Here is a 69,003-nt window from a genome sequence, read left to right as displayed (position 1 = left end):
CCTGCAATCTCCACCAAAGTATTTTTGGAGATGAGAAGGATGCCCTGCAGAAAGTTTGCTAAATATTTTATAGCGACTCAGCATGCAGAACAAATACGGTAGGCTGTGAGTGCTTTCTATGGTTCCCCAGAGAACCTTACAGGAATGCAAAACTCACACAGAAATAACGTTACCGGAGACAGAGGCTTAGTTCTCAGAGATGAGGATGGCAAACCTGTTTCTCAGATTTACCAGTTCAGAATGTAGAGAATGTGTGAGAAACACACCATCAGGACAGAAAGATTTTCTGCACTCAAAAAAAACTTCTCGCAGAAAACTGGATTTCAGTGCTCCTACCTAGCCTTTCTCTGCAGCCTGGATTAGATACAGATTTAGCATATGGGTGAAAAGTAGATCAAGATGTCAATTCGCCCTCAAACTCAAGTCTTTTGGCAGAGGTATATTTTAACTGTGCCAAAAAGTGACCTCCACTTCCTTGAGTGTTTTCTTCCTTTAGAAAAGAAGCTTTCATTTGTCTGCCCCCTTCTCAAGGCACTCTAGAATCTCCACTGATGTGGAGTTTCAAGCTTAGCTTTTTATTGCAAGGTATCCAAGGTTTGTTAGGGTGGTGTGTGTGGTTTTCTTTCCAGTAAACATTTTTGCAGCACTCGGCAGCTTCCTGGCACATGGTCAGAGTTACTTTATGATGTCTTACCCTGAGTTTTGATTGAAGTGTGGGCACCTGGGAATACTGCAGAGTGCCGACCACTGTTGACATGGGGCTCACCCAGACTTCCTTTTGTGCCTCATTTCTAGGCACAGGCCCACACTTCAAAGCGTCAGGTCGGAGCGAGTTTTTTTTTTTGTTCCCTGAAGCTTTCCCTGTGAAAACCCGCTCTTTACTGCTGAATTGGAGTAAATGGCAATCTGTGGAAAACTGGATTGCACAGTGAAAGAAAGGATACTCACAAACTCCCCTGGACCACCTTGATGTTATGATAATGATAATAATGATTTGATTTATATACAACTTATGTGCAAAAAAAGGTAAGGTAAGCACAATAAAACCCTGCCCACTACCATAGTAATAGTAGTAGTAGTAGTAGTAGTAATAATAATAATAATAATTTATTATTTATACCCCGCCCATCTGGCTGGCTTTCCCCAGCCACGCTGGGCAGCTTCCAACAAAGTATTAAAATACAGTGGTCTGTTAAACATTAAAAGCTTCCCTAAACAGGGCTGCCTTCAGATGCCTTCTAAAAGTCTGGTAGTTGTTTTTCTCTTTGACATCTGGTGGGAGGGCGTTCCACAGGGTGGGTGCCACTACCAAGAAGGCCCTCTGCCTGGTTCCCTGTAACCTGGCTTCTCGCAGTGAGGGAATCGCCAGAAGGCCCTCGGCACTGAACCTCAGTGTCCGGGCAGAACGATGGGGGTGGAGACGCTCTAAATTCGAGAATTTCACTATTTTTTGTCTCAATTTTGATATTTTCAAATGCATCCCCCCCCCTTTAACTGACAAAAAATGTTGGGGGGGGCGGAATGCAGGAGACATTTTCAGCACAGCACAAATAAAAACACAGATGCTCAAGATCTTTAGCCTTTTGGAGCAAAAATTCCTCTCAGGATATGTCAGTTACTCATTTATTTGAGTAGGTAAGCAGACAAAGTCAGTTGTAATATTGTAAGGACGTAAGCCATTCAGATGATATCTTAAGACTGGTTTCCTGAGATGACAGACCACATTGGGTTGGTCCACATCAGTCTGACAAGATATATTTACATGAGGTGAGGTGGTGAGAGATGGTGAAGTGAAGTTAAATTTGTACCTGTAGGAAGGAGAAACAACACCAGTTGGTGGGAAGCATGGCTTTCACTAACTAAATGAGTAAGCAGACAAGCAACATTTTAAGAGCATAAGGGGTGCTGTAAGAGGTGATAAATTGCAATGCATGGGAGGCTAGAAAGATCAGAGGCCTGAGCATTGGTTGGTGATTTCAAAGTTGTTGAGCCTTTTTTGGCAAAATCTCACAAATCTATTTTTCACGAAAAATGTCTGATATGGGCTGCCATACATGTCTGGATGTATGGCAGCATGATATTATAGTCTTCTAGTACTAGCTCTTCATTTTGAGTATCAAAATAGGAAATCTTATCCTTGTTTCCCCCAATGACGGAGGAGAAATTATGTTCAGTTGAATTTTTATGTGAGTTGATGTAAATTGCACTTTACTGAAACAGTGCACTAATGTGTGCAATAATATATATCATGGGAGAGTATGCGTAAGGGTGGCCTGTTGTGGTTACAGAGCAATCCTAACCATGCTTAGGTAAAGGTAAAGGGACCCCTGACCATTAGGTCCAGTCGTGGCCGACTCTGGGGTTGCGGCGCTCATCTCGCTTTATTGGCCGAGGAAGCCGGCGTACAGCTTCCAGGTCATGTGGCCAGCATGACTAAGCCGCTTCTGGAAAAACCAGAGCAGCACACAGAAACGCCGTTTACCTTCCTGCTGGAGCGGTACCTATTTATCTACTTGCACTTTGATGTGCTTTCGAACTGCAAGGTTGGCAGAAGCAGGGACTGAGCAACGGGAGCTCACCCTGTCATAGGGATTCGAACTGCCAACCTTCTGATCGGCAAGTCCTAGGCTCTGTGGTTTAACCCACAGCGCCACCCGCATCCCCTAACCATGCCTACTCAAAAGTAAATCCTATTGAATTTTATAGGGTTTACTCCCAGTTTAGGAATGGGATGGTAGTCTTAAGAGTTAGTGAGGTCATACAAAAAAATAACTCATCCTAATTTTAGATTCAATTTATTCATATTTTCTAGCAATCAACAGCAAGGAAAACTGAAAACTAGAAGTACTCAGCTATATCGTTACTTCATCTAAAAAAGCCACACTCCTGAGAAGAAATAGTCATTACTAGAGCACATCAAGTGTTCTTTCTTGATGGTAAAAAGAACTAAGAACTTGCCATTTGTGTTCTGTCAAATATTGACATGAACTGTTTTATAAATTTGCAAGAAAATATCATACACAGCCATAAGAATTTATGCTGGCGAAAAGCAAGTTTTCATTGCTTGTTAGCAGATTTCAAAGAAATAAAAATTATTTTTTAAAGGAATAGTAACCACTAGGGGGCATGTGTGTGCTACTTTGTTAGACTTGCCTAAATGAGGACTATGGATGGGAAATAAGCTTCTAATTTTCTGCATCTTCCATACTGACATAATGTGAGCAAAAATGGCGTCCCTAAATTCTACACCCTATTTGCAGACAGCAAAATTTGAGGTGGGGAGAGGATTTTGTTGAATGGCCTCCAGCAGAATTTTCCAACAGTGTTCTTCTGAGAAAGTTTTGCCTAATTTAATACTGAATCAATAAAACTATGTTGTTAGAATACGGGTCAGTATCATTTCTTTTAACATTATTGCAATATTATCAAAGAAAATGAAAAGTGGGCATGCAATTGCAGCTGCAATTCTCCACCTCATTGGAGAGAGGACATTTCACTGACTATTCTTCATTTGTGGTTTGTACACTGAATTTCTCCAACAGTTTGGTGAGAGAAGGGAGAAAATTCATGGTATATTTTTTTCTGGGGACTTTTGGCCCAACCCTAGTTTCTATACTCAGGTGTCACAGCGCCTGATTATCTAGGGATGGAGAAACCTCTCAATTTTCTTTTCTTTTCTCATTTTTTTTCTATCTTATGTTTAGTTTGCCACATTTGCACATCACTCTGCAAACCTTTTAAAGAAGGGAAATAGGCATATTTGTACCCCAAAGGTTTTTGTCTTATTTTTTTTGTTTGCCTACTCTGGTTCTGTCACTGATTTTTTTTACTGCCCTCTGTAGCAGCAGAATCATAGAAAACAGATGATTTGCACTATCATCCATGTGGCAGCTTATCAAATATTTGAAGGTGGCTGTTACATCATGTGTTAATTTTATTTTCTCTATGATAAACATATCCAAACCTTTCAACTTTTCTTCACCTATATTACTGGTTGGGATTAGTGAAATATAGTGTCCTACTCGGGGCATGCTAATCTATTGATACAGTATGCTTGGATTGTTGAAAACCTCTGGTATTGCACTAAATGAAAGTGAAAGTAATATGCCTGGGATTCTCTCGCTGAGATTACTGCACTGCAAGGGGTTGGATTGGATGACCCTCAAGGTCCCTTAACAATTCTGTGATTCTATTATTAATCATGAAAGTAAAAGGCACTATAGCACTGCAATGAAGGATGTGATACAAATTGTTTCGAGTCAGTCAAGCGAAATGTGAAGTTTCGTTAATGGAGGGTATATTTTCATTATTCGTACAGCTTTATGTATTACGGAAGGACCCTTTCAGAAAGTCGAGTGCCTTCCTCATAGTGATCACAGTATACCTTTAAACACCGAAGCTCATGGAGAGCTCTAGATTGGAACATTAAGCGTCTCTCTCCTTTCTTGGTGATCTACAGCTGTTTTGGATTCCCAAAGACCACAAGCCCTAGTCAGCATGGCCAATGACCGTGGATGATGTGAATTGTAGCCCCAAACACCCGGAGGGTATCAGGTGGGGAAAAGCTGAGATATAGCCTGAATAGATTGGAACTTCACTGCATGTGAGCAATTAACAGGCACATTTCAAAAAATTGAGATTGCTGCCCTAGGAGTAGGACAAGCAGGAGGAAGCACAAGAGAAGGTTAACTATTTTCCCTGCCCCACTACAGCCCCAGCCCCCAACCCCCCACCTTATTAGCCAATGCAGAGAAACACCTGTTTGCTTGCCCCCTTCCCTGCAGTGGGTAGTTTCTTTTCTTTTAAGAGCTTACATGCAATTAATGCCATATGTTGTGTGGCCCTTAGCTGCGGTTGGACAGAACGACAAATGAGGCGTGTAAACAGCAACCAGTGTGTATACTGCAGTGTTTATTCTATAAAGAAAAGCTTTGTTCAGGAAGGGAGGGCCTTCACAATACCAACATGTTAATAATAACGCAATGCTCATTAAGCTCAGAAGGCCTCTGAGGACCCAGTAACCACCCTGGAGAAGCTTCTGTGGATTTTGGTAGGCAGCGCCTTCTGTTGTCGACATGGGGCTTCATGATGAAACAAGGAAATGGGCCTTGACACGTATAAACAGTCTCCAGGGGAGTTGCCTCTACACATTGCCTTTCAAAGCCAGCCCATAACAGCACGTTCTCTGGAGCACCTCTGCTAATGCTGAGCCACAAACGTCTCCTTTATTCTTATTTTTACCATTCTCCATCAATGAATGAGAAAAGAAACCACATTAGAAAATTATCAAAGGGTAAAAGTTATGTGCTGCTGACACCTTAACTCTTGTTGTCCTAAGATGTATTAATAGTACTAATCTGTCTCCCAGTTGTTGGAGGGCAGGGCATGCAGCAAATGGGGTTCTTGAATGCATATATGGTGGCCCTATCCCTATGGTGCTGAATTTGGCTTTTTTCTTTTTATCTTACTGGGAATTGCTGCCCATCAGGATCCTAAATCATCTTTGCTAGCTCTTCTAGGGCCCCAAGTTTCGATGACTTAGCTCTTAGTAGCCACACGGAGTAAGTCATCTGACTTTATCCTCCAGAAAGCTGGTACAACCACACTTGGAATATAGTTCTATCAGGGGGGGAAAAATTACTGACAGCATCAGGCTGGCACAAAGCCTGTCTGAACTGGATCAGTGGAAGGCCTGTGGCTATGGAGACACCAAGACACTTTTTTGCACCAACAGTTGGTCTCATCTTTGTCTTGTAGCACTGACTTCTGTGCCAAGATCTTTCTGTATTGCCCCTCCTTTTCTGAATGCTGATATGTGTACATAGTGAGCAACCTGCCATTGTGTTGCGTTTTTTTTATTGTTACCCACATGCTTATTTGAATGTGGCTGCTGTGTACTATATATTGAAAACAGTAAGTTTTTTTAAAAAAATCAAAGGGCATTCTCAAGGCGGAGTGGGGGACGTTCAGTGCGCTTCTCGAACTTCTGAGGTGGCCCAGGGAAATTTGTGTCCTTTCTTATATTGTAACAAATAATCTCAACAGTGGTCTGCACTCAGCAGCCTTCCCAGGTGCCTGTGCTTCAGTCAAAACCCAGAGTAAGACATCATGAAGTAACTTCTCCCAGTGGATTTTTTCTAGATTAAGCAGCACAAGCAGCCAGGAAGGCTGCAGAGGGTTAGATAAATCTCTAGTGGAAAGAAAACCACATGCACACCACCCTTGCATATTTTGGGCATTGTTTTTGTTTCTGAATGCAAATAGCCTAAGGGCTCTCTGGTTACAGTAGCTGAATAGAAACACCTTAAATAAATATAACATGCTCCCATGAAATGGTGTGTATTATACTTACTTTACAATATTCCTGAGAAGTGACATTTATTTCTATTCTATAAGTAAATCCCAATGGCAATAGTTAGAGCTACTTATGAGTATAGGTCCATCAGATTACAGTAGTACCTCTGGTTACGTGCTTAATTCGTTCCGGAGGTCCATTCTTAACCTGAAACTGTTCTTAACCTGAAGCACCACTTTAGCTAATGGGGCCTCCCGCTGCTGCCGCGCCGCGGTGGCACGATTTCTGTTCTCATCCTGAAGCAAAGTTCTTAACTCGAGGTACTATTTCTGGGCTAGCAGAGTTTGTAACCTGAAGCGTACGTAACCTGAAGCGTATGTAACCCGAGGTACAACTGTGTATGGTAAATCTACCTTATTCCAGCTATGGGGCTTAGTGTATTTCTCCGAAGGCTAAGCTGAAGCTCCTCTGAACAAGGACTATTCATAACACTAAATGGCCTGTCTAGAAAGTCTGTTTTTTGTGTGTGTGCAACTGTTGTTCTGTTTTCCTGGAACAGTAGTTGCAAGCGAGACAGTTGGATCAGTTAGCGTCTATGAAAGAGAAAAGGAAAATATATTGAAACATTTTCTATTTCGCCATCTGTTTTTGTTTCCACTTGCCTATTCATCAAACTTCACAGCTGAAAATTGGGAATGGGTTGGGTAGAAATAGTATCAAGTTTGCAAGAACCTGGGGTCCAAGCAATGGTTCAGTTCCATGATGACCACGTTCTACCTCTACTGTCATAATATGCCTCTGAAAAACAGTAGCTGGGAATTGTAGGTGCGCAGAATGCTTCAGCTTGCAGACTTCAAATGGGCATCTAGTTGGCCAATATGAGAACAGGATTCTGGAATAGATGGGCTATTGGCCTGATCCAGCAGGCTCTTCTTATGTTCTCCAGTGAGAGTTCATCCATACAATATGCTAAAATTGTGTAAGACTACTTTGTGTGTCTCCGCTCAAATTTCCTATATTCTTCGGTACATGGAGAGTCGCAATTTTGCCACCTATGCTATATTCAGAGAAAATAGTTACCATATCAGCTGGTTCAACTTTCTGCATCTCTAGAGAAGTCATCCACTATGTTTGCAGGTGTAGACTGAGAAAATGTGCATCTATTGAGCAAATCCCTTTATATCAGGCTCTACTTGCTCACTTTTGCCCACCTTTTTTTTTTTTTTTGCTTTAAAAACAATTGTGGAAATGCTTCTGGAGCAAATCAAATGAGGTTGGCAGAGCAATCAACTCAACGCACCCGATAAGCCAGGGATGGCCCACCTGTGGTCCTCTGGCGGTTGTTGGACTACAACTGGTATTATCCCTATTGGCCGTGCTGGCTGGGGCTGATGGAAGTCGCAGTCCAACAACATGCTGTAGAACTTCCTGCTGCTCAAAATGTTGCCCGTAGAAGCTGCTCCTTCTCTCTCTCTCTCTCTATCTGTGTGTGTCTTCTGATTGCAGAGTTTTGAAGACTGCAGAGAGAACTAGAAAGAGAGAGACTTAACAGATGACAGAGAAGAAGGAACTCAGAATGGTGTGTCATGCCTGAGACCTATACTTGCATCCCAGGTCTGTATAGCCAGACTAGTCTGAGAGACTTTAACCTCTCACCCATGTGTAACTCATGTTATTGGGACTCCATACTCCTTTAATCTGTTGCTCAAAGATACTCAGAATTGTATACCAACCTGAGTTGTTTCCCTTCCTGTCAAACCAATCCTACCTCTTGGATTTTCTTAAGTTGCCCACTGCTTCTTCTCCCCTGCCACCTTTTGAGAAACATGAGGTCTACTGGGCAGGAACCTCTCAGCCTGAATGTGTTGTTTCTTCCTTCCGTATCTCCCATGCCACTATTGTCCACAGTTCCCACACCTTAGAATCTCTGTGATTTGCTTATAAATTTAATATACACACATACTCTATAGACTCAAGTTCTCTTTAATAGTTGGCATAAATTAATCTGTCTTGAGTGATCCCAACAATGCACATTTCCTTAAAAAATATAAGTGCCCAGTCAAGCATTCCTGGCAAAAAATCTCAGCAACCAGCAGGCACTGAATTGTTTTTCAAAAAAATTGGCCAGTGGACTAAGATCTCTCTTCCACCTACTTTACACATGCATGTCAAATATGCATCATGGAAGCTTTCCTAGAAACCAAACTCGTGTATCAGACTTGTCACTTTTATTGATCTCTGTCTAATACAATTAGTGTTCTTATTTAAAAATGTATGCATATGTGACGGTAAAGATGAAATGAAACATAAGAGAAGCAGGTCACCAGAATGGAAACCACATTTCTAATTAGGTTGTGCATGTTTAAAGTCAAACCTCAACCATAAGTGGACTGTTCTTCAATTAAAATAGGAGTCTGATAGCTAGTTAAGCATCAAGGAAAGGACCTTCTAAATAGACTAGAGGTGTAGCAGGAGCAAACTGTGCTAACGAGCCATAAACATACTGCTGGGTTTGTTATTTATTCAACACTAATTACTGAACTCAATACTGATTAGAGAGTTTACACATCTCACACACAAAAAAACCTCTAAGTGACAACTAACCACAATATGTATATATTGTAGAAACAGCCGTGGCCACAACAGTAAAGGTTGTTTCATTAACCAACGTTCAAATTTACTAGAAAGCAAAATTACACTAGTCCTTTAGTAAAGTTTATAAACATTTTAAAAAGTGCATAACATATGAAACAAGAAGAAAACAGGACATCACTTAAAAATAAAAATAAAGAAAACAAATTGGGATGGGAAGGGGGACTTGTGATTGATGCTCCACTTGATTGCCACAGGAATATTCATGTTTAACTCCAATCTCAGCTGCTGAGAGAAAAGATGACCCCAGTTCTAAACACTACAATAAATTTATGTTTCATTTCAGGACACAAGTATTCAGCAACTTTCTGGGGCTTCTGTTTCATCAGCTCCCAACATATTATTTCTCCTTTAAAAAAAAAGTTGTACTGATACGTTTGCTCTTAAAACCTCAGCACTAACATCATGTTTGTTATTTTGGCTTTTTAGTGAAAAAGGCCAGTTCCCTAAGGGATGAGATTAAATAAAAGATTCTGTCTGAATCTTGGATTTCCAACCATCTACAAGCAAAGTGACCGAACTGTACTGAGAAAACAACAAGACACACCAGACTATACGTTAATTACACTGTATGTTCTTATAAATGAAAGAATGCAGTTTCATCAGATTAGCAGCTGATTTGATAATCTTATCATGTGCACAACCCACCACACTATGCGAAAATAAAACCCTAGCCCTTTTAAAACAAGTGGTAGAAAAAAATCACAGTCACAGAAGTTGCCTTCATAAGCATTTTGAGAAGGGGCAGTGTGGCGCATCTAAACTGTACAATATAAAACATTGTAAGTAATAGAGCTGAAAACACAGAAGCAGAGTTCTTAAAAAAACAAACCAACGGTGCTTCCTTGACAGGTGATTTTAATAGGTGAACACCCTCTGAAGGTCAGACAACCTCTGAAGATCACTGGAGCCATTGTCATACAATGCAATTCAAGCCTCTGGTGAGTTGAGGGCCGTTTGCTACACGATGTAGTTTGCTCTACTTCCTACGAGCATTTCATCAAGTGGTCATTTGTGGTGAGATCCATGTTGAGAGAGTCTCAAGATGAGCAACCAAGTCTCAACCATTGCTAACAGAGGTAGAGAAAGTTCTGTCTGCTGCTACAGCCTGCTTTGCCCCTTTCAGCATTGGACCGGGCAGCTCCCAGTAACGAGGCGCATCCATTTTCATTTTTTGTTCAATCAGCTTGCTCACAAAATACCTTTTTCCCAATAGGCTTTTGCAATTCGAAAACATCCCACAGTTGCGGCCGTCGGTCAAAGTAGGATGTCAACTTTCTTGCTTTGCTGTTTCCCCCTGGGCTTCCCCAGTTTGCTCAGTGGGATTTCTCTGTGCATCTCCTTCCCCTTCTGTAAGGAAAAAAAAAAGTTAAGCAGTGGTGAAAGAACATCCAGACCACATAATCATAGAGTTGGACGGGATCCTCCAAGGGTAATCTAGTCCAACCCCTTGCAATGCAGGAATCTCAGCTAAAGCATCCATAACAGATGGCCACCCAACCTCTGCTAAAAACCTCTGAGGAAGGGGAGTCTGCAACTTCCTGAGGGAGTCCATTCCACTGTTGAACAGATCTTGCTGTCATAAAGTTCTTCCTGATGTTCAGCTGGAATCTCCTTTCTTGAAACTTGAAGTCATTGGTACGGGTCCTATCCTCCAGACCAGGGGCTAGAAAACTTTTTCAGCAGGGGGCCGGTCCACTGTCCCTCAGGCTTTGTGGGGGGCCAGGCTATATTTTTTTTGGGGGGGATGAACAAATTCCTATGCCCCACAAATAACCCAGAGATGCATTTTAAATAAAAGGACACATTCTACTCATGTAAAAACACGCTGGTTCCCGAACCGTCTGCAGGCCGGATTTATTCAACATCTTTATCAACGACTTGGATGATGGACTCAAGGGCATCCTGATCAAATTTGCAGATGACACCAAACTGGGAGGGGTGGCTAACACCCCAGAGGACAGGATCACACTTCAAAACGACCTTGACAGATTAGAGAACTGGGCCAAAACAAACAAGATGAATTTTAACAGGGAGAAATGTAAAGTATTGCACTTGGGCAAAAAAAATGAGAGGCACAAATACAAGATGGGTGACACCTGGCTTGAGAGCAGTACATGTGAAAAGGATCTAGGAGTCTTGGTTGACCACAAACTTGACATGAGCCAACAGTGTGACGCGGCAGCTAAAAAAGCCAATGCAATTCTGGGCTGCATCAATAGGAGTATAGCATCTAGATCAAGGGAAGTAATAGTGCCACTGTATTCTGCTCTGGTCAGACCTCACCTGGAGTACTGTGTCCAGTTCTGGGCACCACAGTTCAAGAAGGACACTGACAAACTGGAACATGTCCAGAGGAGGGCAACCAAAATGGTCAAAGGCCTGGAAACGATGCCTTATGAGGAACGGCTAAGGGAGCTGGGCATGTTTAGCCTGGAGAAGAGGAGGTTAAGGGGTGATATGATAGCCATGTTCAAATATATAAAAGGATGTCACATAGAGGAGGGAGAAAGGTTGTTTTCTGCTGCTCCAGAGAAGCGGACACGGAGCAATGGATCCAAACTACAAGAAAGAAGATTCCACCTAAACATTAGGAAGAACTTCCTGACAGTAAGAGCTGTTCGACAGTGGAATTTGCTGCCAAGGAGTGTGGTGGAGTCTCCTTCTTTGGAGGTCTTTAAGCAGAGGCTTGACAACCATATGTCAGGAGTGCTCTGATGGTGTTTCCTGCTTGGCAGGGGGTTGGACTCGATGGCCCTTGTGGTCTCTTCCAACTCTATGATTCTATGATTCTATGAGAAGGCGATTGGGCCAGATCCGGCCCCTGGGCCTTAGTTTGCCTACCCATGCTCCAGACCAATCTAGTTTAAGCCTAGATGCAAATTCCATGGCACTGAAAGCCATGGATGGGTGTTTGGTTTGGCGGCTTAAATTGTCAATGAGTTTTAAAAATGTGCCTGGTAACTAGCTAATTTAGAGTACATAAAGAAGAATGGAAGTCCTGTGGGTATATAGAAAACTGATGTACTTCACACTTGGATGTACATTGCTTGAGACATAAGCATTATGTCGTTTTGTAACTGTGAAGGTCCATGAACTCATGCAACTGTGTGTGCCATCCAGCTTATTGTATTTAGCTGCTAGAATTATTATTATTTAAAGGAGGAGGAAGAACAGTTTGGATTTGATATCCCGCTTTATCACTACCCTAAGGAGTCTCAAAGCGGCTACATTCTCCTTTCCCTTCCTCCCCCACAACAAACACTCTGTGAGGTGAGTGAGGCTGAGAGACTTCAGAGAAGTGTGACTAGCCAAAGGTCACCCAGCAGCTGCATGTGGAGGAGCGGGGACGCGAACCCGGTTCACCAGATTATAAGTCTATCACTCTTAACCACTATACCACACTATACCGCATCAAAGGAGTGATGGGAAAACCCTTAGCTTTTTTCCAGTACCATTCAGAAAAATTAAGAACATGGCATTTATGTTAAGGCAAATGGAATCCCATAGGAGGGATGAATTCTCTTTTGCGCTCACATTCCAACAACTCTGCAAATATTCACTAGTGGATCTCTCTGCAAGCTGTTCCCAGGAACTGGGAGGTGGTTTCAGTCACCTCCCATACAACCCTTATTACACCAAGAAATTCCATACTTAGGTAGAGCTGTCATAACTTGTGTCAGTTCAAGGGAAACAATTTTTTTCAGACACAGTAACACAGCCAATATTTGCACCCCCACACATGGGAAATAGAGGACAGAAATAAAATGCCCTTCTATTCCCTGCTGCAGCTCTGTCCCTTGAGAGCGGGGAGGGTTGTCTCACACCTCTGCATTCCTCTTTATGGTACCTAAGAGTATAGAAACCTTGCAGAGACATGCGAGAATGGCATGAAAGGGAAGCCGTTTGCCCTTTGCTCCCTGTACATGCCTTCTTACCTAGAGAGTCCCCATGGAGCAAGTGGCCAAATAAACCCAGGACCCGACAAGTATTGTCCCCACCGTAATTACAAGGCTACTCTGCTGCAGTGATGTGGATGGAAAATGTAAAAAGGAAAATCTGTTTCATAAGTTCATTAGTAGCAATCAGTGGATGCCAACTGCAAATACAGTATTAGGCAAGCTTGGCAGTTTCACAGTTTTTAGCTGTGTTTGCTAAATGCAAGCAAAATAAACATGCCAAATTGGATTGCTCTCTAGGGTATCAGGAAATCGAAAACTAAAAGGAAATTCTGATGCAAATTTCCAATGCAAAAATTTCCAGAAAGCCAAATCATTGCTCTGCGGGTAGGATTTCCTGGGGTATGTTAGCTTCATGGTAGATGGTTCTGAGTTGCTAAGGTGTTGTGGGAGACCGTCTGCCATCAGCTCAAGCCAACATGGCCAGTGGTCGGCAATGAGAAGACTCAATGACATTCTGCACAGCAACAGTTTCCCTAATGCTGTGCTGAGCAGATTGACTTAAGTGGTTATTATTAACACCATGAAACTTTCTCCGTATCACAGAGCTCATGTCCATTGTGGAGCTATTGGGGTGGGGGAAGAGAACTTCCTTCGTAGAAGCTGGAAAGACTGAGTGATATCCGACTAACTCCTTCCATCAGTGCAAGGGAATCCGCTTGTGCAATGCAACTCCCCCCCTCCCCCTGTGTGTCCCCGAAATCTGTTCTGGGGGTTCTCCCAACCCTCCAGAGCAGATCTGGAGACAGCATGAGAGGAGAGAGGAGAGGAAGGAAATCACAAACAGAAATCCTTGCACTGATGGGATGCGTTAGGCCACAACTGCACCATACATTTAAAGTACTAGTATACAACTTTAATAGACATGGCTTCCCCAAAGAATCCTGGGAAATGTAGTTTGTAATGAGTGCTGAGTTTTTTTGGGAACTGTAGGATCTGTGAAAGGAATAGGGGTCTCCCCACAACTCTTAGCAAGCTGTACATGGGTGTACTGTTTGAAGTGGTATAATAGTGTTTTAAATGGATGGTGTGGGTTTAGTCTTAGCTGGTAAACCAGGGTTATCAATTGCACTCCTCAAAGCACATTTTTATTATATATTTCTCTAATATAGGCCCACCAGCTTGGCCAAAACTAACCAGCCACATAAAAGGCTAAACGACAATCCATCTGTTTTTGAAGGGGGAAGTTAGCATATTGTAGGTGGGTTGTGGTAGCCTGCACCAACTCAAAAAAGCAGAGGAGATGTCCTTTTTATACAGCAACATATTTCACGAACTAGTCTACTATTCTGCTATGGCCTTGCACTAGATAGAAGTACATAAAATGCCCTCATATACAAACCAGCTAAAGACTAACTTTTAATACTGAATTTTAAATTTTTGTAGACTGCTTTGGAACCTCATGGAGAAGAGCAGGTAAGACATTTAATTTTTTTAAAGTAAATAAATTAATAACAATAAATGTGAAAAGCCATTAAAATCCAGCATGTTGTTTCCATAAATGATGTCCCTTGCAGATCTATTAATGATTTTTCTCTTAACCTTTCAGATTAGTACTTACCAGTTTTGTTTATATCAAGTTCTGATAACTTCAAGGATAGTTCACTAGAATTTCCACTTGCAGAGGACACAAGGATATCATGAAGGGCATTTCTTCTCCCGGTTCTCCCAGAAGCAATGAAATCTGCATATGTAGATTCCACATCAGTCATTGCTAACCAGTATCCACATAGCAGTACCTAAAAAAACCAAAGAAAACCAAAAGCTACATTAGGGATAATAGGAGGGCATGAAGCAAGGAGACAAATATGGAATCTTTAGATGATTTGTACAACTGGTAAGACGATTTCACACCTTGTATCATGGAAGGCTTTGGGGAAGGGATAGCTAACCTGTGTCCCTTCAGGTTTTGTTGAATACCAGATGCTGTCAGCGCCAGCTGGCATGGCCAAAGCTCAAGGGTAGTGGGAGCTGAAGGGCACCAGGTTAAAATAAGCTGATCTAAAAATGATGTTCATCTATTAATTAACATCATCAAAAATGGTTTAGAAACTTCAGCTGGTGCAAAATGCCATGGCTGTCCATCATTTGCTAATGGGTCAGCCAAAGCACATTAGACTGGTGCTGCATCAGCTGCTTCTGCAGTTGCACAACATCTGGAAGGCACAATATTGTCTACCCAGAGTGTCTGGTTTATCTGACTAGCCTGAGTTTCTCAACTAGAAAGAAGGGAACATTGGTTGGAGTCTGTTGGAGGGCTCCAGGTTGAGGAAGACTGCTTTATATCAATTCCAAATTCATGGTTCAATGAGGAGATCTGAAATGATTCACATCCATCGCTATCCTAGGCCCCTCACCCTCCATGTCTTTCCTGCTTTCAAACGGAATCATACACCTAAAATAAGCATGCTAACAACAGGCATTTGCCTATTTTTAGCCTCTTTACTTGTGTGTCTCTCCCCCCCCCCCCCGCCGTAGGCCCCCAGTCTTCCTTTCGATCAGACAAGAGACAAATAGTTACATGAGCCTTCCTGGAGCCAAGTGAACAGTTATTTGAGAAGCTGGCGGAAGGGGATTAGGTACAACATTTTATACGGGCTAAATATAGCCATATCAAATGTCTCTGAGCAGTTTATCCACACAGGGCTTCACACCAACAGAACTTCCGAGAATGGCATGCGGCAGGGCCATCAGCCCGAACAATGACACACTAACGTTAATGCTGCAAACAAGATCTAACATAAAGCTCATAAATTCATTAAAACAAAGCTACACAAACACACACACACACCAGCAGAGAAAACATTTCTCAATAAACTTATTTCTAGCTTCCCTCACATCTCCGCAACACATATAGCTAACAGACCTCATTCTAGGGCTGAGGTAAAATGATACCCTGATTATTTGGTCCTATCATACTAATGTGTGCCTAAATTCATCACCTTTGGGCTAATGATAGAAAGAGGTGGTAAGGTGGTAGCAGGCCTTTTTATTATTACTTCTTTGCTGCTGCCTATAGAAGTGGCAATGGCCATAACCAAGCTGGCAAAGTTGTTCTTCTTTGGTGTCGCCAGCCACCATTTTGTTTCCCCTTCCCAGACTGCCTTGGGCCTGGAAAGTGTCATTTGGGATGAGGATAAAGCACCACGATGAAAGGCATGGTGGCCCTTGGGGAAACTACAAACCCCTCTTATGGGAAAGGAGTGGTATGGTGTCCTCTGCAAAGTTTTAAAAGCTAGGTGACAGGGAGCAGGTAGACCCTTGCTGATCTCCCCCATAACCCTTTCCCTCCATCACCCAAATGCATCTTTCAGCAGGGGTGGGGAACCTGCAGCCTTCCATATATTGTTGGATAGCAACTCCCAGTACCCCCAGCCAGCTTTCCCAGCAAGAGACAATGGAGTTGGAGTCCAGCAACAACTGGAAGACCACTGTTCCCCATCCCTGCCTACAGCCTCCTAGGAAGCTAAGGGAGCACAGAAAAAGCGGGGAAAGCACATCTGATCCAAGAAAGATGTGTTGTCTCCATTGAACCACTGAACTCCATCGGACTCACCCAATGGGGCATCCTACATGGATAGCTATTATTAAAGAGAAAGAGAAAGGGCAGATGAACTGGCGTGGCTGCAATTCACTTACAGCAATAGGAAGCCTCCCTAAAACACCAGTTTGAAATATGATGCAAGGCAAAAAATAAAAAAGGCTTGGGGAGGGGAAAGCCAGGCCTGTGAAGAGTGCAGCCTGAGGAGAGTGTCAGGTAGGTCTACATTTGGGGCCCAGGGCCTGTGTTTCCACACCACTGGCTTAGAAAGCTATCAGATTCATAGGTCAAGCAGGCAAGGCCAAAACAGCACTGGGAAAAACTATGTTGTTTGGAGCCAGTGCACAAAAGCTTCCTAGAAGGGACAGGGGAAACTGCCCTCTGTCCCACTCAAATTATTCATTGAGACTTTGATTGGCAGCTGGAGAGGAGAGGAGTTTGAGTGGCACCCTGAAGCTGTTCAAAGCTTCTTCCCAATACAGTGATACCTAGGGTTAAGAACTTAATTTGTTCTGGAGGTCCGTTCTTAACCTGAAACTGTTTTTAACCTGAGGTACCACTTTAGCTAATGGGGCCTCCCGCTGCCGCTGCGCCGCCGCAACGCGATTTCTGTTCTCATCCTGAAGCAAAGTTCTTAACCCAAGGTACTATTTCTGGGTTAGCGGAGTCTGTAACCTGAAGCGTCTGTAACCTGAAGCGTATGTAACCCGAGGTACCACTGTACTGTATCTGCAGTATCTGTGTGGCAGGCCCTTTCCTGCAGTGGCTCCCTGTTTCTATTTCTCTTTCCTCTTGGTTTTAATGTATCTATATGGGGTTTGTTGGTCTATTTGTTTGGCTGTAAGCTGCTTTGGGTTGCCCTGGGCAAGATAAAGTGACTGACAAACATTATATTAATAATAAATAATAATAATACAAATACTGCAGATAATTTGACTGTAAAAGGACATAACAGGTGCAAGGTGGCAGAGAAAAGGCCAAGGGGGAGGAAAGATTTTTCAAAGGTTCCATAGCAGACTGCCATCTCACTAGAAGGTAGACACAGTGGTAAGTGAGAACTTAATGTACTGTTTATCCTATTTAAAAAATAAATAAATTAGCAGTGAAAGAGAAAAGCTTTTGCAAATAAACAAAATGCAAGTCAAACAAAGTTGGGCTGACACCGTAGGAACAAATGCTTTGGATTCGATGATCAGACAATTTCCTGTATCAAAATTTCATACTTTGATCCTTCCTTCCATGTAAACATATTTACCATTTGATATTTGTCTGATCCCTTTATCCAGGGATGATTTCCGAGACTCATGTGCAAAGCCTCTGAGTAATTGGGCAAAAGACCAGCTGCAGCAAGCCACTCCTCAAAAACAAATGATAACTGGGCTCTTGGTGCTAATTTCACATCACTCCAATGTTGTTCACTAATTATTCCCTGCCAGGCTGCTGACTTACAGCAATCTGTTAATGCAAAAAGCTTATTACAAAGCCTGTTCTCATGCACCACAGAAAACTGCATCTTGCTCTGCTGATTGCAGTAAGTTTGCTGGACAACTGATAATGATGGCATTATGGCATATTTAGTCAATTAAGCTAAAGAGTCACTTGTATATGGAGGATGGCAGAATTAGTAAGACTATTTTCTGAACTTTACCCTTTTTATTATACTAATGATTATACTGTTTCGTTAATGCAGGCATCCCCAACCTGCGGCCCTCCAGATGTTTTGGCCTACAACTCCCATGATCCCTAGCTAACAGGACCAGTGGTCAGGGATGATGGGAATTGTAGTCCAAAACATCTGGGGGGCTGAAGGTTGGGGATACCTGCGTTAATGGATGCACTGCTGTCTGTGTTTTAGGATGATGGTTTAGATGTACCTGCCATAAATCTGCATCATCATAAGGTCCCAGGGTGGGTGACAACAATGTAAAAATGCATAAATAAAACCAGTTAAAACACTTTATCATTAGAAGAATACGGTGGATCCTAAAAATAGATATCTTGGATGTCAAGCAGGAAATGAACAGGAAGAAGAAGCACTCTCTTCTGCTTGATAGATGTGGGGATACTTATGGAGACATTTGCATGGACATCATGGAGGTACTGATGGGCACACTGTGCCCTCTTAGGAAATTCCATAGTTAAAGTGACTACTTCATTTTAGTTCTACCCAGACAAAGAACCCGTGTAATACAGCGGCTAACAGCAGGATCTGGGAAGCTCTTAGTTCAAATCTCAGCTCAGTCTTTAACTTGACAGATCTAGAAACCAAGGTGTATGCTTTGTTTGGGGTGCCCTATGCCATGTTGTTTCTGCTTCTTCCGGATCATAGTCTATATTTCCAAGAAGCGCCAAAGAAAGAGCAGAGGACACTCTGTATAGATAAATATGGCCCAGTACCTGGAAAGAGAAACAGGAAACAAGTCCTCTCACTAGAATTTTTCATTTTCTCTAAGGAAACAGAAAGCCTTTAAGAACTATGAAGATCCCATAAAAACACATTTAATTTTTCATGTAACTGCATTAGCTGGAAGTCCTAGATTTTAAAACATTTTCCCCCAAAGAAAAACAAACCATTTACAATAAGTGAATTGCCTAGGGTTTCCTAAAAGCCTCGCACATAATTATCGTGTGAGGAGACTAATGTAATTTAAATATAATAAAAAGATACAAGTTTTTTATAAATTCATGAGATTTCTTCAACTGCAACCTTATGTCCATATTCCTGGAATAAAGACCCACAGAGCTCAGTGGGACTTATCTCTGAGTAGACATATAGATAATTGTGCTGTTGCTTCTACCTTTATACTTACCTAACTTAGGCTGCCTCAAACACCAAACAACACACTTAAAGAGTTTGGACAACTAGAAATAAAGCTTGCCTGCCATTGGCAGAAGTGATCTCTAAGAAAATAAGATTGTGGTTGTGTTGGAAATACTGTACGCTAAAGCATGTTTAAGCATTAGAAGTGCCACAACTCCTTTAATCTGTACAATACCATGTCTTTCATGACCCAAGCTGGGGAGGGAACACAGAGCACATGGTTCATATGTATAAGATCCCAGCTTCAGTTCCTGTCATTAAAAGGATCACATAGTGAATTTGCGAAATACTTCTGCCCGAGAATTAGGTGAGCCTCTACCAGCTATAAGACCAATTCCTCCCTTCCATGCCCCACCCCAAACAGAGCTTCGGCCAAACATGGGTCACTGAAACTTTATAGACCTTCAAATTGCAGATTTGGCCGAGAGCCATGACATGCCAGCTAATTTGTACTGAACATTTAAATTGCAGAACGTATTTACTTATTAAAAAGAAAGAACAAACATGTTCATTTGCTGGAGTTGGCTTGAAATTCGAGGAAAATAAACCACACACCCCAAGGACTTGAAAGTCAGCAAGTTGGTTCAGTAATCAACACTATGATCCAGCAGGTACATCATTTGACTTCTTACTCAATCTCTTTTAAAAATAGCAGTTGCTATCATCTGACTTGGATCACCACTTCTCCTTCTATTGAAATAGAACCTGGTGGGACCTGCTGTACAGATAAGAAAGGATGCTGTATCAATTCTTGCTTTAGTGCAACACACTAAACATTTGTCCATTCTTACTGGTCCCAGCTGAGATATCATGACATCTGCAAAAGGAAACAGATGCATTTTCAGATATTGGTGCTTCTTTATGGCAAGTATTCTTACATCAGGAGCTTTCAAAGCAGCAATAAAGAGCTGAAATTGAACAGTGTAAGCTTGAAACAGAACCATTAAGGAAACAGCTTTCCAAATATTTCCAGAGAGCATCCCTGTAGAAATATGAAGTAGACCCTAGTGAGAATGTGGAAAGACAATTTAGTTCTTTAATATGACCCAGGTCATACTAACACACACTTTCTAAACAAGCTGATTTTCAGAACTACGCTTCTGATACAAGTAATTTCAATTACTACATGCATATGAAGGTTTGGTTGCCTTGATGTCCCCAGTCAGCTGCCCCAGATAGAGCTCAATGAATGTACCTGTCAAACAATACACATGTTTCAGTGACAAAGCAAGCATGAGTTATCATTTTAAGTGGTCACATGAAAAAAGTCAGATTTGGGTAAGCCACATACTATATACTATCATTATGCACACAAAGACACTACATCAAAACTTTGCAGTGTATTTAAATAGATGTTGTCTTGTTCTGCATATGTATGTTAAAATGACATGCAATGCTGTATTCTGGACCAGGTTTAGAGGTTTGTTTTGTGGATTTATTTATTTATTTATAGAGGGGGAATCAGTGAGACACACTGCCTAGATGGCAAGGCCATAAGTGAAAAATGGGCATGGAACAGGACCTGGGATCTTTCACAGTTAATTTGCATGGATATACACACCTCTTTTACCTAAAGGCACGGGTAGGCTGACTAAGGCCCGGGGGCTGGATCCAGCCCAATCGCCTTCTAAATCCAGCCCACGGACGGTCTGGGAATCAGCGTGTTTTTACATGAGTAGAATGTGTGCTTTTATTTAAAATGCATCTCTAGGTGATTTGTGGGGCATAGGAATTCGTTCTTTTCTTCCCTTCCCACAAGGTCTGAGGGGCAGTGGACCGGCCCCCTGCTGAAAAAGTTTGCTGACCCCTGCCTTAAGGGATATAAACAAACAATTAAAAAGCAGGACTGGGAAAGACCTTGATCTGCCCCAAGGCTCTGGAGCACTCCTGTCAAGAGTAAACAATATGACACTAGAAAAAAGGCAGCTTCAAATAAAATCAAGGATGAAGATACAGGAGGCTGTAGAGCTCTTCCCTACATTATTTGCATTTTATGTAGAGGTTTTCAAACATAGAGGTATTAATTTCAATCCAGCACATGACTATATCTATTCATAAGTGATTAAATCAGACAACGTTGCATGGAAATACAGTGGTACCTCGGGTTACATACGCTTCAGGTTACAGACTCTGCTAACCCAGAAATAGTACCTCGGGTTAAGAACTTTGCTTCAGGATGAGAACAGAAATCGTGCCACCGCGGCACGGCAGCAGCGGGAGGCCCCATTAGCTAAAGTGGTGCTTCAGGTTAAGAACAGTTTCAGGTTAAGAATGGACCTCCAGAACGAATTAAGTACTTAACCCGAGGTACCACTGTAGTTAGAGCAAAGCAGACAGGCTACGGTTATGCATTTTACAGCCCAGTCCTCTGACTCAAGTCTTACTATGTCCAGCGGGTTTGCTCCCTGGTAAATGTGCATAGGATTGGCTCCTCAATTAATGTATGTCAAGAGACCTGGTAAATGCAAGAAAAGAGCTTGTTTCTCCTCCATCCCACACTTTTGCTAGGATGGGGAACCTGTGACAGCTCAAGTGTGGTTAAACCAATGATCCCCAACTAGCATGGTGGGTGGTCAGGAATCATGGAAATGGTAGCCCAAACACAGCTCCTTACCCCTGCCTTTCTGTGTCATCAAACTGTCCCTGAACCCATCATTTCCAAGCTCTTTTCATTCCCAGCTCTCAGCTCTCTGTTGGAGGCTTTCAAAGGATTACAAAACTGAAGCCTTCTGCAGATGACCCATCAGTAGTTCAAAAAAATTAATGATTAGTGACAAAATAGGGTTTTAAGCAAGGAGTGTGAATATATCTTTAAGCAAGGTTGTGTGTGCGCCTGTGATACTGTTTTATACAAGACAAAATAAATTCACATGGAGGAAGTACTCAGGAAATTAACAGAGGATGTGCACAGTAATGATATTATCCTCTAATAATGTTTCAGAACCTACAGCATTTTTCTGGGGGTGGGAATCTCTGAAACCTCTTCTATGTGAAATGCAAAATGATTCAGCTGGAATGCGTGATCTATCAGCTGAATAATACCCCTAAGAGCTTTATGGTAACTGTCATAGTCCTAACAAAGGGCTTATGCACCTTATATAGAAGATTCCTCTTTAAGGAATGAAACAGCTGACAGTCAAGGAATGCCCACTGTAGCTTTCATTTAATTTGCTTGGTCCTAAAATGGCATATGAACAACCAAGTTTTAGAATGAATTGAATTGTGTTTATTTCTAATTGGTTTAAAATTTAAAAAAGAAAAAACAAACAGAGTGGTCAATCATTTTTCATGTATTATTTTTCAATATCATTTTAAGCAGGAAATTATATAATCAGAACTCCCAAGTCTGATGATTTGCTCCATTTTGATTTGAATCTGCTCACAGAGCTGAACCGAAAACAGCACCACACATACACAAAGGGAAGATCTTAACAAGAAGAATAATTAGAATATATTAATTAGAAAAGGGCCCTGGACAAAGTGGGGGGAAACCCAAATAGCCAGAAACAAACCAAAACATACACAAAAGACTCAATGGCATGAAATATAAACTAAGGGAGTGTACAGACTAATGATCAGAATTATAATAGAGTACCTTGGAAAGAAGAACAGAGGAAGAGAGCCTTAGAATTATAGAGTTGGAAGGGGCCACAAAGGTAATCTATTCCAAACCACTACAATGCAAGAATCTTTCATCCAATGTGGGGCTCAAACCCATGACCTTGAGATTAACAGTCTCATGCTCTACCAACTGAGCTATCCCAGGTAGTTCTGTTGTGCATCATCTGTTGTGCACAAATGAAGCCATAAACGCAGCACTTTCTACTCTTTTCATTTGCATTGCTGCAATCTTTGTTATTTAGGAATGGGAAAAGATAACAGGATTAAACCAGATGTGCAACCGAACTGTCATCCCAAACTTCATTCACTGGAAAGTCAATGAAACCCATTATGATTGCACAGCTGTCAGAAAGATTCCTTTTTATTGAAGCTTCTGAGAGATCATTTGAGGGAGAGACAGTTTCATGGGCATGGAGGGCAAGGGCATAGATGAAGCTCTGTTTGCTAAATAAACATCTTCAAACATGGAACCTATCTGGGCCACCCATTTTGTTGTTGAAATTAGCACAACCATCCTACTTGGCTCGCTGCTTCTGGCCTTGCAATGGAATGTAGGTCATATTCGTTCTGCTAGACTGGATGCTGTCGGAGCTTATAAAAGAGCTGTCACACCAAATGGTCCATCCAGCCCAGTATCAGCAACATCTCCTCACGGCATCAACATGAAGGAATTCCCATCATTGCCAAATGAAATCAATGAACCTGGTCCATTAATGCATGATGAGGACATTAGTGACAGCTAAGCTGTGTACCTCCCCATTTCTCATTCCATCCCACCAACAAGCGGACAACTCCTTTCTCACCACCATCAGATAAGCCAGGACCCAATTCTTCAAGAGAGTCCTGAGGAGCAACACTCCTCCCATGGGCAATGCCTGCAGGCAACAGATATCAGAAGCCTTCTTAACCAGGAGTCATTGATTGCCCTCTACTAAAAAACAAAAACAAAGCAAAACTGTAAACACATAGAGGATGTTACTCATTTGGAAGGCAAGCAGACAATTCATAATGAGGCACTAATAAATGTGGCGACATTCGTAAAACTAGCTTAACAGCTCAGCAATCCTCTGGATTCACAGGTTGTTAGGCTTTTAAAATCATGACCCGTGCTGTCCTTTTTAAGTGTGGGGCAGCACTTTTTCTATACTAGAAAACTTATGGCAGTAGATGAAAGAACACACACAAAATAAGTGGGGCTTTCTGAGAAAGTGGGAAGAACCACTTTTGATTCCATAGGAAGACATCTTATACCAAATAAAAAAATTCCTTCCAGTAGCACCTTAGAGACCAACTAAGTTTGTTATTGGTATGAGCTTTCGAAAACTTAGTCGGTCTCTAAGGTGCTACTGGAAGGATTTTTTTTTTTTGTTTTGACTATGGCAGACCAACACGGCTACCTACCTATATCTTATACAGTACCAAGTCAAACTAGCCCAGTGTTGTCTACACCGACGTGCAGTGCCTGTCCAGGGTCTACCATATTCCCTGATACCTGAACTTCTGAAATAAAAGATGTTAGGGATTGGGCCTAGGATCTCCTGAAGGCAAGCTACACCCACCCCAATGGCATTTTACCCACTTGCTGCAACTAGCCCCACTTGCAACTGGGAAACACAAAAAAAGCAGGTGTATGAAGGAGGACTACCACCCCCAGGATAGTTTTCAGCAAGACTTCAGCAAAGGGTTGCCTAAGCTGATTGGGAGAAGAGCCTAAGTCCAGAAGTAGAATATCTGCTTAGCATGCAGAGGATCGCAGGTTCTGTCCCCAACATCTCCTGACAAGGCAGGAAAAACAAATTTGACTAAAGTCCTAGAGACTTTATTTTAATTGAAGTATTATGATTGGATATTTTATTGGATGTTTTTTATTGGAAAATCAATAAAAACGATTAAAAAAAGAGAGAATAGTTGCCAGTTAGAGCTAGATGGACAAATGGTCCAACTCAGCATAAGACAGCTTCCTGTCTTCTTATTCTGTGTGTACAGATAGAAGAAATACATAAAGAATACCTGCTCAGAGAGGCTTATGCCTCACTTGAACATTTTTCTTTAGAACAAACAGCTTGCTTGTCACTTATCTACACACCTGTATCCTGGACATTCTATTATAACTGAAGACAGTGGGATTTTGTTTTGTTTTTTTCCACCAGCTAGGGTAAAGTCTAAGCCTCTCCACTTCTGCTGTTATGCAACTACACAGCCTAGTTAAGACAATTATTATTTCATCAGCCTTTTTAGGTCCGTTTCCAGCAGAAGTAAGTTTACTGCTTCATTATTACACGGATCATTAAAGTTCCCACCACAGTGATGGACACAGATGGTGTCCATCTGAAAATATATGTGTACCAGTCGAAAAACACAGGCAAAAACTGAAGGCAGCTGGTCTTACCCTAATTATGTCATCCTATCTTCCGGCAAGTGACTCAACATACTGCAAACTTATATATAGAATTTATAACAGCTTAACTATTGCAACATCCCAAGAATCTTGGGAATTATGGGTGGTATCCCATGTTTTCTGTCCCCTGATGGAAGGAATCTGCCAACAGAACACGGGAGGGAGAAAATTTCTGTTTATTCCCCCTCCTCCCACATACTCCTAAATCTGCTCCAGAGCCGATGAGGGAAGGTACATGGAATCACCAGGAATTCCCCCACACTCCTGACCAGTTCCTTCCTATAGCTTTGTGAGGATGGATACAATGCTCTATTAAGAGACACCTAGCTCAAATTTCCATGGCGCAAAGGGAATATTAAAACCAGTACGTGTCTGTACTATTTAGGTAATATTTCTAAGCATGGGCATAGAGTACAAAGTCAGAATACATCTTTTTCTCTGGGGTAATTTCAGCATGGCAAAAATGAAGCAAATCAGCTTCTCTAATGACACTTCCATGCAGAGTCTATTTCATGCTCACATATGACTAACTAATTGTCAGAAGCGCCCCCCCCCGGTGATTTATCTTGTTGCTCGATATACCCATTGGCCTCTATGCCACTCCGCAACTGATCAACCTGAAACCGATTTCATATGAGCAGAACATTTTTAGCCTTCCACTGTCAGGGGCTCAAAATAAATAATGCAGATACAACATGGTGTTGCAAATTAACAGCCAATGTCTTCACAACCTGCTGCTTGATGCTAGATATTGTATTCCTGCCCGTCTGCTACATCGGGCTGTTTTGCTTTTTTTTTTTATTGCTGTCAAAAAGGTCCCTGTATTGAGCTATTTTCTAAGTCCTGGCAGTGAAGATGGAACTTCTGCTAGATGGAAAGAATAGCACAGTGTTAGGGCAGCTGTTGGAGGTCCGGCAAGCATGCCAAGGCAGGCCTTTTCTTCCCTTCCTCCAGCCCTGGACTTTGGCTGCCAAGATGGATGACTGACTGTATCTTCCCATTTAGAAGCTACGAGTAAAAGATCAGTGCCTCTCGGGAACAAGCATGCTTCTGACAGCATTGTGGACCACATGGAAGTTGTTAATATTGTAATGCACATACCACTCATCTGGAAGTACTGAGTATTGGGCAGCATGAGAGCATAGGAAGCTGCCTGATGAATCAGAGCACTGGTCCACCTAAGCTCCATATGGTCTACACCAGGGATAGAGAACCTCATTCTCAAGAGCCAAATGTAGCTCGCTCTATCTGGCCCCCTTCAGGCCACATCAGACCTGCTCCATACCCTCTTTGCGGGCTGTTGCCTGGCTGAAATGGCCCTTGCTTGCCTGGATTAAAAGGCATGGTGGGTGTATAAACATCTACCATCAAAACAGAAGCTACCAGCATAGTTGCAGGTGCCTAGGCAGCTAGTTAGTGGGGCAGTGTTGTTGTATTCTTGTACGATAGGAGCTGATGAACTGAATGCTTTGCCAATAAAGAACTGAAAATCCAGTTGTTCATCCTCACTGTCTGGTCGTGTTTGGGACAAGGCCAAGAAAGCCCACCATGCTAATCTACTTTCAGAACTCAGTTATCATTGAGCTACCAGGAGGTTGTAGGAGGTGGGCAGGGTTCCATTCAAATAAGGCAAGTCTGTTTATACACTTTCAAAGGTTCTCGCTTTAGGGGGATCTGAAATGCTACTAGACCCCCTTCTGCACTTCCACTTTGATCAGGTGCATGAAGCACTGAAGGAGACTGTTTGCTACATCTATAAGAGGATCTGGCAGTTCTTATATAGACGTTAGAATGTGCCCAGTAAGGATAGTTAGGGGCTGCTTCATTTGCAACCCAAATACGTCCATGCATTGCCGCAAGTGATTGGCCCTCCATAATCATGGCTGCCGGCCAGAGCTACACCTCCAATGCAACTGAACTCACTTTGTAACATTTGCCTTGATATACTGAGACACCTGTCCCTTCTGTTGTCCCACATTGCAGTGATGCAGAAAGGGGCTGTAGCTGAGTGGCAGAGTACATTACTTGCATGCAAAAGTCTCCAGGTTCAATCTGCAGCATCTGTAGGAAGGATTAGGAGTTGCCCATGTCTTAACCTTTGAAAGGCTACTTCTAGTCAGTTCTAGCCAATACTGAGCCAGATAGACCAGTGGTCCGAGGCAGCTCAACTACGCTCCTTTCTGTGTTTCTGCATTAGCCTACTGAAAAATGTATGGCAGGGCCATAGCATTCAAAAGCTGCAGGAAAATCAATTCTCCCTCTTCACTTGAATGTTTCCAACAGCAAACACTGCTGAGCTCTCACAGCGCTGTGTGGTCAAGTGTGTGATTAAGCACAATTATATCCAGGAACATTCTCTGTAGTATTCACAGGAACTACCAAAGCAGGCCTATTGATTCATATCTCATGCACATATAACACCATTTAGCTGCAAGCAAACAAGAGGATGCAAATCTTGGCTGAGAGCCCCACTGAAATCAGTGTGACCTTTCCCCCCACTTTATCATTACATTTATATCTCACCTTTCATTTAAGTAGCTCGAGATGGCTTACGTGGTTCTCCCCTCACCCCATTTTATCCTCACAACAACCCTGAAAGGTAGGTTAAGGTGAGAGGTCCAAGGTCACATAGTGAGCTTCAAGGCTGAGTGGAGATTTGAACCCTGATGTGCAAGGTCCAAGTCGAACTTTCTAACCACTGAAACACACGGACTCTCTTGAGTAAACATGTATAAAAATCAGTCTGCAAAGAGTAATCAACCATTAGGGTGAATTATGAGCAATATTAACTGTATTCCACATATTAATTTACATGTGCATTATATTTCACACATTTACTTCTAGAGTATATTTCATATATTAATTTACTCATGGAGTATATCGTTTTCTGTCTTGCACCAAAAGGAAAGGAGAAGGGAAAACATACACACACGCCCATCATAAAAGCTTTTCCATTGCAAGAAAGATACTGACAGCTGAATGGGACCTTGCTTGGCACACATGCTACTTCCTCACTACAGAACTATTTGAAGAGCAGCTTTGTTTGAAGTGGCTCCCATTCAGAAAAGGAAAAGGGTGACACAAACAAGCCCACGTAGACGTAACTTTTTAAAGGGCAGCAAATCCAACTGCTGAATTAATTGGCGTTTGTACAAGCCGAAAGATATACATTAAGCTCTACATGAGTTCAACATCACATGAACAGCATGATGTGGGAATGTTTCTCTGTATATATATATTTGGGGGGGGGGAGGCAGGCTGGGGGAATGGGACAAATATTACACCTGCTTTCCTGTAAAAACTGAAGGCCAAACTTTAATGGAATTACATTGGGTTGAGTTCAATGTAGCGCTAAGGGGATTGTTCCACTGCAAGCGTTTCTTCAAGCCCAACAAAATGATCTCCCCTCCCCTTGTACGCTTTCCCGGGGATTCTCCAGACCCTCTGGGGCAGATCTGAGAAGGGTGCAGGGACGCATGGTGGGGAGAGGACAGAGAGAAAGTCCTGCTCTGCCAGTATGCCCTAAAGTAAAGGCTGGCTGCTTTCTCAACCTTTGCACAACCTTCCCCTGAATACGGTTCTGCTCTTGGGACATTTCCACTGGCAAAAGAGAGGGAGAGGGAATTTTCACCTATTCCCCCTTCCCTCTGATGGCTGTTTTACTCCTGACAATCTGCTCTGGAAGGTATGGCCCCATCTAGAACAGCATTGGAAGACAGTGGAAGGATCGGCAGCAATGGCCTCTCCCTAATGTGAAACTCCACTGGATCTGAATCCCATCCATGTATAGAAGGAGCCCTTCTGTCTGCAGGTGTCTAGTTAGGATCCAAACCACCATTTATTACATTTATACCCAGCCTTTTTTACACGATGGAACTCAGGCTGCTGTGCTCAGCTGGTCTCCCATTTGAGGACCGAAAAGAGCCAGATCTGCTTGGCTTCAGTACAGTAATGGTGTGTGCTTTCACAGCATAGAGATTGTAGCATCAGCTGGAAACTGATCAATATTTGTTACTGAGGTAACACGAATAAAACTAACATTTCAATCGAATAAAATCTCCCTGCATCCTAGTGAAATTCCTTTGACACATCATTAAAAATGGACGATGGCAATAGAAAAAAGGAAAAGGCTAGGGAAGTCCATACTAGCTAGACTTGGGCATCTCAAGTTGCCAGTACTTATCACTCTACTTTAAAGATCACTTGTGGTGAACAAGGTCTTCTAAAAACACAAACACAGGCTGTAGGGAAGCTGGCATATGGAATGTAGCCAAAGGAAAAACAGATCTTGAGTTTAACAGCTGGAGACTTGCATAGATCCAAGCCCTGCACACCATTTCTTTCCAGGAAGAAGCTATGCTGTCTTAAAGACCAGCACTGTGCATAAGGGTTGGCTGCCTGCTCCCCCATGCCCAGCTTGTATTTCCTGTGAAGATGACTGATGAACTGGTCCCCTGCAGATTGTGTCAATTAGAGGATTCTAGGAGTTACTGGCTGGATCACTACAGGCTGAAAATACTATTGCTGAAATCCACCTAGAAGAAGATGATTAGAGTTACCCTGCTGTCAATGGACCCCAGTGCCACCTGCTGAAGTTCTCTCTTGCCATGAGTGCTGCTGCCTGTATTGTTGATCTCTTGGTGATCCACTGTTGGCTGAATAAACAACACTGCTTGCACATGGCTTATGAGTGGGTGTGTATTGTGGAAAGGCTGCTACTCATAGACATTAAAACTGGAGTCCCAGAATGTAATATACTTACTTATTCAAACCTTTATTAGGCATTATACAAACAAAACGATAAAAGAAAAAGTAACATATAAATGTAATATAATGTAATATAAGAATATCCTCTAGATACTGAACCTGGTCCCGAATGCTGACTCAAGGGTTACACAATACAGTACATTGGAACAGGTTCCAACAGCAAAAACTCTAATATCCATATTATTTTTAGTCTCTGTTTTACTGCCCTCTCTCAAAAAAGACTGAAAAAAGCAGAAATCGGACCCTCAAATGAGAAGCTAGATAAACCTGCTGAGATGACCTTACATGCAACAATTATCTAGGAGAGAGCAGTCGAGACTAAATATTGGGCCTGGTCATACTTTTATACTGCTGCTAAATGTGAAATCAAAAACTACTTGCATGACAGCACTATTTTTATCCTTTATGACATATACACTATACAACTCTGCCATTAAACTGATCTGCTTGGGAAGAAGATTTGCCCTTCTGATTAAATGAAACGGCAACACATTTTTTGGTGCTGCACAAACAGGCTAGTTAACAGCCTATAAGTGGGATCGCAGGAAGGCACAATTTGCTCCAAAAGGAGAGCTATACATATGGCATCATTATGGGTTGAATTTAGTCAGGTACACCAGAAGACTCGCAAGAATAATGTGGTCATACCACTATAATGCCTCTGAAGCACTATGGGTGAACAAATGGGAATTCCTTGCCCAGAGGAAATGTTTCCAGAGCAGTATTATCTTTAAAATAGGGAACTATCAAAAAAAGGGATTGTGACCAAAGAGTTGATGTTCTCTCCAATATAGGCAGAGTTCAAATGAGTTATGAGGGCCACAGACCTAAAAAACAATATGTAAATTAGAAAACAATGCAAATGAATCTTACTCCCCTACATCACTTAGGACTGAGGCAGGACATACTTATGACATGCGGAAAATACTGTCTCCCTCCCCACACCTAATCTTAAAATGATTTTTTTCCTAGAGGGCTCATACACACTTCCACTTGCCCTTTGCCTAGAAAGCATAAGTCTGAGCAGTTTTCCGCTTGCCCTGTGCTTTCTAGGCCATGGGTCTGAGCAGTTTTGCCTTTGCCCCACTTTCCCCCATAAAACACTCTCTTTAGTGATAAATCAGAACAAATGGCAATCTGCAGAAACCTGATTGTTGCTTGTTTCAACTTAGTGCTAAGTTGCCTTTCATCTCAGGAATGGAAGTGCCAAAGCTGAAACATTTGTAAAGGCTCTGGGATCTTCCAAGATAAAAACAAAATGATGTGACATAAAATAAGTGCCTACAATACGAATAGTGGAAGACAAATGATTGCAGTTTATCTTCAGCCAAAGTATTTCTAAATACAGTGTTGCCTAACAGTGAGTAGGTCGCCCATTCTCCCTTCAAATAATTGTACCTGCATTTGTGACCATTCAAGCCAAATGCGCCCCATCAGCCCCATCCATTGTGCCTGCCAGACCTGACATTGCCTGCTCATTTCTTGCATTTGTCACCAGCAGCTCTTCCACGCCCTTTTGCTACTGCATTGCTTAACATTAACACCACATTATGATACTGCATAATTCACGCCCTTGATCATGCCATGTAGCTTTGTAATGTAGTATGCGTTGAGAATAACACTGCCCCTCCCCATGTAATTCGTGTTGCTTTCACATCCTACATGCCCACACTGACAACAGTTATCAACAATGAACAACATATTTCTTTGACCGGTCACTGTGAAGCATGAGGCAGAATACAAGAGCACTATATTCTTGTTGGAATTTTCTACTGTTATTCTGTTTGACCATCCAAGCACTTCCAGCACTAGAACTCGCCTGTAGAAACTATTACAAAGGGAGGTTACTTAAAATTCTGAGCCGAAGCTTGCTGTTTATTCAGTCTTTTTTCCATGTGTACTCTCAACCCACTTTTTCTTCCAAAGAGAGACTGAAATTTCTACATGCTCTAATTCTTCTATGATTTAATGAGTGTCGCTCTATTTTCTGTTCGACTGTTGCCAAGCTTTCCCTCATCCACTCTCATCTAGCAAGTGCACCACACAAGGCCAGAAAGGGGTGAGGGGAAACTCCCCATTACCAACAAAGAAAAGACAGATTTCTCAATTGAAGCACTTCGTTGCATACTTGTTATGTGGTAGAATATAGAAGAACAAGCCTTACCGCGAAAATAGCAGCGTGGCTTTGGTAGAACCATGTTGCGGCAATACAGTCATACCTCGGGTTGCGAACGTGATCCATGCGGGAGGCACGTTTGCAACCCACAGCGCTGTTTCTGCGCACGCGCGTGATGCAATTCGGCGCTTCTGCGCATGATGTCATTTTGTACTTCTGTGCATGTGCGATCACTGAAACCCGGAAGTACAGTGGTACCTCGGGTTAAGTACTTAATTCGTTCCGGAGGTCCGTACTTAACCTGAAACTGTTCTTAACCTGAAGCACCACTTTAGCTAATGGGGCCTCCTGCTGCTGCCACGCCACCGGAGCACGATTTCTGTTCTCATCCTGAAGCAAAGTTCTTAACCTAAAGCACTATTTCTGGGTTAGCGGAGTCTGTAACCTGAAGCGTATGTAACCTGAAGCGTATGTAACCCGAGGTACCACTGTAACCCATTCTGGTACTTCTGGGTTCGGTGCGGGTCCACGACCTGAAAACCCGCAACCCGCAGCGTTCGCAATCCGAGGTATGAGCGTAGTGTACAGCTAATTGAAGGCATATACAGTCATGAGACAGGAAGATGTGTACACTTGGGTTATACAAATTCCTTATCATAGGCTCGTGGTTGGGATAAGGGGATGAGTTCTCTAATCAGAGCCAACCTTTCCACAAAGCAGCCATTTTGATAGGAGGATTCAACAGTGCTTAGTTAAAGGAATTTGCTGCCCCAAGAAGTGGTGATGACCACCAATTTGGATGGCTTTAAGAGATTCATCAGCAGAGTATCAGTTGCTAGGAATCACAAGTGGGCAAAATGATGTTGCACTCTGGTCCTGCTTTGTGGGCATCTGGTTGGCCACTGTGAGAACAGGATGCTTGACTAGATGGGCCATTGGCCTGCTCCATCAGGCTCTTCTTGTGTTCTTCGTATTCCCAAGGGTCCCTTTCCTGCCTCTGACCTCCACTTCTATTGGCTTGTACAGATGCAACACCACAGGAGCAGGAGACAAGGCTTGAAGGATCACATTCCCTCTTCTCTGTCCGCTTCAGCTTGACTCACCCATGGCTATTTGGAATGACCACACCAAAGTTAATCACAGGTAAACACTAACTAGGGTTTGCTCCTTTCCAGGATTTGAAGCTTATTACTCCTAGAAGAAAAGGGTGTTACAAGCAACAAAAGCTGGTGACTGATATTACTGTGGAATAAGATGAGCCATAAATGTTCTCTGTGAATAGAATTGACACGGTGACAACTAATATTGATGCATTTCATTGTCTACCAAGAGCGGTTTGTCTAATTAGAATGTCTATAGCATTATTGGATCAAGTGTTAAGTGTGTAAAGTCAGAGAATTATTCCTGCTCAACCAGTGGAGTTCGTTCAGTAATCAGACATGGTCAACACAAACAACTGAAAATTTGGGGTATAGTCTGCCTGTCATTTATTTTAGCACGACTAGACTTAAGTTATTTAAGTGGAATTGCAGACAGGCCATCGATAAACATGACAGCCTCAATAGAACCTTTCCATCCCACCCTCAGCAAGACTCATAGCAGCAGTAGCAGTGGAAACCGTATGCATGCAAGTCAATCATATTCAGCATTTCCTTCTGCATGAAGCTCCCCCTAGAGAGACAACCAGTCTAGATAAATTAAAATTAGCTCTTGAAGCTTTAGTGGATTGCATCTTTACCAAACCATGACAGGAAATAAATATCCTCCACTGTGCACAGAACTGCAACCTTGGGAATCTCAAGAGCTTTAAAAACCTTGGAAGGGACGATAGAAACACCCTGCAGTGACAGAGAGGGGAAACTCTGGACAACAGTATCACTACAATACAGCGTAAGTCAAAACCATATGCTAAAACTGCAGATTAAAATATATGTCAACTTTACATGTCTGGGTAAAGGTAAAGGACCCCTGACAGTTAAGTCCAGTTGCGAACGACTCTGGGGTTGCGGCATTCACCTCGCTTTACTGGCCAAGGGAGCCGCCGTTTGTCCACAGACAGTTTTTCCGGGTCATGTGGCCAGCATGACTAAGCCACTTCTGGAGAAAGCAGAGCAGTGCACGGAAACATCATTTACCTTCCTGCTGGAATGGTACCTATTCATCTACTTGCACTTTGATGTGCTTTCGAAGTCCTACGTTGGCAGGAGCAGGCACTGAACAACGGGAGCTCACCCTGTCACGGGGATTCGAACTGCCAACCTTCCGATCGGCAAGCCCTAGGCTCAGTGCCACCCGCGCCCTCACATGTCTGGGTAGGCTAGCCTAAACAAGAGCACTTTTAGGAGGCACCAAAAAGAGTACAACAAGGCATCACAGCAAAAGATGCTTGACTGAGGAATCAATAAATTTTGAACGTTTACAAACCAGGAGAATGCAATGTCGTGTTGCATCATGCAACCATAACAAATGTCATCAAGGCAGCTTTTTTATTATAGGCTGGAGTTACCAACTTGACGCCCAAGTCTTTCATTGGTGCTCCCAGGCACGGGTCCAGACTCTGAGCTTTCGTTGTTTTATATACTGTATATATATATATATAAAAGCAAGTCCCTAGCCTTCCTAGAAATAACGTTAGGAAGCAAAATGTACAGGTACCCTTCTAAGCAATTTCTGTGAAATGATGCAGCCCGACTGCTCATGCCTTTCAGTGTTTTTAGCGAATGAGTGAAGTCAGAGCTGTCACTGACGACCGAGTTGCTTGGAAACCAGGCAATAGGAATCCCTGGAGTCCTAAACAGTTTGTATTTCCCCCTTTCCTTTAGTGCACTTCTCCTGCTTCTCTCTTATTTTCTAGTAACCATTGGAATACCCATAGCTTGCCCTTCCTTTTTTCCTAGTAACCAGGATGCATCTTTCCTGTGGTGGGTTTGTCAGAGATCAAGTACTCCCTAGGAAGCTAATTTCCGCAAATACTAATACTTAATACTAATACGTAAGTGCAGGTGGATGTTAAAGAATCCTCTCTCTAAACAGCAAAGGCAGAGTGCTAAAATTTTGCAAACAGGCTTAGGAATGTCTCCCAGGCTTTGGGTTTAGGGTTGGCACTGCCTTTAGCAGTTATATCTGCACAGTCAGGACCAGCAGGACATCACTGACTTCCTATGGTAAGCATGAGGTTGTTCTGGGGGGTAGGGTGGGAAGAGAAGCAGCAATGACTGTATTGTCTGTAATTCTGTGTCATGCTATGCCCCACCCCCTGCGGTAGCCCTGTTGCGCTATGGCATGCTCCAAATGACAGCTTTTGTGTGTGTGACTGGTACCTACAATGTTCTCAAAATCTGAAATGTGCCCACTGGTCCAAAAAAGGCTGGTGGCCCCTGCAGTAGGTTAATGTCAGGTGTTGAACACAGCTTCAATGTTATTTAATTTAGAGAAAACCCTAAATAATGTTTTGGTCATGCATCATGGCATTAAAAAATTATTAATCTAACATCAGAGTAATCTTAATCCCAGCCAGTGAACACTGGAGTGACAAAGTTAACAAACAGCTTTGGGTTCAGTTGACCCATGTATGGTGCTATTACAACAACCTATCCTTATCACTACCAGTAGGAACGCTGCTGGCAGCCGTTTCTCAACTAATCACATTTATGGTTGGTTCCACAGGGGGATAAGGGCTCAGAGGAGGGAGACTTTGCCCTTTCTTTTCCATCTTTTCTAGCAGCACCATAGATCTGAGCTTTAGGATTGATTTTACAAGTATTATAGTGTAGCCAACAATTTTCCCCTTCAAGTGTCAATATTTTGCAAATGTCTTATATTTCCCATCTTCTATTAAATTTGGATGCATTTCAAGGATACTCAGCAATAATATATACACATACATAATTATTTTCACATATTCTTTGTGTTCAAAGAAAACAGCTGTACTCTAAACAAGGAGCAGAATCTAATAAAAGTCAGATGGCTTTCTGAAATGGAACCACTCTAGTAGAAATGAAGAGTTGTGACCATTATTAAAAATCAGGATAATGTTGGCCACATAATATTAGCTGCAAGCTCTAAGGGCAGTGTGGGGGGAAGACTTGTAAGCCATCTAATTCAGCCTCCTGTTCAATGTAGGAAATCCAGAGCAAGGGCATCCCAACAGATGTCTGTGAAGCCTCTGTCTGGATATTGCTAGTGAGAGAGGGAATATCATCTCCTGCTAGGCAACTGTCTCCATGTTCAAACTCCTCTTACCGTTAAGACATTTCCCCTTCATGTTCAACTGAAATCTACCATCCTGTACCTTGAGCCCTTGACATATAGTCCTGACCTCTGGAGCAGCACAGAATAGATTTTTGCTCTTTCCTACGCAACAAGCCCTTCAGCTCCAGCAGAGTTGCTTGGATACAACCAGAGGGCTTCCAACCCAAACAAAATCCACATCTAACCACAAGTGTGTGCTTAATATCCAAACCCAGTTTTGCCTCCAGTGCACTCTGGTCTCAATTTAAGCACACCACTCATGATGCAAAGCTCCAGAACAATACAAAGTCCCCATATAAAATAAGACTCTCTTTAAAATCTCACCTATTTGAATACAGTCTTTTGAATTGCTAGAGATTAATCAGAGCCTTCCCTTGACTTTCAGAGACCTTAATTTGAGAATGAACTTTCCTGGGCCGAACACACAGTAAATTTCAGGGCACAATCTGCAATACATGTTGGAGATAATGATGCAATTTTTTTTCAGGATAGTAGTGTACAGCAGGGCTGGAAAAAAAACAGGGTTTTCTGCTGGGTAATCTGCAGTAGATTAGAAAGATTTCCTGATCAATAGCAACAACTAAAAGGGCCCCTCCTCTTAATTAGCCAGTTAAAATCCCTGATCTTCAGTTACTCAGCTACAGCTATGACTCATGGCAAGGGTGGGAAGATGGTAGACTGGGGTCTACCAATAGGTCTCCAAGCCGTTTGCAGAAGATCAGCAAGGATTTCTGACTCTCAAATTTCTAACAAATAGAAGGCAACACACACAGAGCTTGCCCACCGGAAAACCATACGTGGATTTTTGTGGGGCAGGAATTATGAGCTTGGTGCTGGTACTGATCACAAACTCCTGGACAGAGCCTGAACCCCGAGACACCTGGTTCCTTAGTTCCTAGCTTCCCATCTTAGCAACTGTTTGGTTCTGGTTGGTAAGACTCCGAGTTCTAGTAAAAAACAAAGCAGATCTTCCAAGCCTGCAGTCTGCCCACCCAGCTCAGGGAGTGCCATGGATACTTAGCTCCACCCACTGAAACCCCCCCCCCCAGTGTGAATCTTGCTCCATCCACCCCAAGTGACTATTTTGAATTTGGAACTGTGTAAAAAAATGAATTAGAACCTGCAACCTTCAAGTCTGCGAATGGCTGGTGTTCTGCATGATGATACCTTGGCACTAAGGACCATTTCACATATTACGCCGCAGCAGGCCTATATCCAATAGTCAGCCACAGCCTCTGGTCTTGGATGAGTGCTCAGCTTATTTTCAGTAACTTTGTCATATTCATTTTAGGTGTGAACTTTTTTTTTTTAAAAAAAAGATAGATGTGGCATAGCTAGTGATATCAAGGCCCAGAAAAAAAACTGGAAAAGTTGGGGGGTGGGGAGAGAAACCAATTTCTTACCATTTTTCCAGGTTTTTCCTCCTGGATCTCCACATCTCTAGGAAAGACCCCCAGCAAGAGAACATAGGATGAACTCTGCTGGATGTGCCCAGTGGTCTGTTTAGTTTTTGCATCCCATCTCCCACTGTGGCCAGCCAGATTCCTCTGGGAAGTCCGTAAGTGGGGCATCAAGACAACAGCCCACTCCCTCTGACACACCTCAGCAACTGATTCTCAGAGACATGTTGCCTCCAAACAGGGATGACTCATAAAATCATCATGACTGACACCATTGACAATACTTATTCTTCGTGAATTTGTAATCCTCTTTTAAAGTCTTCTAAACTAGAGATAACTGGCATATCTTGACAGCAGTGAATTCCAAAAATTCCACAGGAACCATAACCAATCATTGAACACCTGGAACTAAGGTTGCTAAGGGCTTCTGCAGTTAGATCAGATCTAAGCACCTATCTTTAGAGGAACAAAAGCCTGCTGTTAATGTAAAACCATATTGATTCTGTGTTTATCAATCTGAACCCCTTGCTCTCTCCTCTATCACTATTGAATACAATCTTGTACTTCCAATCAGCAGAATGCATGAGAATCACCATTAGTGACAAATTCACTCCTTCTTTTTTTACCCTAGGTGGTTCCAAACTTGCATGCATAAAAATGTAATGAACAGTAGAACCCTATTCATGTCTACTCAGAAGCAAGCTAAACTGGGGGCTTACTTTAGAGTAGACATGCCTTGGTTAGGCTAGAATCCTCATTAAGTGATATCCAGTACAGGCCCCTTCCCATCTCCATTGTTGTGAAACATTACTTTCTTTTCTCTAGCAAACACAAACAGCTCTTTGACTGCACAAAATGCTGTGTCAACATCAGCACCTACTTACGCCATCCTACACAACAAAAAGAAAAAAGGAAGAGTATTGCAGCAATGTGTTTTGCTCAGCAGAAAATAAAATTAAATATGCAGAATATGTGAACAGCATGGTAGTGGGGAGGGAAAGAGAAGGAAGTATTATTCAATCACCCATTCTATTTAGCCATACAAAATGAGGAGATGCATGGCTTAAATCATCAATCTGAAACTGCAATGTATATTTTAAAACTCACTGTTATGTTCAAGGTTAGTACAAGGACAACTGTAAATTGAGGGAGGGGGAAAGATGACAAAAACGGATCAATACAGACCTCTGCTATTTTAGATTCCTTTTAAAACAAGCACCATAGATTAACAGGTGGATAATATTCAGCAGAGCTAAGTCAATAACTTGTACTTAGGTTCATTAAATCAAGGCTGTTTTGAGCAGAGTATCACAAGGATCATGGTTACAAAAAGCATGTACTATTGGGAGCCAAGTACTGTATGTCTCAGCTCCCCAAATATGGGGCTCTTAGAACAAGATGCTGAATTATAGAAGTTAGAACAATAGTTTCAGGTGCAGTAGCAAGAGAGGAAGGCACCCTAAAATCTGCAGCCCTCAAAACACTGCACAAAGATTTGTGAAGTCCTTTCAAGATATGCCTACGCTATGTAGAGGGAGCCAGCAGCTATGGCTGGAGAAACTCCATCTCCCCAAAGTCTCTGTAGCTGTAAGTTCAGCAACGTGATATGCAAGAAATATATGAAAAAGAGTTTGATACACTCCTTGCTTTCTTTCACTACCAATGTGGCATAACCTCAGCGCTTATACACATACATATCAGCATCATATATAGATAGATAGATAGATTTTAAATTGGGAGTCTTTTCCTGGTATATTAGAGGGGAATTTGCAGTGGAAATTTTTCAGTCTAAATCAAAACGAATTCTGGTACCCAAGACTGTTACCTAATTTAGCATGTCTATTTTACTTGCATTTAATAAAGCTTAAAACACTGAAACTACCAAGCTCACTTAATATTATTGGCAATTGGCATCCATTCATCGTTTCCAATATGAACTTAGGAAACAGAACGTTTTCCATAGAAAGATAAAGCACTGGAGAGAAAGGAAAAGAAATCAGGATCCTGCACTATGTCATGTATATTGATGCAGAGACTTGCAGGACAACCACTCAAAGCTTACTTGCAATTCATGGTTCACGTCTTCCAGTTCACGAGCACTAAGCAGGTACCTTAGCCTGGTGTTCTTTTTAGCTGGGCACACTCACATCTTGGTGGAAGCAGTCAAGTCACAACGGAGTGCACCAAATGTGCTTCCCAGCTCTAATCTTCTCTCCCTGGCCCCACAAAAATGGGGCAGGGTAAGGAAAAGCTTTCCACCAAGTCCCATATGCCTAAATGGAGGTAAGGTGGGTAACGGGTAAACGGGCAATAAATGCATTACAGCACAGGGAAGAAGAAAACAAAGGGTACAGCCTCTGTCTGGAATAGCTTTAACATTTAACATAGGCAGGCATGCAAGAGTAGCTGAAGACTTACGTTGCTATCTTCCCGCACTAATTAATGCCTCTTTCTTTCCATGCAAGATGACTTTGCCTCTTTGTCCTCCCACAAACACCTCTATATTTTTCTCCTCCTCACTGTGTGAAGTAGCTTCTCCATATCGGCTGTAATTGCCTCCCACGCTAACATCTGCTTCCAAAAGACAACTCTACCCTCTGAGGCGTGTCAGGTTGTGGGAGCATTTTTATGAGAACAGAATTAAATCAGCACCCCACTCCCCCCAAGTCTTTCTTTCAGCTCATCTCTTTAGAGAGACCCATTTCTTTGGGGCTAAGCTACATAGCTCACACAGTTTTAGCTTTTCCTTTAAAAAAATAATAAAATGCAGCCATGGAAGCAGTATTCTAAAGCAGAAGAATTGCACCCTGAATTGGGATGGGTGGGGAAGGCAAAAGCCACTTGACTTTCCTCTCAAGTGGTTATGCCTTTAAAAGCTATATACCCCTACATGTCAATTCCTAGGCAAACGTGTGTAGCTTAACTATTCTGAGGTGTACCTTCACCCTCTTTTACAACCAATCAATACAGTTTACGGGTAAGCACAGCAAAGGCTTCAGTGGATTCCTCCTCAACTTTCATATGAATCTTGGCCACTCTGCCCAATAAATTAGTTTCCATGTTGAAAGGCAGACAACAGATGGAGATAAACCATTTCATGTTGGTATCAGCTCTACCAACAAACAGCTTGCCATAAAAGCCACAGCAACATTTGCTCTCTCAAGACAGACCACAATGAAGAACTTACTGCTAACGTTGCTGCTTTTTTGTCTGGTGGCGCTTCTGTAATAGCTGCAGAGCAGGCAGCAAATCCAACAGATGCAGCTTTTGCTGGCATGTCTCATTCCCAGTTCTGGCTGCCATGCCACTTAAAGGCACAACAGCCCCGATGGCAACTCTGTAGGCATTCTCAAGCTTGCAATGCCAAACCAGTAGGATTGAATCAGTTGCAATGGATCATCAGGATTGCTTACTTCTAACAGTTCATAGAAGAAGCGATTTCAGGAGGTGCAAGTCTAAGCACCCTGTCAAAAACTGCATGACAATGCCAGATTACACCAGCCAAAATCCTCTTCCGCACAGCTACTGAAAGTACAACAGTTTTCCTGTTCTGCTCATTCCAGAACCCAGCAAGCTGAAGAAATAGACTCACAAGGCCAGTTGCCCAAGCAGTGATACAGAAGGAATGATGGTGCAGAAAACACCACTGATGGTAAAGGCTATTGCTAAGCTGAAGCTCCATGAGCACAATGCAAGATACCAACCTATAGGTGGCTGAGGTAAATCATTATTTCATGCAGAACGAAAATCAGGACAAGCCTTGCTTAAAGACAGCAGCAAAACCACCATAGACTGCTACTAAAACAGCTGAAGTAGCCTACCACAGAAGAGGAAGAACAGAAAGGACCTCCCATAGTTCCAGTCCATCTCCTACTCTAGCAAGACTATTTTTGGCTAGCTGTAGACCAGCTGAATGGGGATGCAGGTGGCGCTGTGGTCCAAACCACAGAGCCTAGGGCTTGCTGATCAGAAGGTCGGCAGTTCGAATCCCCGCGATAGGGTGAGCTCCCATTGTTCAGTCCCACCTCCTGTCAACCTAGCAGTTTGAAAGCACAGCAAAGTGCAAGTAGATAAATAGGTACCGCTGCGGCAGGAGGGTAAACGGCGTTTCCATGTGTTGCTCTGGTTCGCCAGAACAGAAGCAGCTTAGTCATGCTGGCCACATGACCCAGAAGCTGTCTGTGGACAAACGTTGGTTCCCTTGGCCAGTAAAACAAGATGGGTGCGGCAACCCCAGAGTCGTTCGTGATTGGACTTAATGGTCAGGGGTCCTTTTACCTTTAGACCAGCTGAGGGCAACTTTTTCTTTTCCTTCCTGCCCCCACTCCAAATGGAAGGAAAATTAATATGACAGCCCCAGGATGGATATAGTTTTGGATCTGTTTCAAGGCCATGATGTAGGGGGGAATCCTGTAGATCATGGCTTCGCCTGACACACTCCATTTCCCCCTGCCCACTGCTGGGGACAAAAATAGTACTACGAAGACAGCTTTGACTGGCTGACTGAAGCAGGTCAGGGTGGTTGATGGGTCTCTCTTGGTGAGTTAAGGACATCCCCTGCATGAGAAGACAGGCTCTGGTGGATTGAGCGGATAAGACCAACAGTAGGTCCAATGATCAAGGAGGCAGTTTCTGCATGTGCTGTAGAGGGAAATGAGGGGCAGATGGAGCTCATTAACATGGGAAGTTAGCCCTTCTAGGAGCAGGAAAACTCTGATTCTAAACTTCCCCTGCCTTGCGGAATATCTTCAGGAGAAGGCTAAGGAGGAAATGGGAGTGGAGTCCCTACAATTTGATGGCACCTCGTATGCCGTCTTCTGGCAACTCCTGCAGTCAAGCTGGTGCCAAATGTATTGCTCTGCTTTCCTTAGGACCACATCATTGAGGCCAAGAGGGGGGTCTTATTGTCTGGGCAGCCCAGGACCTCCATACACACTGCCCAGGCTTGTGCCCTGGAGAGGTCACATCAGTGCTGCTAACACAGTGGTTTGACTTCACCCCTGGAGGCACACTCCACTGTCTCTCAATGGAACAACAACATGTGGATGCCAACAACATGTGGTTCATCTACATACCCACAAGCCATCACCAAGATTTACTTGGGCTAAACAAGATGGCTCCTATATAGGAGAAAGTACAAAGCAGTTAATGCTCCTTCACTATTCCGTGTCTGGCTGCAGAACTACAATATCTAAATGCAACAATTCCAAGGAATAAGCACAATGAATGGTGAAGAACTGGAATTGCAGTCTTAAGGGTCTAAAGAAAGATAAAGGATCTCCTCAAGGTGATCCAAGAATAAAGGAGGAACATAGGAAGTTTCCTTATCTTGAGTCAGAATGGTCAATCTAGCTCAGAGCTGTCTACACTGATTGGCAGTGGTTCTCCAAGGTTGTCCAATAATACGTAGCTTCATTTGTTTATTATATTCATGATTTCTTTCAGAGATTTTCATGTTCAATGAGTCTGTACATGTTGGTGTGAATGAACACATATGGAATTTGTGTCAATATGAACTAAGAAATGTGGTATGCAGGTGTGTACTGCTGCACACATGTGTTGAATGCAGAGTTCTTCTATGCTTTAGCAATGGATACCTATTTTGTAGGCCTATCCTCTTAATTTTTAAATTGGCTTATTCTTCACTGCATTTGACATCACTGACTAACTGGATATTGAAAATTCTAGGATGATTTGCAATGAGTTTAGAGTCCAACGTTTCTTAAAACACACACATTTGTGGTCTAAGGCACTGCAATCATTTGAAAAATGTGAATGAAGGACCTTCCTCAAAACAGGGCATTAAAGTGTGTCCTTAAATCAGGGATCAGAAATGCTGGAGAGTTATAACTTGCACAAACCCTCATCAATGGCCATGTTGGCTGGTGCTGGTGGAATCTGAGAGTGCAGCAACATCTCAAAGGCCAGTTTCCCTAAACCAGCCTTCAACAATCAAGATACTTCCAAAGTGCTCAGAGCTAGAATGGGGCACATGCATAATAAAAGGTAAAGGGTAAAGGGACCCCTGACAATTAAGTCCAGTCGCGAATGACTCTGGGGTTGTGGCGCTCATCTCGCTTTACAGGCTGAGGGAGCTGGCGTTTGTCCGATTTCACAAACAGTTTTTCTGGGTCATGTTGCCAGCATGACTAAGCTGCTTCTGGCAAAGCCAGAGCAGCGCACGAAAACGCTGTTTACCTTCCCGCCGGACCGGGACCTATTTATCTACTTGCACTGTGTGCTTTCGAACTGCTAGGCTGGCAGAACCTGGGACCAAACAACGGGAGCTCACCCTGTCATGGGGCCTCGAATCACCAACCTTCCAATCGGCAAGCCCAAGCAGCACAGTGGTTTAACCCACAGTGCTACCCGCGTCCCTTCTGCATAATAAAAGGGTATGTCAATTACCAGAAAAGTCTGAAAGGGATACATTTTAAAATCTCATTCCAGAAATTGTGAAGCTTAAAGTTTACCTCTGTCACAAGACCAAGATATTCCCAAATTATCTAGGAAGCTGAAATGATGTTACCTTATTCTGGGAAAGTGACCTCCTGATGAGGCTCAATAACTGAGAATTCTAAATGTTGATTCCCCTCCCTTAGATTTTTAGTAGTCATCAGTGGTTTAGTAAACCGATTACTAAATGAGCCACAATTATCTCCTTAACGCGTTGTGTGTTCTTCTCAACTGCTTCATAAATGTAACCCTCTGTGAAAATATCTACTTGGGGGGGAAAGATTACTTAAATACCGAGATCATTCTGATAGTTGAGAAGCAGTACATATCCAAGAACTGTGGACAATTAGGCTCTTAACCAAGATTCACACCTGTCAAACATAGATTCTATTTTAAAACAGTTTCTCAGTTGCTCACAAGATGGAATGTACACCAAGGAAAGCAAAAGATGCCAAACTATAGCAATAATGTATTTGGGTCTTCAAACAGGTCATCTGTGCTACTATATACAGAAACCTTCAAAAGTCCAAGTTTGCCATGCTAAACAGGAGAGGATGGGACACTTTGAGCCCATTTCTGCAGGCAGCGACCACTTTGATACGCATCATTCCTAATTTTAATCAAACAAGATAGATGACTTGGCTGGAAGTCTCTCTCTTGAACAAGCAGTAGTGTTGATTTTAACCTATATTTATCACTTAAATTAGTAGCATGTGGGGGTAGAACTTGGAAAGGCCCACAGCAAGCACTTCCTTCTTTTCCGCATTTGCTAAAAAGAACAAAATGCCCACTATTAATTCACTTCCAGCAAGCATAAAGGATGCTTCCATGGCATTCAGCAGACTATTGGCATAACACATTGCACATTCTGGCACAAAACCCACATTTCAGGCAGGAAGGATTTTCCATTACTGGAGGGAAATGATTGATTACTACGCAACCCACCCGTTTGTGGGTTTTTATTCAGCCAAATGCTTGAAACACTGAAGGCATCCAACAGCAAATATGAGGGCTGCTGCCTGACACCTTTCCTGTGGTTGAAGAAGAGAGATTCAAATCAAGGGTCCATATGGGTGTTACGTAGCAAATGTCATCCTTCAGAGAACCTAATCCTTTAAGCCATTTTTTAAAAAATGAACAATCACACAGAAGAGGGTTAGTAGCACAAAGGACAGAAAGCATATATTTTGGGTTATGATCCAAAACAGGCTCAATATTAGATTGCTTCTCTTTTTGGACTCTGATACAAGAACTGGTTCATATCTTGACACATCACAACTAGTTCTTCATGGGCCTCACTGTTGTTACTGACATTTCTCAACTACCAGCTGTGTAACTGTATGTGCATAACATTAAAATGGCTGCTTGTGTTTGGGGGTGGGGTAGGAAGACACATGGTAGCACCTTTTAAGAGCAGCTCCCAATAAGCCCCGGGGCTGTGTGGGGAGAACCAGGAGTGTCCAGGACCCAGGAGCAGTAAATGACCACACACACCCCGCCCCTCCAACCAGCCTGACCCCCCCAACCCCTGCCATCATATTTTGGCCTACCTTTAAGTAAACTGAAGTAGAGCTGTCACATGTCCCATAGTTTAGGCGTCATCCCTTAGCAGTCCACCACACTGGCGCGCAGGTCCGTCGTTTATTCCATCCCGCCGGAGCGCCACAAACCCCAACGGGTACCCCTTCTTTACGCACGTCCTGGGGAGGAGAAGAGGAAGCAAAGGAGCCGCCGTCACGCCGGTCCTGGTCCGAGGAGAGGCAGGAGAGAGGCAGCGGCCCCCCTCCCGTCCCCAGCCACTCCGGGCTATTTTTAGGAAGGCGAGAAAACAAGCGCTGCCCCTCGAGGAGGCGGCTCGCTCTGCGCGCAAGCCTGTTTGGAAGACATAAGGAGAGGAGGGAGGGGGACCCCCGAAACCAGAGGGCCGGGCAACCCTTCCAAGTCAAAGTCCCCCCTCCGACCCCAATTCTCAGCAGCTTAGGGCCCCTGCTGTCACTCGACAGCAGCGGAGAGGCGGGCGTGGGACGGGGGGAGCCCCGCTCGGATGCCAGCAGAGGAGCATCCCCGATCTCTCCGCAGCAGCTTCTCCAGCCCCCACCACGGGGCGCTCGGCCCAGCAAGCGAGGCTCTCTCGCCCACACCGTCGGTTCCGCACGTGTTGCGCCTCCCTTTGCTGAAGTGGCAGCGGCGGCGGCGAAAAGGGTGTGCGTTTGTATCTTACACATCTACTCACCTCCCCGACGGCCGATTCAGCGCATCGTCTCCTCTTTCCCCCCTCGCACTGCGGCTGAACCTTCTCAGCTTTTGGGCAACTCTCCGCCCCCTGCAGGTTGTTGCGGGTGGTGGTTTATTTGCAAAGGAGGGGGGTGTCTTTTTTATTTTGGAAAAAGATTACGCCGGGGGTGCTTTGGACAAACGCCCGGGCGGAGCTCCCGCTGTCATTGCCCCCCCCAACGTGCAGCTGCAGCTGCTGATCCCAAATTCACGGCGCTCCGGCTGCATGAAGTCATCGTGCTCCTCCTCTTCCTCCCTCCCCCACTCCGGATCACCGCATTCAGCTCTTACTGGGGGTGGGTGGAAAGGCAACCCCCCCCCACCGCGATAGATGAATGAGGCAGGGATGGATAAATGAGGGCGTGGGGAAGCTTCGCGCCTCTCGTTGCTAAAAGCTTCCATCTCCGGGAAACCGGCGAGGCTTGGCGTGCCAAAGGAGATTCCCTGCCTTCCCTCCCTCAGACTTCACCCCGGCTTTGGATGCTCGATGGGCTGCTCCGCGAAAATCTCCCCTCCCCTCTTAACTTCTCTCCGGGCTCCCCCGAGGATCTATTTACGAGGGGGCGGGAGAGGAGCTGATGATCTGTGCGCTTTAGCCGGGATCCATCCATTTGCACCTGGAAGTTGCAAACCGGAGCTGTGGAATGCAGAACTTGTGATCCTTGAGCCTCGTTCGCAGGCTGAGCAAGAAGCAAGAGTGCTTGGGGAAAAGCGATTGCTCCCTGCAGAGCGTTTTCGAGGAAAGGCTACGTAGGCCTCTCGCGTGGTTGCTGTAGATCTCTGCTGCAGTCCCAACTGTTTGCAATAAGGTTTCCGCAGCGTTTTAGCAGAAATCTGTTCAATCTTTCTCATTTCTGTTGAGTTATTGCCAGGCTGAGTCATGCTGAGAGCAAAACTGTGAACCTTGGAGCTAGGCCCATTAATTTCAGTGGGTCTGCTTTAAGCGTGAGTAACCTTCATCTCACTCGTAATTTGCGTGAAGGCACTATGCTATTGGTAGCCTTATTTTTGGCCCTTTGCGCTGAATTTTCATTTTTCACAACTCCCACCAAAAGAGTTGGTACAGTGGTACCTCGGGTTACATACGCTTCAGGTTACATACACTTCAGGTTACAGACTCCGCTAACCCAGAAATAGTGCTTCAGGTTAAGAACTTTGCTTCAGGATGAGAACAGAAATCGTGCTCCGGCGGCGCAGCAGCAGCAGGAGGCCTCATTAGCTAAACTGGTGCTTCAGGTTAAGAACAGTTTCAGGTTAAGAACGGACCTCCGGAATGAATTAAGTACTTAACCCGAGGTACCACTGTATTTTCATTCAGCCGTTCACCACGACCCCAAGATCACTTTTCAATTCAGTCATGGCCAGCTCAGAGCCTATATGCGAATTTAGGGTTTAAAAATGTTATTTTGCCCCAATGTGCATAATTCCACAAATACTTACATGAAACTGCACTTACCATTTTCTTGCACATTTGCCCAGTTTGGAACAATCCTTTTGGGTGCTTGTCCTGAATAATTTGGTGTCACCATCAAATTGGCTTCTCAAGGTTCTCTTAAGACTTTTTGTGAATGGGGGGGACGTCAATCCCCCCAAATTTTAGGGGGGCACTTCTTCCATTCTTCCATTGTAGGATCCACCCACTTGCACCTACTTTATGCTTCCAGTTCTTTATAACCAGTTACTATTCTGTAAAGGACCAATGCTCTGATTCCCTGACGGCTAAGTTTACACATTAACCTTTTGTATGTTTTTGTGTGTGTTCCAAATCTCTTTAAAAGTCCAAGCCCAGATAACCCCATTTACATGCTTTTTGACGCTGAGTGGGACCTTTGCAGAAGCCATGTTGATTCCTCTTCAGTAAAGCTTGTTCATTTAAATCCATGTTATGTTCCTTTAACAATGATTTCCATTATGTTAAGCTAATTGGCCTGTAATTTCCCTGGATCCCCCTTAAAAAATAATGTTGCACTGGCTTATGAAGGTTGGTCTTAGGGATGTATTGAACTTTTTTGTATGTAAGCTCAACAATTTCACTTTTGAGTTCTTATGCAGATGCCACCTGGACGCAATATTTTTGTCTGGCTTGAAGCATCCTCAGATTGTGATAACTCCCCTCAACGGGGTGGAGAGGTGATTTTTCCATGGCTACAATATAATTTACCATACAAAGTAAGAGTCACAACCAATATTACTCTTTCCACCTCTCCCCACACATTGTCAGTATGTGGCCCTCAGAAGGTTACCCATAAAGAAATGGGCTGAAAAATGTCCCCCACCCCTAGCTTACAATGCCTAGATGTTTTCCAATGCCAGGCACATAGGAGGTTAGTAATAGGAAGACAGTGGGCAGGGTTCACCTAACTAGCCTTACCAGCGGAAGCCATGCTCAAGGACTTGACAGCAGGGTTTCTTCCTTTCTGCTCCCCCATGTGCCCCTGACCCCCTGGAATTGGCTCACGGCAGGTGGGTAGGTCAGGAGAACGCTCAGAACCACACGTGGGGTGAGGAGAGGGGTATCGTTCTATCTGGCAAGCTGCAATACTTTCACGGAGAGAACAATTGGAAGAGTGTGACATTGAACTGCACCCAATGGTTTGCAGCATGTTCAGAGAGCCTTTTCCTACAGAATACAGAATATTCCTACAGAATATAGTGGTACCTCAGGTTACATGCGCTTCAGGTTACAGACTCCGCTAACCCAGAAATACTCCCTCGGGTTAAGAACTTTGCTTCAGGATGAGAACAGAATTCGTGCTCTGGCGGTGCGGTGGCAGCAGGAGGCCCCATTAGCTAAAGTAGTGCTTCGGGTTAAGAACAGTTTCAGGTTAAGTACAGACCTCCGGAACGAATTAAGTACTTAACCCGAGGTACCACTGTACCCACAACCATAGCTGGAGTTTCCAAGCAAGTATTGAGGCCTGACACCTTGCTCACTTGAGAAATTTTAGCACTGTAATCTTCAAGGTTATTGCCTCGTGCGTTTCTATGGTGATTCAGCTGGCACTTCTAAACAAAAATGCAGCCTCTTCACACAGATTATGTTTCATCAGAACCATCTGCAGAGAACGCTCAATGGCTTTCTCTCTCTCTCTTGATCGCCTATTGCATTTATAACAAAGTTTGCTGTAATCCCTATCCTCTTCTCTTTCTCCCCCTCGGACTTTTATTTTATACCTATAAATATTCTGTGTAAAGTGTATACTGCAGATACTTCACATCTGTGGCCAGTGATTCTAGACAGTGATTTGTGGTGGATCTATTGTTTCTTCAAAGCTGCAGAATGTTCAAAGGAAGGGCAACTTGGGAAAGATTTTTAAAACTATCACAGGCTGACATGGCAAATATATAGAACTATCGAAGTTGGCTGAAGTGCTTGATCGAGACCTTTGTCTTGAGCAAATTCTCTTGAAATGGATGTGATTTGATTATGTTTAACATTCAGTTGTTCATTTTTGAAAGTGTTTGTTACTTACATCCTGCTTTATAGCCCTGAGAGGCTCCCAAATATCAAATAGTTCAAAAGGTTAGCAGATCTAATGAGGGGTGGGGAGTACCATGGTGCCCAGTTTGTTCAGATGGCCTTTTCTTGGCCTTCATTCTTGGCCTTCATTGGTGTGGATCTTTGAGAAAACTGCGACTGAGCAGGTGAACCATGAAGTTCAGTTCATAAACAGGTCAGGCCTTTGCTGGTTGGCAGTTGCCAGGCAACTGCTTCCACTGAAGGCCTCTGAGGCAAAGGAGTAGTTCAGCCCATGATGCATCCAAGTTCTTCCCTTGTTGGGAGCTCTTAATCATCACTAATATTCATCTCAGTCTTAAGCCAGTTTCACCTGATGGAGTTTGAGAACCTTGAAGATATTAAACTATGAGCTACTGACAAGGGACATAGCTCAGTAGAGGATACTATATGCTTTGCATTCGGAAGGTCCCTGGTATCTTCAGTTAAAAGGATCCGAGAGAAGAAGATCTAGAAAATCTCTCCCAAGGAGCTGCTGGCAGTCAGGGTAGAACAGATTACGCTGTTCTAACAAACAGTCTGATACAGTATAATAATCTGCTACTGTGAACAATATGCTAGATTTTTAAGAGCAGCAAAACCTGCTCTATATTTAGAACTTCGTATTTTTACCATGTCAGTATAACAAAATGAAGCTCCTGCCAGAAAAGGGTTTTTGAATTTCCTTTGTGTGATCCTGCAGCTGTGCTTCAAAAGCCCGTTCAATCAAAATGGGAGTCAAAGAGAGCAGATAGTAAAAGCAACAAGAGGCTGTGCTTTAAAAAAATATATATCCATGTGCACTTTCATGCCCTTGGCCATGTTAAACAAACAAAGGCGGCCATAGCTGGCTAGTAACTGATTGGTAGAATATCAGCCCAAAGCCCTGAGAACACAGCATTTCAACTGTGTGATATGCTGGCTAGGATTGGATGAGCATTACTTGAGCTGCAGCTTTTGCTGCTGGAGGATGCTCTGAAAAGTGGAACAGGAAGGGAAACTGCCTGTGAGCACTGATCCCACAAGCAAAAGGAGAAGCAGAAGCTCTTCAATTTTTTATACCAGAGAGTGAAGCTTGAAACCACACATTCTTCATTTGCAACTGCTTCAGATGCTGTATATCTGATTTCTCACAGTCTTTCTGCTGCTACCTTTTTCATAGAGTTCAAAAACTGCACTTAGATGACTTTTTTCTCTGCCGTCAGCTTAATTTTTGCCATCTCTTGTGGTGGGATACATCTGAAGGAACTCTCTACTAATGCTTACAGCAAGTCAGCTGCAATGGCTGTTGGCAAGGACTAACAGCGTAAATCCTATTCATGTCTACTTTGAAGTAAGTCTTACTGAGTTCAGTGAAGCTTACTTCCAGGTAAATTTGGATTGTGCTGTACGATTCAACAGTAGTAATGGTCACAGTATCAGTCGCAAGAGATTGCCTGATGTACCAAAGGTCTAGAAAGGTGGAAGGACGGATTAGGTTTTGTAACACATACCCAATCACTCAGATTCTAAGCCCTGAAACTCTTGTGGCCGACGTGTGCAATTGTGTGCCCTATCATGTCAACACTTGAGTACTTCAGCAGTCAACTGCAGCAGAACAGGGGTTTTCTTCCTCTTAAAAATATACTACTGCCTAATTTTTTTACCTGACATTTCAACAGTCTGGTATTAGTTCCTGGTTAATGCATCAGATATATAGTCTGGGTGTATTCCTCAACTTGACTGCCACTAGAAGCTAACATGACCTCAGTGGTGGGTAGTAGATTTTCCTAGCTATGGCTGGTTTGCCAGCTATGGCCATTCCTGGACAATTACGGCTTGTCCCCAGTGATTCAAACACTAGTGACCTCCCATCTGGATGATTGCATTGCAGGGGGTTGGGCTAGATGACCTTTGGGATTCTTTCCAACTCTACAGTTCTATGATTCTGTGACTACAGCCATGTTGGCTCCGTGACTCAACATGGAGCTGGCCTTGAAAACGGTCCTGAGACTGCAGCTAGTACAAAATGCAGCAGCCAGAGCTTACCGGGTCCAATCAAGGATATAGTTTTAGCATGCAAAGTCTTGAATGTCTTAGGCCACTTGTTAATTAACTGATCTCTATAGTGCTGAGCTACACATATATTTTAAGGATATGCATCCCTTAACATTTTCACTACCACTTCACATTGCTATTCATCACCTGCAAGTGCTGTCAGCCTTTTCATATAAATTGCTTTCATTGATTCTACCTTCCACTGAATGAAATGCATGGATGACTCCATTCAGACATTGAACCTCAAGCAAGAAAAAGGTGTGTGGATCACTTGCATGCCTACATTTTCTGTTGCCCCCTCCACCCAAGTCCCACACCACTTTTAGACAAACTAATGTGCTGCCAGGACATGTGCCATTAGAGACCGGGGAGCTGTGCCGGTCTGTGTGAACCAAAACAGAAGGACCCTGTACAAGAATATACCTATGGGCAGTGATAGCTACCTGAGGAAGGGAGTACAAACCGTAACTGCTACAGCCAATGCTGTTTTCCTAGAAAAAGAGGTAGTGGAACTCACCATGAACCTCTCCCTCGTTCTCTGAGAATGGCAATGGCGCCCACCTAAGAAGTGCTGGAACCCACCTGAGAGGTGCTGGAACTGAGTTCCGGCTGAAAGAAAGCCCTGGCTACAGCTGATATATTAGGTGAAACCAATTACTGCCACAATTACCTACAGTGCCACAGTCCTGTTCTTGACTGTCTGGGCCAGCCTTTGCCAACCTGGTGCCCTGCAGATGTTTTACATGGCAGCTCTCATCAACCATGGCAGCAGAACTGTGGTGAGCAGGTCCCATGGAGGTTTTATCCAAAAGATCTGCAGGGCATCAAGTTGGAAGCAGCTGGTTTGGGAAAGCGAAGGGTGCCTAAGAGGCAATAATAGTTGGATTATCCAAATGAAGGAATAGGAGGCGTGGAAATGGGGGGTGAAGATGAAAGGGGTACTAAAAGTCTGCAGAATAGAACAGGATGGCAGCTTTGTAACTGAGTGAAAAACGAAAAAGGTGCTTAGTGTTGCAATATGTGGGACGATGCCGGAGGTTACCATGGGGTATGGAGTGGTATGTGTGCAGGGTGGGCAGGCTTGCCAAAAAAATGGGAGGAGGCATGGACATGGGGGTAAAAGTGATGATGGGTGCGAGGTAAAAGCTGCAGAGATAGTGCAGGATAGTGTGCACCCTGGAAATGATCTCTTTCAGCTTCTGCCTTCTGGAAGAAGGTACAGGGTTATAAAGACTAGGACTAGCCGCCTAAGAAACAGTTTCTATCCAAATGTGATTTTGGTTTTAAATGCAGTGTAAGGTAGTCTTTATGTGAGTATATTGTATTCAATTATGGGATATCAGAGTTTTTAGGGGCTAACCAGGCTGGGATAGCAGGCTTGTGGGTTTTTAAGCTTGATCTTTAAGCTTCTGGTGTCACTAATCTTCTGACAAAGCATTGTAGCTAATGGGGTTCTGCACCTATTTATGATACATGTAAATTCCATCAAAACCCATCAGGTCTGTAATATCCTGACACTTTTGGTTAGACAACTACCTACCATCACTGAGGATGAGACAGATAACTCTTCTAAGGTTCATGGCGCACCAGAAGCTCTGCAGAAATGAATGGTGGCAATGTAATAACAGTGATGCTACGCTCAGGAATGGGCAAGTGTGCCTACCTTTTCATTTCTGGTTCCACCTGAACTTTGCGGGCTTCTTTTTGGAGGTGGAAGGCTAACGGTGGCCAAGGAGGATCCTTGAAAGAAAAGGGTGGCCTGAGCATCTTCTTGAGTCCAGGTTTCCAGAATGCCTGTTTATGAAGGATGCACCTGACAGTTGCAATTATGAACTGCAAGTGACTTGGTTTTCTTCCTCCTCCTGTCTGGTACCTTTGATTGCTGTCAGACCAAGTTTATCATTTGCTTCGCCTTCCGTGTGTCCAGCAGGACCCTGCCCAAACTATATCATGTTTCGCAGGCATTTCCTTTAAAACGGATTTCAGAGCTCTTCTTTCTTTGCCCTCTTGTTTTCTCCACAATGTGTTTATTGTAAGCACACTGACAATATAATGAATGCCCAGACAGCCCCGGTATTGTCTGGCGCTTTGTCGCTCCACTGCGTACCGTTATAAAGGATTTGTGCTAGAATATATATTTTGTGCTGTTGGTTCATTGTGGCAAACCTCATTAAAACTGAGGGATGGGGTTTGGAAATACAGCCCTGGATGCAAAGGTCACTAGGGTCATGCAGAGTTGACGAGATGGGTTGCACGTAAGGCTTTGATAATATCTTTAAAAATAGGATAGGTAGCTGAAGAAGCATTTTATTTTGCAGGTACTGCAGGGCTAAGGGAAGGTATTTTGATGTTCAAAATGGCTGTGCTTCATGACGCAAGAGATGTGCAATGATTCAGTTCCCTGGGGAAAAGCATAGCTTGTGTGATTATGGCCTCCTTGGTGCTTCTAAAAATATTACGATCCCAAGCAACCAGTTGGACTTCTTGTGCCATTGTGCTGACTCCGGTGGACTGAAGATACACAGAAATGCTCTTAGTAAGTGGATTAGTGTCGTATTTAAGGCTGAAAAGCTAGGGACTAGCTCATACACTATAGAATCGAGAAAATATAAAACGCAGAAATGCAAAGTAGCTGGTATAATGCAAGGATGCCAACAGGATTTCCTGGCCCTGGTACACTGCATGTAGACTTCCCTTTCCCCTACAAAACCTGTGATCTATTGGAAACAACTGCTACTTATGTACATACAGTGGCACCTTGGCTCTCGAACTTAATCCATTCCAGGAGTCCGTTTGACTCCCAAAACCATTTGGAAACAAAGGTGTGGCTTCCGATTGGCTGCAGGAGCTTCCTGCACTCAACTGAAAGCCACGTAAGCCGCGCTGGACGTTCAGCTTCTGAAAAATGTTTGCAAACTGGAACACTTACTTCTGGGTTTGTGGCATTCAGGAGCCAATTTGTTCGACAACTAAGACTTTCAGGAACCAAGGCATCACTGTATATTAACTTAACCTAAGCCTCCCTCTTGTACAGAAAAATATACATCCATCAAAGGCAGAAAAGCAGCCTCCGTCTCCTTGCAACATTTCAGAGTCCTGATATTTACACTACAGTAATGATATTATTTGTTAATTTAGTTGTTAATTTTTATCCTCCAAGGCAGCCAAAGCACTATATATGGGTTTATTCCATTGCCCCTCCCACAGCAATCCTCTGAGGTAGGCTTGGCTTGCACAAGTTCACCCAGTGACTGATTTTGTACCTAGGCCTTTCTGGCCCAAGTCTAGCACATGAAGCGCAGTACTTCCTGATCCAAGTTCAACACCACACTACTGTTATGGTAAAACTACAAACCACAAAATACAGTAATAAGACTGTATTAAAGCTATGACTTATATAAAGTGCATCCGTTTTTAAGGCAAATGCAATGGCCCCATCTCTGATATAGAAAGCTGCCTCATGCCCAGTCAGACCATTGGCCCATTTAGCCCAGTATTGTCAACACTGGCCGGCAGCATCTCTCCAGGGTTTCAGCCACCAGCCATTCCCAGCCCTACCTGCAAAGCCTTTTAGACTGAGGACAGTTTATCAGCTCCAGACAGAGAGCTAATCTGACTCCTGAGTAGTTTTGCAAGTATTGTACTCGTTCCAATTTCCTCTAATCCACTCGTTGCTTCTTTCCCACTTTTTCTTTATTTAATACATTTACAGTGGTACCTCAGGTTAAGTACTTAATTCGTTCCAGAGGTCTGAACTTAACCTGAAACTGTTCTTAACCTGAAGCATCACTTTAACTAATGGGGCCTCCTGCTGCTGCTGCGCCAGCAGAGCACGATTTCTGTTCTCATCCTGAAGCAAAGTTCTTAACCTGAAGCACTATTTCTGGGTTAGTGGAGTATGTAACCTGAAGCGTATGTAACCTGAGGTACCACTGTATAGCTTACATCTTCAACACCTAGGGTTCTCAGGTCAACAAGTAATAGAAAAATATGCAACTCCTTCCCTGAAGGTATCAAACAATCAATTAAATAAAAACATAATAATCCAAACTCAAATCCTAACAACAGATTCCTAATGCAAGCTTGAGTTACAGGAACCTAATTCAGGAGAATGGAAATACTTCTTCCTTGCCATATCTTAAGGCGGGGGTAGTTTTGCAGTGTGTCATTTTTGCATCTTGTGCTAAACCTCTCATGTGAACTTGAGAGATCAAGTTGTAAAAACACCTTGAAATAGTTTATTAATTCAGGCCATACAAACAGCTTGAAAAGCTACATCATTTTATTTGAATATATTCAAAGGCTGCCCTCGTGTGGTGGTCTTTAAAATAGGAATGTATCTCTTACATAATGGCATTATGATTGAACACAAAAATCCCCTACCTACTGATTTTTTATTTTTTTTAAAAAAGTTACAGAAGCAAGAGGTTTCAGAGCTTGCACAGGGCTGCCCAGCCTGATACATATCTAAACCTTGGGATTTGTACAAAACTGGTCAGCATCCTTATTCTAGAAGGGATGAATATATTTATAAATCTTGGTTTCTCCAGATTTTTGCACATGTCAAATTAAGTTCACATTTCTTCTTCAGTTTGTGAAATGGGTTCAGTGAGAACAAACAAGGAGGTCCTGGTAGGATTCATCAAAGGGAGAGGACAATTGGGAGAAGATTACTGAATGAGGTGGCAGGTAGTTCCCAAGTCGCTCAGTAGGAGACATTCCTGCCCACAGAGGCAGGGGAATGGAGTCTTCCATCACCCACCTCAGTGAGGTTGCCCTGGTAACCAAGAAGGCATGAACATGAGTTGGACAGTGAGCAGACTGAGACTCATGAAGTTCCACAGACCCTCCAAGTGTCCCTCTTTTCCAGGGACAGTCCCGGATTTACGGAAGCCGTCCCTGTTTCTGATTTGATTCCAGAATGTCCTGCGTTTCCTTAGGCCCCTGTTTTCATCAGAGGAATGTTGAAGGGTATGGTAGGGCGTCCCTATTTTCATCAGAGACATGTTGGAGTATATGGAGTTAAGTGACAACACTCCCCCCCCCAAGCCAGCCAAGGAGATAAGTAACTATGCAACCTTTAGAAGATATCTGAAGGGGGCCCAATACAGTGGAACTTCTGTTGTCGAACATAATCCGTTCCAGAAGACCAACTTCTGAAACGTTTGACAACTGTGGCACAAAGAGCTGTTGGCAATTTTCATTGCGAAAATTAAAAAACACACCTCAGAAGCCGTTCGACTTCTGAGGCGTGTTCAAAAATGGAAGCAATTACTTCCGGGTTTTCGGTGTTCAGGTTCCGAAACGTTCTGCTTCGAGACACTCGAAAACCAAGGTTCCACTGTATAGGGAAGTTTTAATGTTTTATTATGTTTTTATATATGTTGGAAGTCACCCAGAGTGGCTGGGGGAACCTAGTTAGATGGGTGAGGGACTATATATACATAGGTGGTTGTTGTTGTTTAGTCGTTTAGTCGTGTCCGACTCTTCGTGACCCCATGGACCAGAGCATGGCAGGCACTCCTGTCTTCCACTGCCTCCCGCAGATTGGTCAAACTCATGCTGGTAGCTTCGAGAACACTGTCCAACCATCTCGTCTTCTGTCGTTCCCTTCTCCTTGTGCCCTCCATCTTTCACAACATCAGGGTCTTCTCCAGGGAGTCTTCTCTTCTCATGAGGTGGCCAAAGTATTGGAGCCTCAGCTTCACGATCTGTCCTTCCAGTGAGCACTCAGGGCTGATTTCCTTAAGAATGGAGAGGTTTGATCTTGTAGTCCATGGGACTCTCAAGAGTCTTCTCCAACACCATAATTCTTTTTTTTATAATTAATTTTTATTCAAATTTATAATAACCAATCCAATTACAATTTAACATCCAATTTAACTTATACATCTTATAGACTTCCATCAACCTATCTGACAATTTCCATATTTTTCACAACATTTCACATTCCTTAAATTGTGTTGCACTTTAACAGTCCTTATTTTATCTTTCCTTTTAAACAACATTCCTTACTATTCTCTTCACAAAGCTTCCTGAAATCCAACAAGCGTTATTTCCTGATCACACACAGTTTTGATATACTCTGTAAATTTGTTCCAGTCCTCGGTGAACCTCTGATCGCGTTGGTCTCTAATTTTACATGTTAATTTATCCATCTCTGCGTATTCCATCAGTTTCATTCTCCATTCCTCCCTCGTTGGCATTTCTTCCTGTTTCCATTTTTGGGCCATCAAGATTCTGGCAGCTGTAACTGCATATCTAAATAGTTTCACATCTTTCTTTTCAACATCATTACCTAGTATGCCTAGTAACAATGCTTCTGGTTTCTTTACAAACGTGTATCTCATCATTTTTTTCATCTCGTTATAAATCATTTCCCAGAAGCTTTTCACTTTCTTGCATTCCCACCACATGTGATAAAATGTTCCTTCTTTCTCTTGACATTTCCAACATTTATTACTAACTTTAAACATCTTACCTAATTTCACTGGAGTTATATACCATCTATATAACATTTTCATCACATTCTCTTTTATCGTGGTACATGCGGTGAATTTCATTCCCTCTTTCCATAACCTTATCCAATCATCAAATTGTATATTGTAACCAAAATCTTTAGCCCATTGAATCATTGCCGTTTTAACTTCCTCGTCTTTTGTATGCCATTCAAGTAATAGTTTGTACATTTTTGACAATACTTTTACATCACTATTCAAAATTTCTTGCTGAAACTTTGATTTTTTTCCTGAGTAACCTTTCTCCCGCATCTCTTTTTTAAACATTGCATTCAATTGAAAATAATGCAGCCAATCATACACTTTTTCTTTAACCTCTTCATATGGTTTCAAATTCCATTTATCACCTTCTTTGATTATTAAATTTTCATATGTAATCCAATCTCCTGTCATATTGACTTTTTTCGTGCTCATTATCTCCAATGGGGATAACCACATTGGTGTTTTCGGCTCTAATAGATTTTTGTACCTATTCCATACTTCAATTAACGTACCTCTAAAAATATGACTTTCAAAACCTCTGTGTACTCTATTTTTGTCACACCATAGATAAGCGTGCCACCCAAATCTGTTGTCATGTCCCTCTAAGTCCAACAATTCCGTATTCTCCAGTTTTATCCATTCTTTCAACCAGCAAAGACACGAAGCCTCATAATATAACTTCAAGTCTGGCAGGGCAAAGCCTCCTCTTTCTTTTGCATCTGTTAATATCTTAAATTTAATTCTCGGCTTTTTGCCCTGCCAGATATATTTTGACATTGTTCTTTGCCATTCTTTAAAAATAGTCACTCCTTTAATTATTGGTATCGTCTGGAACAAAAACAACATTTTCGGTAGCACGCTCATTTTTATTGTTGCAATTCTTCCCCAAAACGATAATCTCATTCTTGCCCATACGTCTAAGTCCCGTTTAATCTTATTCCAAACTGGTACATAATTATTTTGAAACAAGTCAATATTTCTAGGAGTTAACGTAATTCCTAAGTATTTTACTTTTTTTACTACATTCATTTCTGTTTGCTGCTGTATTTCTTCTATAACTTCTTGATCCAAATTTTTAACCATTATTTTGGTTTTTTTCCTATTTAATTTGAAACCTGACACCTGACCGAAATGTTCAATTTCTTCTATCACTTCTTTAACACTCTGTATAGGATCCTCAATAGTTATAACCAAGTCATCGGCAAAGGCCTTAACCTTATATTGATTACTACCCACAGTTACTCCTTTTATATTTTCATTATTTCTTATAGTTCTTAGGAAGACCTCCAGGACCGAGATGAATAACAACGGAGACAACGGACACCCTTGTCTTGTACCTTTCATTATGGCAATATCTTCTGTTATAACGTTGTTCACAATTAACTTTGCTCTCTGTTCTGAGTATATTGCCTTTATACCACTTAAGAAAGATTGACCTACATCCATATATTCTAAGTTCTTTAACATAAACTCCCAATAGATGTTATCGAAGGCCTTTTCCGCATCCACAAAAATCAACATCGCTTGTTTATCCTTCCCGCTTGACAAATATTCAATTATGTTAATCACATTTCTTATGTTATCTTTCATTTGTCTCCCGGGAAGGAAACCCGCTTGGTCCTTATGTATCATTTCATTCAATACCTTTTTCATCCTATTTGCCAAAATATTTGCAAACATTTTATAATCGTTATTCAGTAACGAAATTGGCCTATAGTTTTTAACCTGCATTAAATCCGAGTCTTGTTTGGGTATTAACGTTATGTATGCTTCCTTCCAAGTTTCAGGTAATTCTCCTTTTTCCAATATCTTATTCATTACATCTTTCAGTGGTACAAGTAAAGTGTGCTTCATCTCTTTGTAATATCTTGCACTGAATCCATCCGGCCCTGGCGCCTTCCCATTTTTTAAATCCTTTATTGCTCTTGAGACCTCTTCCAGTTCTATTGGTTCATTCAATTTAATTTTATTGCTGTCTGATACTTTTTGCACCTTTTTCTTATTTAAATATTCTTCTATTGCTTTAATGTTAAGTTTCTCTTTTCTTTTGTATAAGTCTTTGTAAAAGTCCACAAAACCTTTCCTTATTCCCTTCGGGTTCTCTATCTCTTGATCTTCTATTTTGATTTTCTTAATTGTACTTTGTTCCTTCCTCTTTTTAATTTGCCACGCAAGCCACTTTCCAGATTTGTTTGCATATTCAAAATTCTTTTGCTTCATTCTTCTTATGTTCCATTCCACTTCTTTGTTAATTATCATTGCGAATTGTGTCTGTAACATTTTTATACTCTGCTTTACTTTCTCATCGCCTGGCCTTATCGTTAATTTCTTTTCTTTTTCCATTATTTGTTTTAAAATTTCCTTTTTCCCTTTTTCTCTCATTCTATTTTTAATTGAATTTTGTTGAATGAAAAATCCTCTCATTACGGCTTTGCTGGCGTCCCAGACCACACTCGTTTTCGTTCCTTTATTAGAATTGTTTACAAAATAATCCGTCAAGCATTTCTTCGCCATATCCACAATTTTTTGGTCATCTAGAAGGTTTTCATTTAACCTCCACCTGAAGGACTTTTCTTCACTCCCTTTTAGAATGGCTTTCACCGCATTATGGTCTGATAATACTTTGGGTTGGATCTCAATCTTTAATATTCTTGTAGTTAGCTCGCCAGAAACCCAAATCTGATCAATTCGAGACATTGCTTGATTAACTTCTGAATAAAATGTAAATTGTTTTTCTAACGGGTGTCTCAATCTCCAGATATCCACCAAATTGCAGTTTTCCGCCATATCAAAAAAGGTTTTTGGTAGTTTCCCCTCTTTCGATTTACCTTTAGCCCGAAGTCTGTCCATTTCCATTGAGACCACCCCGTTAAAGTCTCCCATTATTATTATTTTCTGATCCAAATATTCAAATAGTTTTTCCTCCAATCCTTTAAAAAAGTCTGCTTTGCATCCATTTGGTGCATAAACTCCAATAATGATTAATTTTTCGCCTAGCCAATTGACTTGTACTGCTATAATCCTCCCTTCCTCGTCTTTGAATAGTTGCTGTGCCTCTAATTTGCTTTTTATATACAAAACCACCCCTCTCTTCTTGCTTTTATCCGATGAAACAAATTCATTTCCCAATTTTTTATTAACCAAAATTTTCCTATGTGCTTTTTTAACATGAGTCTCTTGTAAACAAATAATGTCCAAATTCTTCTGTTTTAGGTATTGTATCACTTTATTCCTTTTTTTCCTTTCATTCAAGCCATTTGTATTCCATGTCCATAATTTTAAAGCCATGATGTCTAACAATTAAATAAATTCTTTTTCCTCTTTTTACTTCTCTTCCTCTTCCTTATCTTCTTCGCTTTCCTCTTCTTCGTCCTCTTCTTCTCCTCTTCCTTTTCTTTTCTCTTTACTGTCTCGCTCCTCTTCCTCCTCCAACTCTGCCGAATCTCCTTCACCACCTCTAGCTCCCAACACTTCTGCCTCTTCTCCAACTCTGGTCAGCTCTCTGTATCTTCTAAAAAATTTTCCCACATCTTCTGGTTTAGTCAGTCTGTGCCTCTTCCCTTTATATGCAAATGTCACTCCTTCTGGAAATTCCCACTTAAATTCTATTCCATTTTTCTTCAATGTTTGTACTAATTGTCTATATCGATCCCTTTTTTTCAATAGTCTCACCGGCACGTCTTTAAAAATAATTATATAATTTCCATCAATATTTAGACGCTTCTCTCTGTTTCTTTGCAGAATCAGGTCTCTCATTTCTTTGTCCCTAAAGATGATCAGGCAATCACCAGGGAATTTTTTGGCTTTGGTCGTTCTTATTTTTATCCTAAATGCATTTTGTATCGTTTTCTGCACATCTTCAATTTTCATATCCAGCCATTGGGCAATTTCTGTCGTCAATTTTTCTTTGATCTTTTCTCCCTGAGTTTCTGGCACCGATCTTAATCTCAGATTAGACTCCCGTTGCCGAAGTTCATTCATCGCAACCGCGTCCCAGAGCTCTTCCTGCGTCCTGTTCACTTCAGACATTTCTGCTCTTATTTTTTCCTCTTCCTTTCGCACCTCTCTCACTTCTAATTTTGTCCTTTTCATTCCTTCTTCCAGGTTTTGTGTTCTTTTGACAATCTCGGTGTTTTTCTTTGCAATTTCCTTCATTTGGTCTTTCAATTCATTCACTGTTAAGTCAATTTTATTGTCCATTTGTTCTAATTTAATTTCCATATTGCCCAGTTTACTCTCAAGATTTTTCTCACTGCTTTTTATGTCTGATTTAAGTTCTGAAAACATCTTTACAATATCTGCCTTCCATTCCGATTCTTGTTTTGAACCCTTTCTCTCTCCTGGTGTTCCTCCTTCTATCTTTTTCTGGGTATGCGACATTTTACCTTCCCCTTCCCTTTTTATCTTTTACACAAATAATTAATAATATAAACAGCAAAACCAATACTTTTGTTTTACCCGACCTTATTAGCTATCAGCAAACTATTTTTTGTTCAATATACAACCGGAATAAAATCCCTAAACTCAATATCATTTAAACAGTTTCCGTATCTTATACATCTATATCGTACACCAAGTCCAAATATTTTCAATTCTGGTAGGGGAAAGAGTTAATTAATGTGTAAGCAACAGTCGAATAAATCAAAAGGCCCTTCTGTAACTTCTTGCCACTTGCTTGGCTAAATCCCAGGAGTTGGTTGCGTAGTTTAGAACAATAACAATTCTTCTATCTTTCCCAAGAGTCTCTTACAAAAATCTTTAATTCCAATGGCCCAGGTTCCAAACAAAATGAGTGACGTAATTCCCAAGAAAAACCAAAAAAGACCCAGAGAGCAGACACACTGATATTCCTTATATAGGGAAAAAACAGACGAAGAAGGGCATATCCACAAAAATCCGTTGCAGAGGAGTAGAAGAAGTAACTTCCTTTGGTAACTAAATAGCCACCAGGGTGTTCTCTCTTGGCAACAAAATGGCGTTTTGTATCTCTTGCTTGTAGCTTCAAAGAGACGGGGGGGGGGAGACTCAGCAGTAACAAAAATAATAGCTTTACTATCCCGCAGGTTCTTTAAATATCCCAACAGAGAATTTCAAAAGAAAAGGGGCAGGTGTCCATCATCATTTACTTGAATTACGTATGTTTAAATAGTTTCAAATCAATGTCTCAGAGTCCGCAACTTTTACTACGCAGTTTTTTTAAAAGTGAAAGTAATCTCACAGTCTCCTTTTCTCCTTCCCCCCGCTCACAAAGAGTTCTCCGAGCGTCTGTTTTTAAATGCTCCACCACAGTTCCTTTCTCTTTTCGCTTATTACACAGTCAGTATTATAGGAGACTTTCCTCTTACAGTCTCTCCGATATATCTTTAAAGAAAACTTTACCGCTTGTCAAAACTTACAGTCTTTCCGCTCCGTGAATTCTTCTGTGCCCAAATCCAATCCCCGGCAAGGCTGACCTCCTTTTTAGCACCCTGCCTCCACGAATTAGTCCAAATTTGTCCGAATCAATCATAGAATTCGCCGTTATAAAATCCCAATTCGTTTTCTTCTTGTTTGAGAACGGATCGCTTTGTGCGCAAGCTCGGGGCTTCGCTATGGAGAGATAGAAATGGCTTCCCGCTGCCGACGTCTCAACCCCGCCACACTCGTCGCCCCCAAAAGGGACTACTTGGTGGCCGGGGGAGAATTTAAACGGCAGAGCTGGGACCCCTGCCTCTTGGATTCCCTTCCAAGAGTGTTTGGGGGGCTGCGGCGCCCTTGCAAACCCCCCTTTTTCCTCCCGATAGCTGGATACTCTTGCGAGCAAAAGATCCCGCTTGCTTCCACTTCGCGATCCGCCGGAAGTCCTCCCTCCAACACCATAATTCAAAAGCATCAATTCTTCAGCGATCAGCCTTCTTTATGGTCCAGCTCTCACTTCCATACATCACTACAGGGAAAACCATGGCTTTAACTATACGGACCTTTGTTGGCAAGGTGATGTCTCTGCTTTTTAAGATGCTGTCTAGGTTTGTCAATGCTTTTTTCCCAAGAAGCAGCCGTCTTTTAATTTCGTGACTGCTGTCACCATCTGCGGTGATCATGGAGCCCAAGAAAGTTAAATCCCTCACTGTCTCCATTTCTTCCCCTTCTATTTGCCAGGAGGTGATGGGCCCAGTGGCCATGATCTTTGTTTTTTTGATGTTGAGCTTCAGACCATATTTTGCGCTCTCCTCTTTCACCCTCATTAAAAGGATCTTTAATTCCTCCTCACTTTCTGTCATCAAGGCATAGGACATCCCTATTTTCACCGGAGAAATGTTGGAGGGTATGGTTCCAGTGCTGCTGGATGTCCGAGTGAGGAGACCTGGCCTACCCACAGGAATGTCTGCTTGCGCAGTCCCATAGGGTGCAATCAGGCACTTAGCTAGCCCAAAGTCAATCCAGCTGAGTTTAGTGGGGCTTACTCCTAGGTATGCATGCTTAGAACTGCAGCCTTAGCAAAGTGACATAATGTACTCAGAACCTCATTTGTCCCCAGGAATCACCTGATCCTTCTCCTCTGTGGCCTCTGCTCATGGCTGAAATGGAGATTGGAAGCTCTTTGCAGAAAGAAAACATCCTTTTTGCTTATGCTGCTATTTATTTATTTTGTAAGGTTTATATACCACTTGATTGTAATAAAATTCAAAGCAGTTTACAAAATCTAAAGTGCTGTATACATTTAAATAGGGCAAAGACAAATAATAGACTCCCAGCCCCTGCTTGCTTGGCAACAGGCTACGAAAACTGCAGGCTGTGTTCATGTTCAGGATATACCTACAAATGTGCCTCATCCCATCCTGGCAATCATCCATGCTTTCACCTGGTGTTTCCCATTCCTCTGCAATTGGTTTATTTCAAGCACGTCTTTCTTCCCTTGCGTCCTTCGCTGATGTGGAAATATATGGGTTTTTACGTATATTATAGTGCACAGTAGACATGCATACCTCAGTCACCAACAGATATTAGCAAATCAATTGCCTTACCTGTGTGTTACCTTTCAAAGTTAATGAATTTCCAACTGGGTAGCCCTGTTAGTCTTTTGCAGCAGAAACAACAGAGTCTTGTGGCACCTTAAAGACAAAGTTAATGAAGTGGCTAATGGCCCATCACAAAGCCATCTACGGCTGCAATTCTAGCCATGTCTACTCAGAAATAAGTCCCATTTGATGCAATGAGGCTTACTCCCTCGTAAGTGGGGCTAGGATTGCAGCCTTTCCCACTAGCCTGATTTCACAGTTCAGCAGAAGCTTGTCTTCCTTCTCCTTTCTGTCACAGAGGTGTCAGGGAGGAACAGTTTAGCACACTTGGTATTTTGCTCTTTGTGTCTTCAATTGCATGAATTACTCCTTCACTCAATTGCAATGCTTATTCAACCACATTCAAGTTCCTTTTTATTTCAAGGTTTTGTTTCACAGATGTATATTCTAGGCATAAAAATGGATGTGTGCATCTTCTCTCAAGCTAGTTTATGTTTTAGATCAGGCTCAGTGAGGCAGCTGCCTCACGGCAGCAAGTATGGTACAGCTGGGGGGAGAAGCAGATCTGGGTCCAGGGGAAGCTAGCTGTTCGCCACCCTGCCGCTTCCCCTCTGCCACCACTGACTTCCCCCTCTGCCCCCGCCACTGCTAACTCCTCCTGTCAATGCCCACCAATGCCTCCTCCTCCCCCCGCCAATGTTGCCAACTCCTCTCCCGAGAGAGCCAGTGTGGTGTAGTGGTTAAGAGGGATGGACTCATAATCTGGTGAACCGGCTTCGCTTCCCCGCTCCTCCACATGCAGCTGCTGGGTGACCTTGGGCTAGTCACACTTCTCTGAAGTCAGCCTCACTCACCTCACAGAGGGTTTGTTGTGGGGGAAGAAGGGAAAGGAGATTGTTAGCCGCTTTGAGACTCCTTCGGGTAGTGATAAAGCGGGATATCAAATCCAAACTACTACTACTACTACTACTACTACTACTACTACTCTCCTCCTCCTCCTCCTCCTCCTCCTCCTCCTCCTCCTTCTTCTTCTTCTTCCCGATGCCGACTCTTCCTCCCCAGCCTTCATTTCAGCCTTTTTCTTGACGTCATTGACTGGGTGGGGAGGCAGAGGTGTCATTGGCAGTGGGGAGTTGCAGCATTTTCTGTGTTGCCCAAAACAGCAAAACATCCTGTTTTATATACTGGGATTTTGCTGGGAGTGAGGCAAGGATTTTAAACCAACGATTTAGGAGACAGATACAAATCTAGAAGTTTCTTTCCACTTTGTCAAAAAGGCTCAGAGGAGCACAGATGAAGTCAACAGGTAACAGAAAGAGACCACTTAGGCTTCTGGTCTCCAGAGTTATTAGCCACCTTTTAGAAGACTAGGTATCATTATTTTGCATTGTTCAATGGTTGCTTAATTTTGTAAAGTAGGTGTTGAATGGCCGGAAAAGGAAGTTTCACAAATGGGAGTGCCAGAATTAGAAGGTCCCATCCCAGTAAGCAGGGGTGTACCTAGGGATTGACCCCTGCTAAGGGCCCAGGCCTGGTGTGGGGAGCAAAAATTGTGTCTTTCCATTCTGGCTCCTCGCACCAGCCCTGTGAGGTCTCCTCCCCAGTTGGCTGGCAGTAATGTTAGCTTCTGGCCCATGGTGCAAGGGAGCCTAGGTTCGTTTCTGCCTGTAAGGTACTACCTCACTTCTGCAAGGATACTCAGAGTAAGGCCTCAGTTGAAAATCTCAATAATCCCACAAAATCTCAATAATCCAACAGATTTTGTGGGAGCATTATGTCCTTCAGAGTTGTCTTTGTTTTTAATTCTATTATGTATTTTGTAGGTTTTTTATGTTGTAATTTTATTTGGTGAACTGCCCTGAGATCTATGGGTATAGGGGGCGGTATACAAATAATAATAATAATAATAATAATAATAATAATAATAATAATAATAATAATAATAGAGATGGACAGGCATCAACAAGCTTCATTCTCATAATTGTTTCATAATTCCTTGTCAAACCTTCTTGAAGACCTTTTGTGGCAAATCCTATTCAACTTCTCATTGTCGCCATGTTTACTTGACAGCGAATGTGCATGATTTCAGTTTGGCTTCCTTCCAAATTAATAGGGTTAGGATGGTAGCCCATAAATGCAACTTTAAGATTTCAGAGTCCTTAATTCATTGTGGGCAAAAATGCATGCACAAATAATCAGCTGTTTAATTTGGAGGGTGAAAATGAAAAAGCAGTGCAGAACAGACATTCCCATGGAACCAATTGGTTGTTAATTCATCCCATAGATTCTCAGTGGGACAGAGAAACAGAATTAATAATAGCATTTCTTCAGTGGGTTTCATGCAACACTAAATCTACTGAAGGGGATTCTGTGAGGATGAGTAAGACAGGTTTTGTAATTCGGCACTTCGATACATTGAAAAGTGCTGCAAAAATGTAAATAAATAAATAAATAAATCTCAGCTGGCCATGTTATGCCTGAATGGAGTCTTTGGGAAAATTGATTTGGGAATCCAATCCCCAAATCTGTTTTATTTACATTTATTTATTACAGTTATGTATATGCATAGATCCTATTTTTGGCACCATCATTATTTACCCTGTTTCCAGATGTGTCCAAGATTCAGAATATGTCAACATGGTGAAAATCCACCCACCAAATATTTGCCGATTTCTTCATGCGCTTTGTATTGTGGCCTCGTGGTGGCAGAGTAGGCTAAGAAATCGCATTCATGTGGGTAGATTTAGGACTGAACATCTGTATGTGTGGCAGCAAACATAAGCTATTAGACTGACGATTCCTTTGTCTGCAGTCCAGCTTCCCCGGTTCTTTTTGATGCTCTGACTTTCTCTCATTAGATTGGTAACAATGTCACCTCTTCATAGGAGACCATGGATAAATCCAGGAATTTGATACTGCAGTGATCTGGAAGCAGAAGACCCCAAAGAAGGTAGAAACAAAGAGAGAAGTTTATACTCTTTCGCTCAAGTCTTGGGACACATGCACACACACTGTGTGTGTGTGTGTGTATTCACACACCCTGTAGATGCTTTCAAGTAGTATAGATGCTATGTTTCAGATGGGTGAGAGACAAGTCTGAATAACATTATGCCCATATCACAGGGAGTAATGAGGTGAAGCAGGAAGAGTGAGAAATGTACTATAACCCTGCCATTAATGTAATGTAACAATCCACTGCTAACATCTGCATATGGCAGAATAGGAACAGGCTGAGTGAGAGTGGCTGCAATATAGTCTTTTCTTACAGGGTTACAGAACCACCCTGCATTATGCTCTCCGAGGTTGCACCCCCGCATTAGGCTTCCTGCATTTTCGACAGGGGTGAAGGCTGATAGATAGGAGCTGCCGTAGCTCTCTAATAAAGGCTTCAATTACTGCCACCAAAATACTACATCACAGA

The 69,003-nt window shown here is 42.6% G+C and overlaps 1 protein-coding gene across 3 annotated transcripts; it reads right to left on the bottom strand.

Annotated features, from left to right (window-relative positions):
* Window positions 1-8,262: 8,262 nt before the first annotated feature.
* PKIA (cAMP-dependent protein kinase inhibitor alpha) lies at window positions 8,263-46,756 on the bottom strand. 3 transcript variants are annotated; one of them, XM_083623495.1, is made up of 4 exons: window positions 46,511-46,756; window positions 45,828-45,977; window positions 14,468-14,645; window positions 8,263-10,297 (listed from the first exon to the last, which is right to left on the bottom strand). In XM_083623495.1, the coding sequence occupies exons 3-4, from the start codon at window positions 14,616-14,618 to the stop codon at window positions 10,218-10,220; spliced, it is 231 nt and encodes a 76-aa protein (XP_083479621.1). In that variant the 5' UTR covers window positions 14,619-14,645; window positions 45,828-45,977; window positions 46,511-46,756; the 3' UTR covers window positions 8,263-10,217. The 3 variants fall into 3 exon arrangements, with proteins under 3 accessions (XP_083479621.1, XP_083479622.1, XP_083479620.1); XM_083623496.1 differs by lacking the exons at window positions 45,828-45,977; window positions 46,511-46,756 and adding an exon at window positions 14,761-15,290; XM_083623494.1 differs by lacking the exons at window positions 45,828-45,977; window positions 46,511-46,756 and adding an exon at window positions 14,799-15,207.
* Window positions 46,757-69,003: the final 22,247 nt, after the last annotated feature.

The sequence above is a fragment of the Podarcis filfolensis genome (assembly GCF_964270895.1).
Source record: "Podarcis filfolensis genome assembly, chromosome: 7".
NCBI lineage: Eukaryota > Metazoa > Chordata > Lepidosauria > Squamata > Lacertidae > Podarcis > Podarcis filfolensis.
The sequence above is the reverse complement of the archived record's forward strand: the minus strand, read 5'-3'. Positions and strand labels throughout refer to the sequence as shown.

Excerpts from the sequence above, each read along its gene's own strand:
- PKIA (XM_083623494.1), bottom strand. The coding sequence starts at position 14,852 with ATGCCAGCTGGCGCTGACAGCATCTGGTATTCAACAAAACCTGAAGGG. Across the intron at positions 14,646-14,798 it reads CAAAACCTGAAGGGACACAG|GTACTGCTATGTGGATACTG; the intron begins GTTAGCTATCCC and ends TGGTTTTTTTAG. Across the intron at positions 10,298-14,467 it reads ACTTGATATAAACAAAACTG|AAGGGGAAGGAGATGCACAG; the intron begins GTAAGTACTAAT and ends TTTTCCTTACAG.